Genomic DNA, 72089 nt, shown 5'->3' on the forward strand with positions numbered 1-72089 from the left:
TGTTTCACAGCTTATAAGAAACCAAGTTGCATTAGTAAGTACTGAATGGAATGAAAGGGAGGCTGTGGCTAAAAAGTTAGTGAGACAGCGTTGTAACCTCATCCTGAAGTTTTTCAATCTGCTGATTGAGCAAGCATTAAAGGAAGCGAAGGAGCAATGTGGAAAAAAAATTAATATTCAGGGAGAAGAAATAAAAGTTTAAAGTCTACCGAAGATTATAGAGACAGGCTGTGAATTTGAGAAGTAGCTGAACAGAGTGGATAGACTCTTGTAAAGAGGTAGGTAAATAAATCAGTAGATGCTGAGGCAATTAGTTAAGGAAATGAGTTCCTGAAAGTAGTCGATAAGGTCTGTTATATGAGGAGCAAAATAACATTATGTTCGTTGAAGTAGAGATCTTTGTTAACGTCGAATATAAATTTGAAAGCTAGGAAACCGTTTCTGATGATATTAGACGTTAGTGCAGTCTTCTACGAAAGTGACCCGTGAACGATAACCAGCACAGATAAGAAGAGAACTGAAGCTTTTGAATTTTGCTGCTACAGAATAATGCTGCAAATGTGATGGCTACGTCGAATAACTAATGCCGGCCACGGTGGCCGAGTGGTTCTAGGCGCTTCAGTCCGGAACCGCAGGTTCGAACCCTGCCTCGGGGTATGGATGTGTGTGATCTCCTTAGGTTAGTTAAGTTTAAGTAGTTCTAAGTTCTAAGGGACTAATGACCTCAGATGTTAAGTCCCATAGTGCTAAGAGCCATTTGACCATTTTTTAAATAACTAATGAAGAGGTAACGAATCTAATTCGTGAGAAAAGAAATTTATGGCACAACGTAGCTAAATTCAGGTATTGGTCAATATGACACATTGTGATGTATCAATGAATCGTCATTATATACCCCGTTTTGCCAGAAAGGCAGCTCTCGGGTACGAACAGGTACCTAGCAGTCTAGCTGTTTCCAGCGCAATAAACAGCCTGCAGTGCTAATCACGGGGTAACACGTGCCAGCGCTGCATACTAAGGCATGATCTGGAAACTGGCTGATTTGGTAAATTAGATTTCGGTCTGTGATATAGTCCCCTATATCTGACGCTTTTTCGGAGGGATGCTATGTAGAGCGTTAAAATGTGGTTTAACTACTATAGTCTGATATGGAAATCGTCTATATCCAGTCAGTTTAAGCTTGTTTTAGTAAAATTACTTTTTCACTAATAACATCAAATTAGCAAAATTATTTAAGTTTTCAAGCTCGAACGTTGTTTTAGCAGATAATGAATGTGCAGTTGAAGGAAATGTGGGTGGGAGACATTGTATAGGGAAACCAAAGCTTAACTGTCGTAACTATTTTCAAATGGATATAAGTTGCAGTTCAGAGATGGAGAGACTTGTTCGAGGTTGACTAGCGTGGAGAACTACATATCACGCTTCGGACCGCAATACCAGCATGGATAATTCATGAAGTGCACCGACAAACTGTCAGTGTTTGTCTGTCTTTCTATCTCTTGATTTCCAAACAGTCTCCAAAAGGCTCATATTAATATATGCTTGAAGAATTGTTAATTACTTTAATCAAAAGTATATTTGCTTTAGTCAGATTATACGACCTTGGGAGCACTTCCACGGTGTGCGTTCAGTCTTTCTATTGATAAAACCGCTTTCCATCAGGATCCTCGTCATCACATAATCAAATGAGCTAGCATATCGTACATTCTTTTCTAGTCCTCCTATTTACGAAATAGACCCTAGCAATGGCAATGAAATGTGTAACTCGATTTCACAATTGTTATTAGGTAAATCCGCGTTTCAGCTTGAAAACTTTTAAATTGATTTACTGATTTGATGTTATTAGTGAAATTGTTATTTCACTAAAAGAATCTGCTACATTTCGTTTGAAACTGGCTGAAAATAGAGGTATGCTTTTAAGATGGAGCTACTCTGATAGTTAAACCACATTTAAACGGACTACGTAGTAACACTCCGAGAAAGCGTCACAAGTAGGAGCTTGTATTGCAGACCTAAATCGAGTCAACCAAATCAGCCAATCTACGGAGTGAGCCCTAGTATGCAGTGCTAACGTGTTAACCCGGTACAGACAAGTGTAGTCTGTTATTGCACTGGGGACAGCTAGTGTGCTTTACGCTACACAGATTACTACGTACGCGTCCGTGCTCCTGGAGAGGTGCGTGGTTGGCGAAGTGGGGTAGACAATGTCGGATAGGTGAGTACTAGACATAGTGTGACCAAGAGTAGCTGCCACTCGGAAATATGTAAACAGCGAAGAGCTATGTAACAAGCAAATCTTTCGTCACTGATGTAGATAATCAACTAGGTTCTCATATAAAACCTAGAGCTCGGGAGCCAAAACTCTCTCAATACATCCCACAAATTCCTTCTGCAGTTACTGGAAGATGTTACTTGGTCAATGTCCCTGAGTATGTTACCAGCAAGGCAGGTTACGATATCTGGGTGCCTACCAAGTAGGCGCTACAGACGTGAGATTACGTTATTGGATATACGAAGCTTATTTGGAAAGTAAGGTAAGATTACGCTGGAATTGGAAACCTCTGTAAATCCAATGTAACTTTGCACAGATGTGTTGGGTATTGTCTTTAGTGTGCCTTTCGATCGCTTCCCGTCGCTCTTTTCAGCGAAGAGCGCAAAGCGATCATGTTGAAAAGCCTAAAACAACAGTGTCTCCCACCAAGTATGTGGATCTGGTGAGAGATTTCGCGTAAAGCTATGGAGCCTGCATAACAAAAAGTCATGCATTTCTTTCTTCAAGACAATTTTCAGCAGCAGTCTGCAGGGGAAATGAAGACGCTCCTGCAGAGTTTTCGATGAGAAGTGTTTGATCACCCACAATACAGCCCTTAATTGGCTCCATCCGTTGTTCATCCCTGCTCACATGAAGGCTGCAAAGACAACATTTTGGCACAAACAACGAAAAGCAGGCAAGCTTACAGAATTTGCGGAAAGCACAGGCGGCTGCTTCCTGTGACGAGGGGATTGGAAAGTTTGTATAACGCCACGAGAAATGTCTAAGTCGGAGCGGTGACTATTTAGAGAGGTAGCTGGAATGTGTGAGTAACTGTTGTGAATAAAAAAATTTTGATTTGCACTGTGGTTTTCATTTTGCGACCGATCGGACCTTACTTTCCGAACAGCCCTCTTAGATTAATAGTTAAGTCGTGATAGAGAACAGTATGTTGGGATGCCTAACATTTAGGGGAATTCTTTCAACGAGAGAATGCTACTGCGCTGTAAGTTTTTGACTTCACTGTCTTTAATAACAATATAGTATGTTGAACATTTTCATTATACGTATATAGAGTGTGGTATATCAAACTTGCATGATTTACGTTGAGTCTTTACGTCATGTTCACAGTTCCTTGTGTGCTCTCTATCCAGCATTATGTATAACAGAAATCAGTAGATCTTTTTCGCAAAGGCAGTATTCTTAATTCTTTAATATGCCATTTGAGAAATTCAACTTTGTTTTGACCATGTAAATATATATTTCCACATCCGATCGCCCAATAAATTAAAACATCAGTGAAAATCCGACGAAGCTTTTCGTAGATATATTGAGCAGTGTCTGTGGTACCCCCGTCAGCACGTCACGACTCACTTTTCAGTGCCCTTGTAAAGACGTCCAGAACAATAAAGCCCCCGGCAACTGCGACGTGTGTACTTAGGACTTCCAGCTGATTTCATGCAGCCAAGATAACGTAGCTGTCCTGCGTACAGATGACCCCTATGCAAGTGGTCAGGGAGGTAGGCGATTGTCAGTCTGCGATGTAACGATGTTGTTCAGCAAATGTATCAATCTATTCGAGAAAATCAACAATAGGAATACTGTCGCTAGGCATTGTCCTTCTTCAGAACAGTGCTCGGTCGCAATAGGAAGCTTTAACATATACGCAATTGCATCGTCTTAAATGGGAGCTCTTTGATCACACATCTTGGAGCTCATACTGGGTTCCCTCTGATTTTCATCTCATCGCTGACATGTAGCGTTGACTAATGAGGACAGCATTTCTGGAGACAAGGAGCTGCAGACCAGCCTAGATAATTGTCGGAAATCACACGCCTTTAACGACGAGGGTATTGGAAAGTTAGTACCAAATATGCTGAATGTTTAAATCGGAGCAGCGACTAGAATATATAGACAAGTATCTGGAAGGTGTTATTATGTTATTTGAGATAAAACAGTACTGATGCAAGGTCCGCAGATTCGTTACACATAAAGTTAATATTTCTCACAACACATTTGCTACAAACATGGGACCTTATAACTAAAGTAACCTTCTTCCACGCTGTAGAAACAAAATTTGTTAGCACTGTGTTACGAAAATTCTATGAGTCCCATCTATCATTCACATCAACAGACGCAGAAAAAAATTACGTCCAGTGATACACTTTCTCCTGATGTTACATTTCGGATATGGTGGTAAGTGTGAGGAGGATACTTCTTATCAGATTGTCAGGACAATGAAATGCAGTTAACAAGGCAAGCAGAAAATCAAACTTAATACTGGATTTTCTGCAAAGAGTGGGCAGTTGGTAGCGAGTATCAAAAATTTCTCGGAAACGCAAATGTGAAGTAACTACGAATATATTTAAATCTTCGTTGTTCTGTAACACAGCGGAAGTCTTGAGCCGAAGTACCTTCATCGAAGTGATGAATGAAACTTTTTTTTTTTTTTTTAATCTTATGGGACTTAACTGCTAAGGTCATCAGTCCCTAAGCTCACACGCTAGTTAACCTGAATCATCCTAAGGACAAACACACACACACACACACACACATGCCCGAGGGAGGACACGAACCTCTGCCGGGACCAGCCGCACAGTCCATGACTGAACAGCCTTAGACCGCTCGGCTAATCCCGCGCGGCGGATGAAACCTCTTTGCAGAAAATTATGCTAACTAAGCATAAATAACTGTGTTATAAATATTCTCATTACATGTAAATTAACTTAAACTACATGGCAAGCGGTTTAATTTATGGTTTTCTAGTTATCTGTTTATACCAACCAATGTTGTCGGAGATATTACACGCTTTTTCGTGAATCGCTTTCCATACATTTATTTTCGTTATCTTTACACTAATTGTGACGACCAAGCGTCGTATTTCGCGAACCTTTATTCCTTAGACGTCAGCAGAAGTGACTCAGAAATGATAATCAGGATGCACTAGTCGCAGATGACACAACTGACACAGCAGAGTCACATTCTATCGATCGAAATCTCTGCCGGATGCGTACTACCAAGGCGTTTTCTAAATATTCCCGCGCGAAAACAAAAGCTATTATTTTGAGTAGGATTCTTCCTGAGAAAAACACAAGAATTCTACACACGCACACGATCAATATGACTGAAATAATGTCAATTCTTGAAAAAAGGCCCAAGGTGGTTCGTAACCCGCAATCAGGGGAGGAGAACACCGTTACTGCTTTTCATCACCTTCAGCTTTTCATTGTACATCGTTAACCTGATGAATGACAGCGCCCTTGTCACGACGCCACTGTTGCCGCCGCAGGCCCTCCAACTTAAAATATGGTATAGGGATGCCCGTCAGATAGAGATATATGTAAACCTGCAGAATACGGCGCTGCAGTCGGCAACGCTTATATAAGACCACAAGTGTCTGGCGCAGTTGTTAGACCGGTTACTGCTGCTACATTGGCAGGTTATCAAGATTTAAGTGAGTTTGAACGTGGTGTTATTGTCAGCGCACGAGGGATGGGACAGACCATCTCCGAGGTAGCGATGAAGAGGGGATTTTCTCGAGTGTACCGTGAATATCACGAACCCAGTAAAACATAAAATCCCTGACCTCGCTTCGGCCGGAAAAAGATGCTGCTAGAACGGGACGAACGACGACTGAAGAGAATTGTTGAACGTGATAGAAGTGCAACCCTTCCACAAATTGCTGTAGACTGCAATGCTGGGCCATCAACAAGTGTCAGCATGCGAACCATTCAAAGAAACATCGTGGACATGGCTTTCGGGGGTGAAGGCCCACTCCTGTACCCTTCATGAGTACACAACACACCTTGTCTGGACCGTCGACACCGACAGCGGACTTTTGATGACTGGAAAAATGTGGCCTGGCCAGACGAGCCTCGTTTCAAATTGGATCGAGCGTATGGAAGTATACGGGCATGGAGCCAACCTCATGAATCCATGGACCCGGCGTGTCAGCAGGGGACTGTTCAATCTGGTGGAGGCTCTGTAATGGTGTGGGGCGTGTGCAGTTGGAGTGATATTGGACCCCCGATACGTCTGCATACGACTCTGACAGGAGACACGAACGTAAGCTCATTGTCTGATCACCTGCATCCATTCATGTCCATTGTGCATTCCGACGGACTTGAGGAATTTCCGCAGGACAATGCGACACCTCACACGTCCAGAATTTCACAGAGAAGCTCTAGAAACGCTCTACTGAGTTTAAACACTTCCGCTGTCCACCGAAATCTCCATACGTGAACATTATTGAGCATATCTGGGATGCCTTCGAACAATGTGCTGTTCAAAAGAGATCTCCAACCCCTCGTACTTTTACGCATTTATGAAAAGCCCTGCAGCACTACTTCAGACATCATTCGAGTCTATGACATGCTGCGCCAATCCTGCGTGCTTGCGGGGGCCCTATACGATGTTAGGAAATCGGAACAATTTCTTTGGTTTTTCAGCGTAGCTTTCACCCTTGTTACTTCCAAATCGTGTTCTTCATAAGTGAGCGATGTACCTAGGAGAAAAAGGTAGCTATATTACATACGTAAGTTGATACACGCTGATCAATATTAATGTTTCTTATATATATCGTGATGGAAGTTTCAACTAAATCTGAGTGACAGTACTTTAATGACTCTTTAATGATAGAAAACACCAACGAGAACGTAAACATTATCAATAATCAGTAACAGACTGCGCACAGCGAACTGTAACGGTATCTGTTTGGCTACCGTACTTGGAAGGCCGTATAAGGATCTTTTAATGACAGAGAACTGAAAGACCAAAGAAGAAAAAGGCGTCTGTAGTAGATGACATTTTCTCCGACTTATTTACATCACTGGGAGAGTCAGCTAGGAAAAACTATTCCACCTGGAGCTCAAGATGTTGGAGAGAGGCTAAAATACCATCTCACTTCAAGAATAATGTAATAATTCCAGTTCCAAAGAAATATCATCTTAACAAGTGTGAAAATTACTGAACTATCGATTTAACGAGTTATGATTGCACAGTACACACGCGAGTTGCTTAGAAAAGAATGGCGATACTACTAAAAACCGACCTCGGCAAAGATAAGTTTAGGTTCCGGAGAAATGTAGCAATACGTACAGCAGTGCTGCCCCTATATCTTCTGTTAGAAGACAGGTTACGGGAATTCAAACCTGCGTGTATAGCATTTGCAAACTTACAGAAACCTTTTGACAAATTTCGCTGGAATACACTCCATCAAATTCTGAAGATATCAAGTGAACAATATAGAGTACCAAAAGTTATTTACAACTTGTACAGATGTCAAACTGCCGTTCTAAGTGTCGGAGGGCATGTAAGGGATGCAGTGGTTGAAAAGGGACTGAGGGATGGTTGTAACCTCTCCCCTATGACATTCAATCTGTAAATGAAGCAAGCACTACGGACAACCAAAGGGAATTTGAAGAAAGATTTAAAGTTCCTGACTCGGAACAGAAACTGAACAGAGTGGATAGTGTCTAGGAAGAAGGATATAAGACAGAAACAAAAATAGCAAAACAAGAGTAATGGAATGTAGTTGTATGATATTAACGTTACCTTTTTTTTTTACATCCCTTTTACAACTTCCGCATAGCTGCCTCCAAACCCCAATAAAAACATTGATCATGCATCTAATCTCGATCAGGTTCTCACGACAGCAGGAGATATGAGTTGATAGAGAGTTTATAGTAAGCCCAGGGCCAACTTTAGCTAAATATTTTCACTTCTGGTAACAGCTGTCATTACTAATCACAGCCCACATTAAATAGAAATGTCGTCTGGTAGTTAATAACCCGAGAACTGTACTGCAGCATTTGTTGCAATTAAGAAACTGGATTGTCTTACGCTCCACTTCTGCAAATTATTTAATTTTCACCTCTGATCCACCAACTACTTCACTCAGTTTCCGCATAAGTGCTCCAAGCATGTATAAGCCCATTTTCAGCTACCAAAGGCCATTATTGACAATTATTCTCTGTCGACAACAGACATCATTAGGCCATAGTCACAGACTCTCTGCTTCAGTAGACGGACACGTGGATCTTTATGCTAGAGAAGACACACAATAAGCAATATTATCTGGGCTACGAGAAAGAGATTCCAACAATTATTGCTCATAATACGTGACTTGAACTAACACATGATTGCGATAGGACATTATCAAGCTGAAGACTATCTTCGTGCCTCCTCTGTTTCACTGTCAGATTCCTCTACGTATCCATACCAGCAAGCACCCAAACGCTTGCCCTGCTGACAGGACATAATGAAAAAAATGTAGTACAACTTTCTGACAAAGACCCCTACTTTTTATGTTATTCACCATAACGGTTGATCAGGTGTCGGTGTTTTTTTGTGAATCGATATATTTAACGGGTGAACCTTAGCCAGTGAAAATTGAGCGTCGGCACGCCTACGGAACTGACTTGTTACTTGGTTGCTATAGACTGTGCAAATAATGCACTGTGCGCATAGCAAAAGACTTTCATAAAGACTGCAAATAAAAGTTCATAGCCCATGGCGTCGAGTTTCATACTGTACGTCCTTTCACTTTACAACAGGGGCTGTATGCGCCCAAAAGTGCAATTTAATACAAATTAATGGGCTATTAAAATAAATTCCAAAGCTCTTCTGTCACCTACACAAACCAACAGTGAATAAGCAGTCTACGGATTATTAATGGTGCATGCTAATAACCAACGATTAATCACAAGAGTGAGCATTATGATCTGTTTGTATTTATCATTTTGCAATTGTGATAATGATTTGAATTGGAATAACTAGTGAAACTTAAAAAATACCATTTAACCATAAAAACCTGTTCCCCAATAAAAATACAGGACGTGTACTCTATTGGAGCGGGATTTATTTTCCAGCCTGGCAATCTTAAGTCAAGTTTCATGTGATTCTCCTGAACGAACTTGGGCAGCATACGGTTTTGCTGTTTGCACAACGCACGACTCTAGAAACACCGACGTCAGTGAGATATTGAAGTATTATCGCACTTCTGTCCAGCAGATGCTCCATGACGCTTGATAACTACACCGGAGGAAGCAAACATACTCGAGCTCTGTGTAAATGTCCTTATCTTGAACACTTGTTAGACCGTTAAGTGCTGTTACACTAGGTTCTCGAACGTACACTTTGCGTTGACTCATTTGGTGTATGATCAAAACGTCAGAAAACTGAATTCCGTCTCAGAAATGTTCAACCCATCAAGAAAAGCTAACCATTTAATTGGTACTTGTATCTTGAAATGAGGTAGATTTCTTATATTGTATGTTTTTGATAATACAGAATATTATTCACAAGAAAACTACACTGTATGTTCTCCTTCAAGTGAAAAAGAAAATTACTTGAAAAACATGAAGTTACAATTTCCCACAACATCAAGAAACATAAAATGCTGTGTTCAGTGCACTATTCAAAAACGTGTAGGTCTTCCGCGAACCGTCAGGCACTCCTGAACGCGGCGAGCATGCTCGGTACCAACTCACTGCAACCACTTGAGACACTTTGTCCCACTCACCAATGGCAGCAGTCCTGAGAGCTTCAATCGTTACTGGAGGATTCTGACGACTATAAATCGCTCTTTTGACCAAGTTCCATTTATGCTTTATGGATTTCATACCCTGTGAGCATCCTGGCCAATCCACTCTACGTATGCCACGTCTTCTCGGATACCTACACACACTGCGAGCACGATGAGATCACGCGTTAGTATCTTGTAGACTGAACGCTTCACCTACAGTCTCTACAGAACCACTGACTTTGGTTCCAAGCATTTTGTTTTCTCACACAGTAGCAGTCATGTTCTCATAAATCTAAACGAGTGCTATGCGGCGAAAATACATTATATCTACCCAGAATACGATTGAGCCACCGGATTGTTGGTGACATTCGACATTCATTGAAGGATGATTGCGTTCCCTTGTTCGCTTCCATATGCGAACAGAGTTGTATTCAGGGTACAAGTCTGTTCGCACTTCGTTTGTAGACAGTGTTTTGGTCCATTGGTCTCGTGTCCAATGTTAATGTGATCTAGCCCATCTTACACGAGCACTCATGTGATATGGACGGAGTGGCGGACTCCTGAGGGGACTGAAGTCTGTTACGCGCAGTTTGGGTATTTACGGTAGCCTCTGCGACTTCTAGAAGTGCTGAGGGCATCGATCCCTCAGCTTACGCCCTTCTTAAACTAACTTACGCTAAGGACAACACACACACCCATGCCTGAGGGAGGACTCGAACCTCAGACGGAGGGAGCCGCGCGTACTGTGCAACGCGCCCTAGACCACGAGGCCACAGATATTGTTACGCACCGGTCCTGAGCGCCTGTAGTTTTGCGTGGACGGCCTTCCCCATATCGATCCCCGGTTTCAACGAAGGTGCGTCTTTCACATGTACTTTTTTAGTTTAGTAAGGACGTGGATATTCATTTATGGTGCCTTTGACCTCTAATCACAGTTATTTTCTGTTTGGAAGACTTGCAGTAAATAATCTCAATTCTTGTATTAAATAATATGTTATTTATTAACTGTTTTAATCAAATGAAAAAATACTGTTCGAGAGGCCTTACCTAGTCTCAAACGTCTATTATTTATACATGCAAACAGAAGCTACGAACGAAAATATTTACCGAGGCTGGGATTCGAACCTGGGTCCTTGGCTCATTGCACAGATGTTGTAACCATTACTCAGCTGCACCGACTATCCTACCATCCTCAATTCAAATTAGCATTCAAGGCTCAGCGCACTTGGTATTCCCCTAAATTCCAGCAACATTGCAGAGGGTCTCCAATTGTACTGGAGAAGCACCTCATCTTTGAACTAAACTGTGGATTCATACATAGGTGCTCTAATCAGATGAAGTTATATAGTTCGAGAGACCTCACCAAGTCCCACATATCTACGATAAATTATGATGGCTGAAGTAATGAATGAAAATTTGTACCTGAATTTGTACTGGCCTTGGCACAAATTTTCATTCGTCACTTGACTCTTGGCCTCTTATTGACGCTATTTCGGTCTTCCACTGATTACCATCTTTGGAAGAGGAATTATCTGGGCAGGGACTTCGTGGGAATTAACATAACAATGTACGAGAGTTTTTGAGTCCGCTCATCGGATAAATATCACGATCTGGTGCTTTGTTCTTGATGAATACTTCAGAGTTTTCTATATCTCGTTTAAGAACGTGCTCTCCATGCAGGACTAGCAACATGAGTGTCTCCATCCACACATAGGAGCTAGGAGTGCTTAGAAGATATAAATGTCATTAAAACTCTGGTCTTTCAACAGACGTGTTTGTAGTATTACAGTTGCAAATAACAGCCTCGTGACCAATGCAACTTTTCCAATTCTTTGCCTGATACATTGACAAAAAAAGCGCGTGACCAAGGATTTTTGAGCCTAGCGTAGATGAGCACCACGCCTGTCCTGTGTGCTTTTACTCAAAATTCTTGCTGGATGAATGTGTGCTGCATGTAGTAACTCAAATTTTTTGTGACCTCCAGATGTACTTATAATGTCATATAGTGCTGACTGCATGGTGTGTATACAAAATGTCAGTGAAATTCGATGTAACGGAAAGATTTCTGGACGACTCAAGCAATACGTTCAAGGAAATGTGCTATGGACAGGAAAGAGTTGACAGATCATGCACAGCCTTGTCAGGCCTTGTCGTGTCGCTCACGACGTCAGAAACCTGCGTCGGCCTTAGCACACTGCATGGGGGCTTGATTATTTAAAATGCAAATATTTTTCGTAGCTGTATGTCCGATTACGCTGTGTCTCGTAAACGGTTGGCCCTGACTAGTATTATTACGCTATCTGACTGCAAAGAACAACAACAAAGAATGAAATGAAAATTTTCGTTAACACAATTAATTAATTAAGTCCCCAGCAACTATGAAACCTACGAAACCAAAGCACAAGTATAACTGTTCTGTGTGTGGGAGTGTGACTCAACGTATACATCTGGCACGGTTCTTATTCAACAAGACAAGACATTTCAAATATCATTTATGCTGACGTGATAAAAAAAAAATTAGGAATACTATAATTGCGCAAAAAATCCAGAATTACACTCTAATACAAGAACACACGCCAGATGCTTTGTTGACTGAACCCGTAATGACGCATTATTTAGGGCACTGAAATAATGAGAAAAAAAAGAAAAGTAGTTTGTTACCTTAATTTATATTGATGAAAAGCACTCTAATCATTACAATCTCTCCACACCGACTCGTTACTATCACATCTCAACCAGAACTCTCCAATATCACATCTCAACAAGCACTGCCTACAAACACTCTCTGCTACGAGTTCTTAACAAGTACTGACTGCTAGGAGTTCTTAACAGGCACTCTTCACTACGACATCTCAGCACAGACTACTACGAGACCTCGACAGGCACTGACTACTACGAGCTCTCCCCAAGCACTGTGGAGGCGGCTTAATAATACTCTTTGGCGCAATCTCTGGCGCAGTGGCTCAGTGTAGCCACCTTTCATATGCCCCTCCTCCACAGGCCAGAATTTGATAGTATTTTTGACAGCATTGGTGGTGAAAATACCACCAAATTTGTCCACAAAAATACAGACAAAAATAAAAGATAATATTAATACCTAAATATCACATAATTAGTTAAAATTTTGGCTTTGCACTGACCTTTCAATAACCTAATATATAAAATACAGTAGGCAATACAAATTCTATCATACATGTGGCTTTACATAATAGTTTACACAATACACAAAAAATCAGTTTATAGAAATGTTCACATAAAATGCTTTCAATGATTACTTCCAGTAGTAGCACCCAGCGATGGTCAACAGGTGCAAACACCAACAAGTGACATCATTTTAGTAAAAGCAGTTCCATCTGTGGCACCCAGTAGTGTTAAGCAGGTGCACACAGCAACAAGTCACATTATTTAAGTAGAAGCAGTTCATCAGTGGCACCCAGTAGTGTTGAGCAGGTACACACAGCAACAAGTGACATTATTTCAGTAGAAGCAGTTCATCAGTGGCACCCAGTAAAGTTGAGCAGGTACACACAGCAACAAGTCACATTATTTCAGTAAAAAACAGACCATCAGTGGCACCCAGTAATGTTGAGCAGGTACACAAAGCAACAAGTGACATTATTTCAGTAGAAGCAGTTCATCAGTGGCACCCAGTAGTGTTGAGCAGGTACACACAGCAACAAGTGACATTATTTCAGTAGAAGCAGTTCATCAGTGGCACCCAGTAAAGTTGAGCAGGTACACACAGCAACAAGTCACATTATTTCAGTAGAAGCAGTTCATCAGTGGCACCCAGTAGTGTTGAGCAGGTACACACAGCAACAAGTGACATTATTTCAGTAGAAGCAGTTCATCAGTCGCACCCAGTACAGTTGAGCAGGTACACACAGCAACAAGTCACATTATTTCAGTAAAAAACAGTCCATCAGTGGCACCCAGTAATGTTGAGCAGGTGCAGACAGCAACAAGTCACATTATTTCAGTAAAAGCAGTTCATTAGTGGCACCCAGTAATGTTGAGAAGGTACACACACCAACAAGTGACATTATTTCAGTAGAAGTAGTCCATCAGTTGCACCTAGCAATGATGAGCAGGTCCAGAGAGCAGTCCATAATATTCACTATCACTGATCACACTGTTCATCAGAGTTTATTAGCAGAAATCAAACATGTCCTAGTGGCACCAATCATGTAGAAAAAGTACAAGTAACAGTCCATATTATTCACTATCCTAATCACACAGTTCATCAGCAGAAATTAATCATTCCTAAGTGGCACCCTTATGTTGAAAAAGTGCAGGTAACAGTCCATAATATTCACCATCACTAATCAGACAGTTAAAGCATGAACAATAGTTTGAATACACATACAAATGCTTTTACAATGCTCTTACACTAAACATACAAATTCTAATAAACACACAAATGAAATCAGATAATTGTCATATTAACTATTACAAATACTCAAATATCAGTAAACCTATAATATTTATGGGTGTCAGTGCAAGCCACTACAAACAAATAAAATAATATTTAGGAGATAAGTGGGTAGGATTAGGAAAGGAAAACACTCAAAACACACTCATCTTTCATCCACATTAAGTACTACTGTGTAATTGAATAGTGTTAACTGTGTAAATGCAATTCAGTCAAAATTTGATGTTCATCTTGTGTATCAAGTAGTAGTGGCAGCAATGTATACAGTCAATAATAGTTAGTCAACGTCATAGTCATCATGTCAAGACCAATGTTTGCCAAGCCAGATCAAAATTTACGGTTGCTGAACAACTGTCAGTGAGCCAAGATATGCAAATACTTCCTCTCTCTAAAAGAAAAGTATATACTGCTTAGTGATTTAACAAAGTGTGTGTAGACAATCTTCCTTCCACTTTAGTGTTCTAGTCTGCTATCTTCATCCTCCTTGTTCCATATAGACCAACAAAAAAAAATATGCACCTCACTTACTTTACCTCTTATACACCAAAACTCCAATAATCATCAGCATCACATAATCTCAATACTTCAATAATACCTCTTACGTCGATACATATAAACCTTATCATTAATAGCATTTACCTTACCTCTTGTCCACAAAAACTCCAATAATCATCAACTTCACATAAGCTCAATAATACCTCAATAATACCTCTTCAATACGTCGACACATATAAACCTTATCGCCAATATCATTTCACTTCCATAACAACTCTTTCCTCTAGTCAGTCTCCTCGAACAAGTACAGATAAAATCCTAATGCAAACCTCATCATCCCATACAATCCGAAGACACATTGTCAACACACAACCTCTGTGTAATCCATCTGACCCAAATCTTCTGTCCATCATTAAATAAAAGAAATGCATACATGACCTCTAACAGTCTTTGTTCGAATAACTCTCAGTAATTAAGTACGATTACGGAGTGTGAATGATCATAATATTTCACAGTGTGTACACCACTTCAAGAATTATGGCAAACAGAAGCAAACATGTAGAGTATTTCTTGTGTCAAGTGTCACTTCCTATTTCAATTGCTCACGAAAAATGCAGTGTAATAACTGTCAATGGTCGAAACCTGGTTTCGGTATGTCATGTCGTTAGCTTCCTTCCTATTAGCATAAATTTATACAGCTTTCATAAAACCTCCGCTCATGTGACTTCTATGAAGTTTCTTGTACTAATGTCGTTTATGCCGAATTATAGCAGTTCATTTTCCTATCTTAAGAATATAAGGCACTGAGCGTAAGCAAAACAAGCAATAACGAGTAAATATACCAGTAGAGAACAGAATGTCAACAAGTGGATGCAGCACAATTCTTACAACGAGGCTCTACCAAGCGAACAATCTATAGTTAATTCCATACTGTGACCTAAACTCTATGTTTGTACACCTTATATCAGCATTTCTATATACCAAATTAAAGAATAGTTATGACAACAAACAGAAATGTATAAATATGCGATCCATATGCGTAGCAGCAAACAGGTCATTAGCATCATATCAGCATAAGCAAATAAATGTTCATATGTAATCTTAATAAGTAAACATGAAGGCGCAAGCAGATAAATCACAAAGTATAACTTACATACCTAACCACATCAGCATAATAAATCAGGTGACAATTATAATTTAAATAAATAAGCACAGCAGGCACATAATTAAAAAAAATATGACATCCGTGAAAAAGCATTGCAGCCAAGTGATGCATAATATATACAAGTTATAACCCAGTTCATTAATAATCATTGTCAAAATCAGTTAACGTACGCAAGCACGTCGCTTCACAAGTAATTTCATAGAACATGGAATTTAGCACAAAGTATGAATCACGTAATCGCGAGCAGCAAACTACATCTGAAGTACATACCTAAGTGGAAATATGTTACCTGAAAAATAAACTCAATTAATAGTTACCTTTTTAGTTTATTAGTTTCTTCTTCGAAATTACATTCTTCCTGAAATTTTCTCGATAGCAAATCCTCTTAACGTCGGACACGCACAGAATTTACCTGAAGTTCTTAAATATTTTATAGAACCATATCCTGAAAAGTACTGAATGTTAATAACATAATTCATCAAGTCACTATAGCTTTATACTGAATTTAATCGGAGAAATTAAACTGTGTATTTGTTTATGGCTGTCAGTGCATTCGCACTGAGCGCTCCATCAGCTGTAGGCGCGTGACGTAAGAAGTAATTGTTTGCTGTCAACGACTGCCTTGTGCGGCGCGCAGACTTGACTGTTGCTTTCAGTATGTGCCGCCGCCAATACACAGCGCGGTATCCTTGTACTCTCCGCATGTTTACATGTAGCTGTTAGTTTCTCAAAAGTATGTCATTCCACAAAAATTTTAACGTTAGATATACGATGTATTCCCTTAGAGCGTCGTGATTTAAGAGTTTCTACTTCAACAGTGTTATCATGAATAATTTTGCGAATTCTATATGGACCGTTATAAAGCAGAAAAAATTTGCGACACAACCCCTTTCCTTTGTGAGACAAACGATGAGACTTAATTAACACCTTCTGACCAACTGACAAAATTTTTTAACGACCAGGATGTTTAGCTGATTTCTCTCTTCTAGCAGCCGCAGATGCAATATTTTGTAGAGCCAGGTTGACAACTTCAGAATGCCGCAGTTTCCGTGAAGGCGGAAAGGGAACGATTTCAGAAATGCGATTTGTCAGTGCTTTGTTTTTTAATATCAGTATAGGCGGTAAAGAAGTTGAATCATTAGGGAGTTCATTCAGAATGTTTTGAAAAATATAAAGATACTGATCCCAAGTTCTGTGATTCTGATGACAATAAAGTCGACACAATTTATTGATTTCCTTCATCCATCTCTCTGAAGCATTAGATTGAGGGTGAAAAAGTGAAATGAAAATTGGTTTAATTTTACGACGCCGTAGAGTATGAAGCCAAATTTTAGAACGAAACTGTGATCCATTATCTGATATAACCTTATCAACATGACCAACGTCTTTAAGAAAATGTTTGATGAAAGCATTAGATACTGAACGAGCTGTTGCTTTGCGTAACGGTGTAAAACACACATATTTTGATGTCAACTCCACTGCTACAAAAATGTATGCAAAACCATTAGTAGAACGAATCACTGGACCGAACAAATCGACTGCAGCCATGTCCTTTAATTTCGCTGGAATGATAGGAAACAACGGTGCTCTGTGAGAAATTGTTGGCGGTTTAGCCTTTTGACATAATTTGCATTTGGCCAGAACAGATCGAATACGTTTTTCCATATTACTGAAGTAGCAATTTTCCCGTAATTTACGAAAGCATTTTCTGGGACCAAAGTGTGCATAACTGAAATGCGTATGCCAAATCAGCTTATTAACCCACTCATCAGGAATACTAACTAACCAAACAGAGTTGTCGACCGATTTTCATTTAAAAATAACTTTCCAGATAGATCGCAAAAACGAGGTGTGGCCAAATTGTCCAATCTAACAAATCGTCTAAGAAAATTACAGACACCAAGGAAACTACTAACATCACGTTTTGTGGTAGGTACAGCATAATTACGAATAGCGTCTAATTTCTCTGGATCAGGAAGAATACCTTCTGTAGAAATAATGTGACCGAGAAATTTCACCTGTGAACGACCAAATTCAGATTTTTCCAAGTTCACTGTAATGCCAACTCTTGCAAAAATACGTAATGATGAATCCAAAATTTTGTTATGCTCACTCCAAGAACGTTTAGCAATAAGAATATCGGCAACATATGAAATGATGTTGTTACGAAGATAAACAGGTAAAATTTCCTTTAAACTACGAATGAATGCTGATGAAGGTAAAGTCCAAACGGTAATTTACGAAATCACTTTTAGGTAAATAGTCATATCAGGTTATTGTTTACTTACTCACTAGATAGATTGATAGTCGAAGAGTTGGTTTGACAGATGCAAAGAATAGTAAAAGAGTAGGCAGCGGTACAGAAAACTAAAAGGGAAATAGCACCACTACAGCTCGGGGCCCTATGCTAGCTACGGCACATATTCACTTAGAGTAGTGAATCCCCTGAGGACTTTAATAGCCGCACATAATTTCCAGTTTGTGATTTAGTGGCCAATTTGGTGGGAGTGCGTACATAAATTGATCTATCCATGAACATGGATATATGTCATTCTTAGAATTGCGAAAGATCTTAAATTTCCGAACAGTTAAGAAGTGTTTATAGTCAAAGTTTTCTCCTCGTGGCGACAAAGACCTACCGCGTCTGTCCCAGTCCCAATGACGATTATTGTCAAGTTCACGCGCCTGGCGCTCTCTTGTTGCATCCCGTAAATGAAACAAATTACTTTCTTCAAACCCCTCTGCTATCTGTGATTCTAAATTTCTTCTGCTGTCTTTTCCTACGATTTCGCTTTCAATTTGGTTGACTTGCTTTTGTAATACCTCAACTTCCCTTTTAACGCGTTCATTAAAATTTCCCTGATTTTCAACATGCTTATTTATGTTATGGTACTCTTCGGTTTCTGAAAATGGCAACGGAGCTGTATCATCTGAATCTCTGTCCCCATTTAAACTAAAACTTGTCAGTTTATTTGAAATCTCCTCAACTCTTTCCGATGAGTCACCTAATTGTTCTTTCTGTTTATTTACATCTTCCGTAAGTGTCGCGACTCGGGTTTCGGTATTGTCATATTTAGTAGTTGACTGTTCACACTGTTGCGTTAAGTCATTTGGTACGGATTCCTCGATTCTTTCAAGTATTTCTTCCTTATCGTGTGCACGTTGTAAATTTAACTTTGAAAATTTTTGCACTATCACGCGATCTTTTTCTTCCTGTTCCCTGCCCTGTTCCTCTTGTCTGATTTTTATTGAAATTAAACTATTATTGTGAGCATTCAAAATCGGTTGTACTTCTTCTCTAATTTCTTTGTTTGATTCATCTTTCATATTTTTGAAACATGTCCCTATTCCTGAATCTAACCGTGTTCCCATTGTTTCCATCTCTGTTTCTAAACATGTTGCCACTGTTTTTAATTCAGATCCTATTTGTGAGCATAACCGCGTTGTCATTGCTTTCATTTCTGTTTTAATTTCAGATCTCAAAGTTCCCATCTCGGTTTTAATTGTTCCTATCTCTATTTTAAATTCAGATCGTAACTGTGATCCCACTGCTTTCATCTCGGTTATAATTATTCCTGTTTGTGCTCCCCATGAGTCTAACCGTGTTTTTAACTCAGATCCCAAATTTAATATTGCACTCATCAACTGCTCCATATCTTCTGTCGTTAACAACGTATTCTGAAAATTTTTTGATTGAGAAAAATGTTGAAATGGTTCCGGACTATTTCCCGACTTATTAAATTGTTTTCCACTTCATTATTCATCATACTGTTGTCCTGTGTTGGCGAGTTCGCCATGTCAACAATTTCGTTATTCTCACTATTCATCATTTTTGCCTTTTTCATTGATCGCGTAATCATTTACAAAATATACAAAACTCGTCACTGTACGGAAATTACACACAATGACTCTTTATCTCCAACAATACCATTTACATGAAAAGTTTCCCTCAAACACGATCAATCGAACAATTGAAATAATTGCACTAAATTGTCAAACGCGTGTACAAGACAACAAATCAAATTCTGAGAAAAAAATACCATTAGAAGAATGACAATTACCAAATCTACACATGCAAAATAGACTACAATTACTAAACTACAAATTACTACAACAATACTACTGTCTACTATTTTTACAATCAGAAGATTCCAAGGGACGATCCGAAGCAGCGGTCGCCACGTGCATAGGGGCTTGATTATTTAAAATGCAAATATTTTTCGTAGCTGTATGTCCGATTACGCTGCGTCTCGTAAACGGTTGGCCCTGACTAGTATTATTACGCTATCTGACTGCAAAGAACAACAACAAAGAATGAAATGAAAATTTTCGTTAACACAATTAATTAATTAAGTCCCCAGCAACTATGAAACCTACGAAACCAAAGCACAAGTATAACCGTTCTGTGTGTGGGAGTGTGACTCAACGTATACATCTGGCACGGTTCTTCTTCAACAAGACAAGAAATTTCAAATATCATTTATGCTGAGGTGATAAAAAAAATTAGGAATACTATAATTGCGCAAAAAATCCAGAATTACACTCTAATACAAGAACACACGCCAGATGCTTTGTTGACTGAACCTGTAATGACGCATTATTTAGGACACTGAAATAATGAGAAAAAAAGAAAAGTAGTTTGTTACCTTAATTTATATTGATGAAAAGCACTCTAACCATTACAATCTCTCCACAGCGACTCGTTACTATCACATCTCAACCAGAACTCTCCAATATCACATCTCAACAAGCACTGCCTACAAACACTCTCTGCTAAGAGTTCTTAACAAGTACTGACTGCTAGGAGTCCTTAACAGGCACTCTTAACTACGACATCTCAGCACAGACTACTACGAGACCTCGACAGGCACTGACTACTACGACCTCTCCCCAAGCACTGTGGAGGCGGCTTAATAAAACTCTTTGGCGCAATCTCTGGCGCAGTGGCTCAGTGTAGCCACCTTTCAACACTTTCTTGTCAATTTTCGTTACCTACTACGTATGTTCTGTGTCCTCCTCCTCTCCAATCGATTGCTTTTCTCAAATATGACGTACGTTCTGTATACGTATGTCACCACAAAATTTTCGTCGGAAAATTGTCCGTTTTGGAACAAAAAATTCTTTTCCTTGGATTTTGTTTATAATTTCCAACGAAAAACCGAGCGAGGCGGCTCAGTGGCTAGCACACTTGACTCGCATTCGGGAGGACGACGGTTAGCCTGTATACTCTCTATAATGGTTCTAAGGAAAGTAATATTGATATTTTGATGAATGATTGCTCTTTGGTTTTTTGGGATGCTGTTTTGATGTCCAACAAAACATCAGTCGAAGCATTAGAGAGAACAATGCAAAATTTACTTAATAATAATAATAATAATCCTATGGGCTGTTGCTCCACTTAGTTCTCTACAGACTTATGTCAAATCTTACCAGTAATCTGAAGAGGATGAGAGAAGATGAAGTCAAGGCATCTTGGAAGAGATGTTACCTATGGTGGCATATCATAAAACTGAAAGAGAGTTCCTTTTTCTGGACAAGCTAACAAACCTTTTGCTAAAGGAAGTGGTAGGACTGGTTTGAGTTGTGAATGGTTCTCGCCCATTGCTGAAACTGGTTTATTCAAAGAAATACTGAACATTCATTTGCCCATATATATGCAGTACAATTTTAAGATTATGTTTAGGTAATTTCACGTTCCAGAAGAAGAACTAGTACATCATGAAATAACGAGTAAGGTCTGTCGCAGGTGAATTGACAAAAGATTTAAAAAAACAACAGGATTCCAAAAAAATAGTGTAAGAATCACTTACAATGGAAAATGCTGTAGATGAAAAAAGTGCTGCTTTGCTTTTTAAATCAGTTAAAACTAAGTGAATAGTAAACAATAACTCATTAATTTGCTTACACATTATCAGAAATATTGAGACAGTTAGACCATTATGCAGAGGAGGAAATTACACTTCAAATCTTAAAAGGAAATATACACTAAATAAGGAGCAGCTTGGACGCAGATACATAAATGGAGCTACAATGATGCGAAATTGAATTTGGCCAACCAAACAGACTTGTGATAACTTTGACCTGTTCAAGGAACTGGGTACCCTCACCACTGATTCTTAGTATATTTATTCCTTTATCAAATTTGTTGCAAATGGTAAGTCCATATTTCCAAGTAATAGCTCAACACATAGTATCAATACTAGGAAAAACAACAATCTACGTAAAGACCTAAAATCAATTACCTTGGTCCAAAAGGAGACCCATTATTCAGGAACATACATTTTCAAGAAATTGCCAACAACCATTAAAAACTTCGTTTCGGATGGAGCACAGTTTAAACAAAGTTTAAAGGGTTTTTCGGTGGGCAACTCTTACTCTATAGATAAAGATCTTAACAGGGACTGTTATACCAGCTTAGGTAAAAACATCTTTTAGATTTCAGTTTCGACAATACTTGATCAGAAAAATTAGGATTCGGTATTTTGTCTATGATAAATTTATGGAAAATGAATAACTGTATTTGTTGTTCCAGTTTACAGTAATGCATTCATATATCTTGACAATCTCCTGACAAATGACCAGGAAAGTGAGTATTATATTCAGGTATTGTCCTTTTTTTATATTATACTCTCTGAGATGTTCCACATCCATGAGAATTATCTCATTTTTCGGTCTATGGAATGAAAACTGAAATTAGTTTAATCTCTAACAACATATGTAAGTAAATCAGAGACATGAACCTAAGACACACTGTGAGTTCTGGTAATATAATGATTGCTGATCAGGCTGAATTCCATACAGCAGCCTAGACTAACTTGTAACACTTGCAGACATCCAACGAGCAGAGAACAGCCCAGTCTTACACTAAATTCACACAGGGAAATTCGCTATCTCCAGCTTCTGCTCCGCAAATCTCCAGATTCTGCTTCGGAAACAACCAGCCAGCTAACCCTGAAGCAAACTGCCCCCAGCCTCGCCGTATCGCAAGTATCCAGCCAGCGCATTCCGCCTTGTTGCCGCTGTCCCAACACGGCAGCCACGGTGTGCAGTCAGATCGAACGGCCATTTGGTATCTGCCCAAGACACACATACTGCAGTAACCAATAACCTGCTTGCATGTTGACATTTGCAAAGTTGTGGTATTGCAGTTTTGTGAAATCTATTGCTGATATGATAGGTCTCCTTAATAATATGCCACTTACTTCGCTTTTCCGCCTGATACTGGGTGTAAAAAGATGATCAAGTAGATGATATTCGATGCATCATGGGACACTTTAAAGAATAAACATCACCAGCACTTGTCAAACGGCACAAGCGTTGATCACATGCCATGTTCACGTGTTGAATGGTATCTGTAAACATTTTCTGCACGTATACCACCTACAAAACTGCAGTACTGGTTGACTACTCGCGATGGTTGCCTTTTACGGAATGGTGCATGCCACAGTCAGAATCCCCGTGTTTGTGGTAACACACCGATAAATTAATGTACACTCGATGCAGCATTATGAACTCGCACAATTCTGAAATGTTGGTGGATGAAAATGCCTGAGCACAAACGGTTAGAAGAAAGCAAAGCAGATTCAGTATGTAAGAATGAACGACAACGATTTGTGAACAATTGAGGCGTGTGTAATGCCTAGAGGGCTACAAAACTTCCACATTTTTTGCACGTCTGTTCTACTTACAATTTTGACAGAGATCTCAGGGAATATTTCTGAAAACGACACGGCTCAAAGTCATTTTGAAGCAAGACTGCGGCATCATCTTACTCCCAAACTTGCCGTGGGCACTTTTTTGATTTCCACCACAACCTTGGTATCTTACAGTTCTTTTAATACACTCCTGGAAATTGAAATAAGAACACCGTGAATTCATTGTCCCAGGAAGGGGAAACTTTATTGACACGTTCCTGGGGTCAGATACATCACATGATCACACTGACAGAACCACAGGCACATAGACACAGGCAACAGAGCATGCACAATGTCGGCACTAGTACAGTGTATATCCACCTTTCGCAGCAATGCAGGCTGCTATTCTCCCATGGAGACGATCGTAGAGATGCTGGATGTAGTCCTGTGGAACGGCTTGCCATGCCATTTCCACCTGGCGCCTCAGTTGGACCAGCGTTCGTGCTGGACGCGCAGACCGCGTGAGACGACGCTTCATCCAGTCCCAAACATGCTCAATGGGGGACAGATCCGGAGATCTTGCTGGCCAGGGTAGTTGACTTACACCTTCTAGAGGACGTTGGGTGGCACGGGATACATGCGGACGTGCATTGTCCTGTTGGAACAGTAAGTTCCCTTGCTGGTCTAGGAATGGTAGAACGATGGGTTCGATGACGGTTTGGATGTACCGTGCACTATTCAGTGTCCCCTCGACGATCACCAGTGGTGTATGGCCAGTGTAGGAGATCGCTCCCCACACCATGATGCCGGGTGTTGGCCCTGTGTGCCTCGGTCGTATGCAGTCCTGATTGTGGCGCTCACCTGCACGGCGCCAAACACGCATACGACCATCATTGGCACCAAGGCAGAAGCGACTCTCATCGCTGAAGACGACACGTCTCCATTCGTCCCTCCATTCACGCCTGTCGCGGCACCACTGGAGGCGGGCTGCACGATGTTGGGGCGTGAGCGTAAGACGGCCTAACGGTGTGCGGGACCGTAGCCCAGCTTCATGGAGACGTTTGCGAATGGTCCTCGCCGATACCCCAGGAGCAACAGTGTCCCTAATTTGCTGGGAAGTGGCGGTGCGGTCCCCTACGGCACTGCGTAGGATCCTACGGTCTTGGCGTGCATCCGTGCGTCGCTGCGGTCCGGTCTCAGGTCGACGGGCACGTGCACCTTCCGCCGACCACTGGCGACAACATCGATGTACTGTGGAGATCTCACGCCCCACGTGTTGAGCAATTCGGCGGTACGTCCACCCGGCCTCCCGCATGCCCACTATACGCCCTCGCTCAAAGTCCGTCACCTGCACATACGGTTCACGTCCACGCTGTCGCGGCATGCTACCAGTGTTAAAGACTGTGATGGAGCTCCGTATGCCACGGCAAACTGGCTGACACTGACGGCGGCGGTGCACAAATGCTGCGCAGCTAGCGCCATTCGACGGCCAACACCGCGGTTCCTGGTGTGTCCGCTGTGCCGTGCGTGTGATCATTGCTTGTACAGCCCTCTCGCAGTGTCCGGAGCAAGTATGGTGGGTCTGACACACCGGTGTCAATGTGTTCTTTTTTCCATTTCCAGGAGTGTATATCCTTTAGGGTTCTTTGGACACAGTGTGACACAGGTTTTTGTGTAGACTGTAATTTGACAGAGGGGTTGTTCATGTATGTGATTATAATTAATATCTCGTTATTAAGAAATATTGTAAAACACCACTGGTGCGTACTCTTGTAGTCTGAATGCTGTTTGCCTGTATTTCCATAGCGTACTCTTTCACAGAGTTAGCCTCGCTCGTTGTCCGTCCATAAACTCCATCTACTGCACACTTCCAAAGGCACCTGCTCCTTAGCCAGTCATGCCGATACAGTCCGACCGATGTGCTAATAAAGATCCAGCACCACTCTACGACTGGCCTACTGCTACTGACAGCTCTCTCAGGTGTTGGCACAAAATGATGTGGCGGCTAACAGTCCTTGCTGCCAACTGTAGCTTTTACTGGTGATTGCATCCTGTGGCGAGTCGGCGAGTCCGTGGACCAGCCACGTTGAAGCAAGAAAGTGTGGCCAGCGCGCTACATACGGCAGAGAGGACCATCAGACAACTCGACAGTCGCACCCCGCTGCAGCCTCCAGCACTGGTCAAGCCTATGTACCCCATTTCCTCTCGTACTCCAGACTGTGCACTGCTGTGTCGCATTCCCAGACCTGGGTGGTGTTGCCTCTATAAACTCGCGTCCACACACGCTCTCTGGTGAGAGTTGCACGCCTGACCTACAGTGGCATGAACAGAAGGGCAGGCAGAAAACATCGTCGTGCCATGAAATTCAGTTTCACGGCACAGCACGTACGTCAAGTGACGTTATGATATAAATTCAAGTAGTGACTCAAATACTGAGCACAAAGTCATATTCATTTCAACATACACCTCGGTTTCCATATCGCAGGCATATGCTTCTCAATAAAGTTGGAACCTTTTTGTAGTATGCATAGTAGAGGAAAGCAGAGTACAACTGAGTACCTTATCTTTGAACAGTAATTGTTCATCATTTTTAGCAATATTTGGGGAACTTTTAACACTGAGCGTCGTTATAGATCTAGGAACGACTTTGCAATGTAAGAACGCTTAAACATGTATTGGAATCTATTATTTCTCAAACTATGTAAAAACCCGATTTTACTCCAGACATGGAGTAAAAGCAGGTGAACCCCAAAATCAATGGAAAAAAACTGTAAAATAATAAAATGAATGTTATTTTAATTCCGAAATTTAATAGTTCCATTATGATATGAAGTTTAGGTAAAATACAGTTTCGTTAAAATACCATTACAAAAACGTAATTTTAAATTAGTTATTGTTTCTCTGCTTTATAAAAAAACAATAAAATAATTTTCACGTCCAAATAATATTTTTTATGAACATATTCGAGCACTCATTTCACATGCAGTACTCGCACATGAAACTGTCATCTTGTTCCTCTGCATTCGACTATGCTTCATGGGTGCACTCCAAGCACCTATAGTTCTGAATCCAGTCTTCCTTGGATGCTGCATGAGCGTAGACCTCTTTGCAGAAATTGCAGGCTTTATTAAGCTCTTCTTCCGCGGACGAAGAATCTGCAGTGTCATCTTGCCTAGGTGCCGAATGCTTCTTCCTTTTGTTTTCTGTTGCCCTATTATTTTGTTTTATGCTCGTCCTTTCTTTTTATCCCCATTTATCGCAATTTTATTATTCATTTTGCTGATCTAGGGCAACTTTTGCTCCTTTCTGTTTTTTCCCTCATTTCTTCTTCTAGTGCTAATTTTATACGGAGAGGTGTTTAATATCGCAGTTTTTCCTCTTCTGTGGTTCATCAGCTTTTCACCTTGTTCAAATGCATGTGGAACATGCATCAGTAAATTTGGAGAAACTGAAAACTAAGATTTTTTTGAGTTTGACGGCTGTGGTTGCGTAGTTGGTTTATCTAATGAGAGCTGTGGGTCTTTTGATGTTTCAGTAGCTGCAGAGTTTTGGTTTCCACAGATTTTTCCAACACCCTACCTCTTGGTTCATTATGAGGTGGCTTGTCGATTTCACTCGGTGCATCTTCAGGAGATGGCATAGGCCTATCACTGATAGGCATGTGATGGGGCGCAAAGCTGATCAGGAAAAATACTGCTGTTGGTTGGATAGATTTCACTTGTTTCAAATCCCTTAATGGCTGTTTGCACCAGCCGCTCTTGTAAATCCACCTCTGAAGCGCTTCCCGACTTGGTAAATTGTAACCTGGCGTCCAGGACGTGGTAGTAACCACTCAGAAAATTTAGTTAAAGGACTCATGAAGGATACGTCCAAAGGCGGAAGGCGATGAGTCACGTCAGTAGATAAGCATAGTAGTATAACATTACTATACCGATCCAAGTTGCTAACCTTTAAACTTTTGGCGTGGGAGCCATGAGCATCTAAAATCGACAACACTTGCTTGGTTTTCGAGGGGTTAGAAAATCCAATTAAGTTCTGGACGCAATAAAAGAAACTGTCTTTTTGATCCACCTACTTTCATGATAGTAAGCAAAAGAGCCAGGAACTGATTCATCGATTATCAACTGCTTCTCTCTTTTCTGCGGTGTAACTTGAATGGGAGATGTAAGTTGACTTGATGAGCTCATGAATATCTCTACAGTTACAAGAACTCCTCGTTCCACAAACGCTAAACACCCTACTTGTTTCTTGCCTCGAAGAACCAGGCTCTTCGATGGTTTCTTTGGAACCAATACCTGTTTCGTCAACGTTTTAAATATTTCTTGATGAAAGATTATCCTCTTTGTAGAGTGACTCCAACAGATCATACAACTTTCCCATCGTGCTACGACTGAAACCTTTAGCATGTGCCAGTGACGTTTTCTCTGGGTGTCTCAGCGATAGTTGTGGATGTCTTGCCAGAAACCCGTATATCCAGTCCTTTCCTGCCAATGCCCTATCCTTATTAAAATTACGTATTCTTTTCAACTAATCCGTAAGCTAGTCTGTGGAGGTCAAACGAAGTGTGGCAAAATAACCTTTGCTCCAAAAATAATATTTAATTCACAATTGACATTTCTTGTTCATTAGAGAAAACAGAGCAGAACCTAATCAAGCGCTTATCAGTTGCTAAAGCAGGCTTGAGTGGTTGCTGACGTAGTTTCTTGACTATGTCTTCCAAGGTTGACTCAGGAACATTAAAGGCTTCAGTAATTCTCTTGTAATCTATTTTCCGCTCGACAACTTGTTGTATTGCATCTGCAATATTCTTCGGAGACCAGTTTTGTCGCTTTGTTTTCCGCTGGTAGTTCCTCGGCATGTCTACTGGAGCAAATCTAAATGTAGCGACAAATTACGTATTTGCAACTTCCAAAATTAACAAACATGAAGCCAGAAATGACGTGTACATAGTTTTTGTGGCAATACAAATGCAGTTTGTGCCAGTTTTAACTTAATAGAACCATGCGTTTACTATCCAGAAAGATTTTAAATGGTGGTGTAAAACAGGGTATTGTCCGAATTTATCGCTCTTCGAAATGCGACGATAGGAAAAGAAACAATGGTATTTGTACACCAAACACAAATATTAAGAGATTCGCTTCAACATTGTCGTGGGTGTCAGATAATGCCAAAGTATAAACTGAACTATAACTGAATTATTTTCATGGCACACCTGAGCACAGAACTAAGGAAATTCCGACAGAAATCTTCGCTACACTATCACAACAAAATTACACGTGCCACACACGCAAAAATCACTTCAGACACCATTGGATGGCATTCTCTGACAGTTCTGATTTTATTGCTACATAGCAGCAGCAGTCACGAAATAAGTGTGTACCCGGTTTGACCCACCTACCGTTTTGGGAAAACTCTCCCCTGTGACGTTCCTGGTGGATTCCGCACCGATTTTCGGAATGATCACCCTTCGCTATATCGGTGAAGTCGCAGAGCGCTCAACTCACAAAGTTCCATACATGACTTCCCTATTCAGTAATGAGCAGTTTACTGTCACGCCTCAATTAACATCTGAAACAATCTGAAAGTGCATTTGATACATCCTAACTTATGCTGATGATTTATCGTTTGCATTAATAATTACGATACGATACACAATCGAAAGGAACTTCGATGGTTTCCTCCTGAAACTTCGATGGACCTCAGAGCCCAATAGGAATTGCATCTAGAAGATAACAAAGTTGCGGTTTGTGGGGCTATGTGCTCGATCTCGAAAAACGGACCAAATATTAATTTCAGCAGTTCATCACCTACTAGCCCTAGCTGAGCTTTAAAATTCAGTAGAACCTCTTTTATCCGGGGCTCATTGGTCTGGATCTCCGGTTTATTCAGGTGATTTACATTTTTGTAGTGCATTAACATTACAGTTTTCAGAATCACATCATGGTGTCAGTAAACAGATTTACTGTACTGCAGTGCGCCCCCTTCCCTCTCACCACACCCCACTCTCATTTGCTGGGAGTGGAAAATAACATCAGAGAGACTTTAGAAGCACTACAAGGGAAGGATGAAGGGAAGTTATTGGAAACAATGGCTGCTTAATTTGGTGATGGAATTTCAGCAGTGTCAGATTGGAAAGATTGACATCGCAGGATGCTTAGTCACAGGTGTTAAGGATGTATATAACAGGCTGCAAGGTGACAACGACGCTGGTTACGATATGATCTCTGACGACAGTTTCTGCCTATGTTCGTCCGCAGACAACGAGGATACTGATGATGGATTGGTTGATAAAGCTGACATTTAGTCTAAAGGTATTGCGGCACAGACAGAGGGAAATGGACCTAAAGACTTGCGTGGAGCGCCAGGCAGAGACAACGTCAGCCGTATTAATGTTGGTGAAACACTTACTTGATTGTGTTACACACAAACGACACACGAATCAAGATACACAGGACGTCTTTGTTGTATTGTTCCTCACCTATTATGCCGGCCAGAGTGGCCGAGCAGTTCTAGGCGCTACAATCTGGAACTGTGCGACCGCTACGGTCGCAGGTTCGAATCCTGCCTCGGGCATGGTTGTGTGTGATGTCCTTAGGTTAGTTAGCTTTAAGTAGTTCTAAGATCTAGGGTACTGATGGCCTCAGAAGTTAAGTCCCATAGTGTTCAGAGCCATTTCAACCATTTTTTCTTCACCTATTATAATTGTGAATGGTATTACGGAACCGCTTTAGGCATGTAATCCTTTAAACTCCTCACTGAATTTATTCAAATGTGTTACCTATTCAGTTCGTTCAGGCATTAGCGTAGTCAAAAGAAAGTCCGTACTAAAATTATTACAGTTGCTTTTTCAGTTACACTACGGTTTTTCCTTCTTCCAAAATCTCTCGATATCCTAAAGAAATAATGTTGTTATTGATAAGCAAAGATCCAAGGACTACTCTTTTACCAACTGTGTCCTCTTAATACACATAAGATCTCAAATTCATCCCTTCAATTGTCCATGTTGTAATTGATGCGTAGAGAACAGCGATTTTTATTTTATTCAGAGCAGTCTTTTGACCTTACGGCCGTCTTTATCTCTGTCTAGGTCGCTCTGTATGATCATAAGAAAATACAATGCTTGTCAGAAAAAAAAGCAAAGCACCTTGATTTGGAGAAGGATACACAATGAAACTTTCATCACTAAGAAGCAATTCACAAGGAACTTGACAGGACGAGTCCACTTGTGAGTATGACGTTTCACCTCCTCTGATCTGGGTGCCTGCATTCATTAGTTTGGCCAGGGTGTCGTCAAGCAGCTCCCGGCACGCTCTCTTGAGGAAACGTGGCACAAAAAAAAAGTTCAAATGTGTGTGAAATCTTTTGGGACTTAACTGCTAAGGTCATCAGCCCCTAAGCTTACACATTACTTAACCTAAATTATCCTAAGGAAGAACACACACATCCATGCCCAGGGCAGGACTCGAACCTCCGCCGGGACCAGGAGCACAGTCCATGACTGCAGCGCCTTACACCGCTCGGCTAATCCTGCGCGGCCACGTGGCACACTACTGTTGTAACCGCTCTTTGATATCCTGAACGCCGACAATGCGTCGAAGTTGAAGTTCGAGCTGGTCCCACGCAAGCTATATGTGGAAAACAACCGAAGTTTTTACTGCCAACGGCAGCACCTTAACATCAAGCAGAGAATAGAAATCATGCCAAGTGTGGTCGAGCTTTGTCATATTGAAAAATAGCACTACTGGTACACCAGATTTTTGGCATGCCTGTAGGCTTGTAGCTGTTGTCCATATTTCATCCTCACTACCAACAACTGACAGAGGCTGAGCAGTATCAGTAATTCTTGTAATGAAAACCAGTTTTTTAATATTTGATGAAAAAATTTATTTCTGTCACATTGCCTCAAAAGGCTCGGAAAAATGTACATCAGTGGCACGTTCAACAAATTACCTTAAAATACGTGGAAGTGGATACTGCTTATTATATCATGTTTTACAATTCGTTCTCGGAGAACGGATTGAAAAATAGCTGCTTGTACACGAGCTGCTTTACATTATCCTCCAGGTGAATTGTGGCCTGAAAGTTTGTTTATTTGTATCTGAAGCTACGTGACCTATGTCTTCATATTTATATACATTTCTATATTCACATTGTTGTATAGCACCTGGATCTACGTTTACTATACATTTTTACAGTAAACACCAGTTACCGATCTACGCAACAGATTAATATTTTTTCGATGTCTATCTGGATAACAGAGCAATCACCACAACAAAGAATTTCTTCAAACATTATTTCACATCTTGTACAGCAAACAATGCACATAACACAGTCTTTTTCTTCTTGCTTTTCCTGTGGCTTTGTCCTGCATCGCCGCAGGTTTGGCATGATTGTTAACGGACACGGCACTGTTAATTTTATTGCTGGCCTGGTGACCTACCTGCCGCCACTATGATAACCCCTGGGATCTAATATGTGTACCCGAACTGCCTGTATATAATGTTATCCACGTGAAAATCTGCGAAAGTTTTCTAGATTTTTGTGAATAGTGTAACAACGGCGGGACGAGGATATCAGCCGGTATTCACCTAGAGGATAGTGGATAACCGCCTTAACACTACATTCAAGGTGGCCAGCACAACGTCCTTCGTCGTTAATCAACGGCGAGGACTAAACCGGGTCCGGCGCACCTCACGGTCTTGACGAAAAGCTGTACCACGCACAGCTACTGGGGAGGGCGCTGGAATCCACTAAGCTACTAATGTTTAAAGTGAACAGAATCCCTTCGGTTAATCTTAACAGATGACATTTCCGTGTTCGTCAATGACTCATTATGCAAAAGAAAGAGCTCCGTTCAGCCTGTCTGGAAAATTTTGAAGCTGTCGCAATATTTCATAGAAAGAAGACGATCATGTGAACGACGTCAAAAACTCTACGATTCGCTATATTATATGTGTACCCAAACTGCCTGCATGTAATGTTGTCCCGATATTTCCAATATCTATGGTGTGAGGCTTCTCTACTGAGAATGAGTATCTCACAATCAAAGTTTTCAGCAAACACGACGAAAAACTGACCCTGCACATTTGCTTCCAGTGTGTGTCCACAGACACATAAGATGGTGACAGCTCGTCCTAAAGTTTTAAGATACACTCATTGTCAGATATTAATCTGATCTTACATGATTCCGAATATTTGTGAAATACTGCAGTAATGCGCTACAAATGTATCAAACGTGTTGACATAAGTGGAAATCGACGAGTTACGGTTTTGAGGATGATTTGAGGTTAAGATCAAAGCAGTGAGAGAGGGAGAAGCATTGGCGGGCTGCTCAGCATGTATTTAACAATGAAAATATAGTGAGTACGTGGATTTCTACCTTGTTGGGAATAAATAGAAAGCTAAGCCACAGCAGGATACGGACAAGGTAGTAGGAATGAAAGAGATTTAACTCATTGAAACGTGTAACAGATTTCAGCTACTAATGGCAAATATGTTAAGACAGGTTACAAAATAAATATTGAATTTGAACTCGCATTTTGGGATGATAACGTTACACACACAGTTTAATCATAATAATGAGTGCAATAAACCTTATGAAAACCGGCAGCAAAAATCACACTGCAAGGGCGTGAAGTACTGAGCAATTAGACTATGTGTTTCAAGTTCTTTGAGGATGTAGATAATGTGATAATGATTACCACAGTTTAGATGAGAGAGAATGGACATCGGCAAAAACGAAAATCACAGGTATTGGACAAAAAAATAGACAATGAGGAAGTTAGCTGCTAAAAACCTTGGCTAAATGAGAAATACTGCAACTGAAGATGAAGAAGGAATTACAAAAGCATGGTAATAAACAAATACAGCAAGGTGTCACTCACGAAGAAAATCGACATGAAATGGGAGCAGGATATTTCTTGCGAAAACGAAGTCAACTAGTGTTACGCGCTAACCTTGATTAGAGGAACAAGGTTCTGATTGTTTGCAGCACAGAATGGTATGAAAATGAAAAGCGGATTGTGGGAAAGCAAGAAATAAAGAGAATCAAATAGTTTGGGATGTAGTGCTACAAATTTATATTAAGTTAGTGGACAGGTAAATAAGAAATAAGATTTTTCTCCGCTAAATCAATGAGAAAAGGAATATTTGGAAAACATTGACTACGAAGAGGGAGAGGCTAACAGGATGTATGATCAGATATCAAGAAATATGTGCTTTCGTACCAGAGGGAACAATATAGAGCAAAAACAGTTTGGGGAGATACAGATTGGAAACATAAAAAAAATTATGTCGGACGTTGGGTATGGTGCTTCTCTAGGTCGACGCAATTGGGGCGGGTATTAAAACAATAAAGTGTCGCATCAGATCACCTGAAAGTCCGAACAGACACAAAAATGAAGAGGAAATGGAGACATAGTTATGTTCCTATCTCACGATATGACGAAGCTTTATTTTAAAGGACAACTGTTGGAAGTAATTAAAGGAGACAAGTGAAAAATAAAAGTTCAAGATCTGTTTGGTCGTAATCGATTTTCACTGTTTTTGTACGTGAGTTACGTCGAAACCGCTTACCTAATACCCTCGAACCTAACAGAATACACAGTAGCAAATAAATCTGTGCACATTCTTTTCTCTTGTTAAAGCTGCTTAACCGTGAACACCGGACAAAACATACGTTAATGAGCCAGGAAATGGTAACACATATTGACAGAAACCAAGCCACACTTTCTATGCAACATTTTCGTACTATCGCAGTCTTCTGCAAGCCATGAAATACTGACGTTTTCTAAGCCCTAAAGCTTGGTGGACACAATTTGGCATGCACGATAGAAAAAGGAAAGATAACCAAATCTGTAGCTTAAAAGAGGACTAATATTTCTTATCAAGTAGTACGTTTTCCTCCTTCTTTCTCAGACGAAATGCGTGTTATGACGCTGAAAGTGGGTATTGGAGCTAACTGGAAACACGATTGGACGCATACAGACGAGTTACACGGCACAAGCATCATGAGGGATAAGTTCTCTCAGTCTATGTTCTGCAAGAGGCTGACTTAGTGAAAAGTTTCAGGTCACGCTAATTACACTTTCGAAAAATATATTTGAAATATTGCATTGCGCAAATGTTCTCGAAGTGTGTGATATTCTCATTCCAAGAAATGAATAACGTGACATGATTAATTTTGCACCGCATGTTTGTGCAAACGATGATTTGTAGCAGTGTTAGAGGTTGCTGTTTCAGACCTCCAAGTTTCGTGAAAATTGTTTTACGGTATAATCCTGTATGTAGCTAGCCTTCAAATCACACTTTTTGTGCATATATTTGACGTGTCAAAACAATGAACAAATCAACGACGAGGTCTTTGTGATATTTATTCTTTCTAAAATTTAAGAATCCAGAATCCTGATTTACTTTTATTATTAAACAACTCTCGACAGAAGATGCTATTTTTGTAGCGGCATAGAAATCAACCGAAGAAACTTGGCTTAGGCCTCGTGTACGAATAATAAATCACTTTTAAGAACGTAATGCAGGGCAAAGATGTTTCTAAAAGGAAACGAAGTAATATGAAGTATTTGTTATTGAGGTACTATAATTGTTTACACTTCGTATGTTTTACAAAATGGAAGATTATAAATTTTACATTAAATACCTGGGGCGCATTTCAAATACTGGAACTTGTTGTCTACGACGATTGATTACCGGCATCTGTCTATGAACCCGCACTAACAATAAAATCGCGAGTAGTCCTCGAATGGTTTAGGTTGCGGCGTTGTCTCGAAAGAGAGGCGGAAGCTTCTCTTCTAATTATATATGCCCTATTAGAATGTATTGTTAGTTTCTAGGTGTTTTATAAGTGCACCAATTCATCCAAAAGAGAGAAAAAAATGCACATCCCTTAGCAACAGAATTCTAACTCAAGTAAGTGAAATGAAATATGTCTCCACTTACATAATGCGAAAGCTTCTCATGTATATCTTACCATCACTAGTCCACGTTCGCCTTTAGATGGAGACACGAAAGTTATTACGAAAAGCAGTTGGATTAGTTTTCTGGCAAAATCACTCACATGTCATATGGCTCCAGGCAGAGAGTTCTCTGTTGGAGATACTATATATCTATCATCAGCACTATCTACCATCTACTAAGTTCCTATTGTAGTCAATGTAAAGATAAATATTTATGACCTGCTGTACGGTATACTAAGAATCCTACGATCAAGACTTTCGTTTGAGCAGTACATCCCTTGGGTCTCTGAAAAGATCTAGTGCTGTTTACGTGCAAACATCACAATATAGGGTCCACTTCTGATAGTTCATTTCCGTAACTCCGAGATAGGTAAGTATATGTTTGCTTGTATCCAGTACAGTTGCGCCAGGGGATAGAACGAAAACATTTTAGTGCTTTAAAGGCAGCGTGTCTTTTTCTGAACTGTTTCAGATTATTTTTGTTAGTTTTGTTTCGTAGGTACATTGAGAACAACATTACTTTGCCCTAGGTGCATAGTGGCCCAGACGACACACTAGGGGAGGGGACTTTGATAGTGTGCAGGGTCGTTAGAGTTGTCTTACATCTTTTAATCCGATCACTTCGTTCTCAAGGTTCCACTCTTATTGTCCCCTTTTGGTTCCTGTACATGTTGCATACTACCGGCCTTTCCAAATAGCTTACCCCTATTTTATTTCAAGATTTCGAACATATTGTACCATTATACACTATGGAAAATTTTTTCAGATAGACAAATTCTATGAATGCGTTTTGATTTTTCTTCGGTCTTGTATTCGTTGTCAACCGCAACATCAGAAGAGCCTCTCTGGTGCCCTTACCTTTCTTAAAGCCAAACTGATCGTCATTTAACAGATCCCGAATTTTCCACTCTTCTATATTTTATTTTTGTCAGCAACTTGGATCCATACTCTGTTAAGCAAATTGTGCGATACTTCTCTCATTTGTCGGCTCTTGCTATCTTCGGAATTGCGCAGATGATGTTAGCCAAACGTCTGATGGTATACCGCCATTAATTTCACAGAAAGTTCTTTTATCTTTTCTATATGCTGATCAGTTCTCCAACAATCATTTCTTTCTCGATTTCCTCATATTTTTGATGCAGCCATTTCACCTTAGCTTCCCTGCACTTCTTATTTATTTTATTTTTAAGTGGCTTGTATTCCAGCAATTCCCCTGAACATTTTTGTACTTCCTTCATTGATGAACTGAAGCGTTTCTCCTATTACCCATGGTCTCTTGGCCATTATTTTCTTTTTACCAATGTTTTTCTTACCCACTTCTGTGATTCTTCTTTTTATAAATGCCAATTTCTCTTCTGATGAAGTGCCTACTGAGCTATTAACTATCGCTGTATCTGCATTCTTCAAAGAACTTCAAACATATCTCTTCATTCCTTCGAATTTCTGTATCCCACTTCTTTATGCATTCCTGACCAGACAAATCTTCAGACTTAACCTTGAGACACATCATTGCCAAATTGTGATGTGAATCTATATCTACTCCATACAACCCAACTTCTGACTTCGAAATCGGTACCTTACCATGGTGTAATCTAACTGAAACCTCCCATATTGCTCAGCCTTTTCCGAGTGTAGCTCCTCTTCTTGTGAATTTGAACACAAATTCCCTTTCACCATCTGAAATTTATTGCGAAACACAATTAGTCTTTCTCCTTCCTCAATTCTATTACCAAATTCATATTCTCCGGTAACCTTTTCTTCTGTTCCTTTACCTACAACAGGAAGCTAATCCCTTGTGATTATTAGATTTTCATCTTCCTTTACTTACTGAACTTCTCATACAGTATCCTCACATACTTTCTCTGTCTCCATCTTTGGCTTGCGACGTCAGCATGTATACCAGAACAACGGTTGTAGGTGCTGGTTTGCTGTCAATCCTGATGAGAACACCGAGCTATTCATATTAACACACTCTCTGACCTACCTTTTCATTTACAATGAATCTTACTTTGGTTATACTATTTTGTGGTACTGTTGATATTACGCTATATCCGGCTCTTGGAGTAATTAAACTGCAGAGAAGTCGTCATCGTGTCACCGCCGCCGATCAAACATCGATAAGCAAATCGAATGTCTGTACGCCTTCGCCACAGGCGGCGGATGTGTAAGCGTATGTCTCTGACGCCGACCAGCATCTGTGACCCGCATGCGGGGTACGGTCGCGGTAGAGCATATAAGGCCACGCTTCGCACCTTGTCGTCCAGATCTCCGGTGGTAGTTCGAAAGGATACCGCCCTTCGATTGTGCCATTCCAGCACTAATCGAAGCGTTAGGGTTTCAGGTGCTAGCCAGCCAGCCAGCCGAGCAGAAGCGGTCCAGCCGAGCAGCAACGGTCCAGCCCAGCATCTGCATCAGCAGCAGCAGCGGTCCCAGCCAGCAGCAGCGGTCCCGGACAGTAGCAGCGGTCCAGCCGGCAGCAGCAGTCCAGCCAGCCGCAGCAGTCCAGCCAACCAGCCCTCCAGCAGCAGCAGCAGCAGCAGCGGCCCCGGCCCTGGCCCCGACCCTGTCCGCGGCAGAAGCAGTAGCAGCAGCAGCTGCGGCGTTCCTGCCAGCCGTCACCAGCGCCAGCAGAGTGGGACTCTGGTCTTCGTCCGTCTCCACTTTTTTCCTCTCCTTTTCGTCCTGTGCTATTTTCGTTCATCCCTGTCGTCATGTCAGCCCCCACCACCACTGCCACCACTACCACCACTGCCATTGTGTACACTTCGCCCTCCGCCACCACCACCATCACCATTACATGGTGTGCCCAGTCACCCGCCCCCCTCTTTCCATCCCTCCTCTTCTAACTCTGCCTTCGCCCTCGCTCTTTGTCGCCCACTCCCCAGCTTCTTCCTCCTGCACCTCCCACTCCTCTCCCTCTGATACTTTCCCCCCACTCCCCCAGCCTGTCGCTGCAGCTCCGGCTAGGGTGGTGGCCCGTCGGGCCACTGTCCATGCCCAGCTCACCGTGTCGACTTCACCATCACCACCACCGTCACCACCATCGCCATCGCCGTCACCGTCGCTGTCGCCTTCACCATCACCATCTCCGGCGCCGACTACTGCGCCCACGCCGGGACCTGACACTTCCTGCCACCTCCCTGTAGCTCCCGTCCCTCATGCCACCACTCACCCTCCTGCCGCTGTTAAACGCCCTAGTGGCACCACCACCTCCTCCGCTCCCAAAAAGGCCTCACCCCATCCTCCTTCCCCCCCCTCCAAGATGCCATGGATGTCTCCCCGCCTGGCCCTGCTCCCTCCGCCTCCTCCTCCTCCTCCTCCTCCTCCTCCTCCTCCTCACCCCCTCTTTATACAAATACCTCCTCTCCCATCCCGATCCTTTCCTTCTCGAGGCCCGGAACCTCTCCGTCCTCTTCTGCCAACACTTACCTGGTGCCCCCGTCTCACTCCTCACTGCCAGACGGGATTCAGTTCTCACCTCCTCCCCCAGCCCCACCCTCGATACTGACATCCTCTCCCGCCTCCCCATCCGACCGGAGTGGCCATGCGGTTCTAGGCGCTACAGTTTGGAACCGAGTGACCGCTACGGTCGCAGGTTCGAATCCTGCCTCGGGCATGGATGTGTGTGATGTCCTTAGGTTAGTTAGGTTTAATTAGTTCTAAGTTCCAGGCGACTGATGACCTCAGAAGTTAAGTCGCATAGTGCTCAGAGCCATTTGAACCATTTGAACCCGCCTCCCCATCACCCGGTGTGGCCCAAACACCTCCCTCACCCCTACTCCTTCTCCATGTCCTGCCCACCAACCCCAACCCCCGCATCACCTGCTGACCATCGCCACCGTAATCACTTGGCTTAGTCTGACGATCACGGAGGAGGAGGTGTTGGCAGAGCTCAAGCTGCATCCCTCACTGGAGGTGTGGGCGGTACACCACATTTTTAACTCGGACGGCCCCACCCGCCTTATGCTGGTTTTCTCTGAGGATGCCCCTCCATTGACCATTTCCTGAAGGACGGTGCCCTCCTCTTCAACCAGCGCTATAAGGTCTACCCCTCCCATTCCCCTCCTCAATCCATGTGCTGGCAGAGGTGTCTGCACTATAACACGCACCCAACAGCCAAGTGCCGCGAGGCGCCCACCTGCCCGCAATTGTAGGCAAGCGCACTTCCTCTGGCAGTGCCCTAACCTTCAATCCCCTCCCTCCTGTAACACCTGCAATCTCCCCCAGCTCACCTACTCCCAAAAGTGTAATGCCCGACCCCCTCCGACCACTCCTGAACTCACCGTCTCTGCCCGTTCTCTGGACGCCCCCACCTCTCCTGGCAATTCCCTCCGTGCCCTCCCCCCTCACCATTGACCCGCAAAACGTCCACCCTTTCCAACGCCCTCACACCCTCCAACAGGTCTCTCTCTCTGCCCGTTCCATCTTCCACCTGGAAATGTATGCCACCTACTCCCACAACCAGACCCATTTCACCTTCTCCCATCTCGACACCCTCGTCTAAATCCCTGTCATGGCGCGACAGCACCGTATCCTGTTCAACAACATCCGTTCCCATCCTGCCAACAAGGACCTCTTCATGCACACCCTTGCAGCCCACTGCGTGGATGCCTTCCTCCTCAATGAAACCTTCCTCCAACCCCACTACACTGTCCACACTTCGCCCAACCTTCTCCACCACTCCGATAATCCCCTCCTGATTGCGCGTGGTGGAGCTGCCATTGGCCACCACTGCCAGATCCCGGTTCAGCTCCAACCTCTCCTTCCCGACCCTACCGAACACCTGGTCCTTAGTCTCTTCTTCCCTGGCCTTACCGTCACCTGCACCACCGTCTATATCCGCCCTAACGCCCCTATTCCTTTCGACTTCCTCTGCCACATTGATCATACCTTCTCCTCCTACGTGATCGCAGCTGACCTCAGCATCCATAGTCGCTCTCCAAGGCGACCTCATCCCCATTCCCCAGCACATCCACCCCGAATCCAACTCCAGTCCTGATGTCATCCTCTCCTCCCCCAACCTCCTTGGCCGCATAGCGGTGGATGTCCTGGACACCATTGGTAGCGACCCTATCCTCCTCACCGTTTCATACGTTCGTAGCCCCCGCCTCATAATGACCCTCCCCCGAAGTACGTCCATGATTATTCCTGTGCCAACTGAAATGCCTACCGGGATACCTCTCCACCCAGGTTGAAGGCCACCCCTTCACCTACCACCATGCTGCCCATGCTGCCTCCTTTCTCCAGCGGACCTTGCCTGAGGCCATGGAGTCCCACGTCCCTACTGTCGCCATCCACCCCCACTGTCCTACCTTACCCCCACAGGCCATCCTCCTCATCTGTGAATCCTGCCGTCTCTACCATGCCTTCCTCCACACATGTGATCCGGACGCACTACGACGCCACTGGCAACTCCAGTGACACATCCGAAACTTGCTCGTGGCTAACAAACGCTGGGACTTGCGACAGACATGCACCCATTTAAATGCTACCCTACCTATAAACTCGTCCGAGTTCTGGTCAGCCTTACGTTGCCTTACCGGAACTAATCCCTCCCCCTACTATCCTCTTCTCCATGATGATCACCACTTCCCTGACACCCTCAGTAAGGCCAATCACTTTCCCTCCTACCTTTCCAATGTCTTTGCCATCTCTGTCGATCCCCAGTTTGATTACTCCCTCTTCCCGGATTTCCGTGATCGAACAGACACCTCTGTCCCTCCCCTCGCACCTGGTTTCCAGTACTTGGACAACGTTGCACACACGGAACTCAATGCCCCCATCACTACACAGGATCTCATTGCTACACTCCGCACAAAACGCAACACTGCTCCTCGTCACGATCGTGTCACCTACTGCCACCTTAGTGAAGCTCCTGTCTCTTTCCTCTCCACCCTGGCCAGGCTCTACAATGTAGTCCTGTCCACCGGCTACTACCCCGACCTGTGGAAAACCTCATGTATCCTGATGTTCCTTAAACCCGGTAAACAGCCATCTGCCATCTCCTCCTACAGTCCCATCAGCCTTACCTCAGTGTTCAGCAAGGTCCTGGAATCTATCCTCAGCCAAAGCATCCACCTGCATCTCCGCCAGCACTGCGTCCTTCCCATTACCCAGTGTGGCTTTCGACTGTCCTGCTCTTCTGATGACCTTCTCCTCACTCATCTCCTTTCCAAACAGCTAAATTCCCGCCGTTCCGCAATCTTCCTCTCCCTGGACCTCGAACGTGCCTATGACCGCGTATGGCATTCCGGTCCCTAACACGGATTCCTACACCTTTTTTCCGTCCGCTGGTGTGCCCCAAGGCTCCATCCTCTCCCCCCCTTCTGTACCATTTGTATACGGCGGACATGCCGCCGCCGTCACCCCCCGTCCACCTTCTCCAGTTTTCTGATGACACCGCCTTCCTTGTCCTCACCCCCACCCTGCAGCGTTCCCAAAACCTTCTCCAATCCCATCTTGACCAGTTCACCGCTTGGTGTAACCATTGGTTGCTCAAGGTCAATCCCTCCAAAACCCAGGCGATCATTGTAGGCAAAACCACCCCTTCCTTCCGCCTCCTTGATTTCTGTCTCACCATCTATAGCTGTCCTATCACCCTCACCCCCACCCTTAAGTACCTTGGCGTCACCCTCGACTGTCGCCTCTCCTGGATCCCCCATCTCCAGACAATCCAAGCTAAGGCACGCTCCCGACTCTGTCTCCTCAAGCTCCTTTCCGGCCGTACATGGTGTCTGGACCCCACCACCATCCTCCACACCTATAAATCCCTCATCCACCCTATCCTCTGTTACGTCCATCCTACCTGGATGTCTGCACCCCCTACCTTTTACAAATCCCTTCAGATCCTTGAACGCCATGCTCTCCGCCTCGCCTATTGCATCCATCTCCCCCATGCGGATCCTGTACGACCTCATTCCGTTCCCCCACCTCCTCCTTTTCTTTGAACGGATACGGATCCTGTACACTTCCCCAAAACTCGATCCTCCTCACCCGCTTGTCTTCCCCATCCTCTCCCACCCCCGCCCGCTGCCGCGCCTGTATTCCCACGTCCCACCCGGTCTCCGTCTCTCCACCCTCCTCGCCCTAGCGTGTGCGAGTCCCCGGACTCGCACACTACGTGGACATTCGCGCGCCAGAGATCATCGCCATTAGTGTCTCGTGCGTGTCATCGTGTTTAGTGTTCAGTGTTCACCGTCACACTCTATCGTTCACCAGTGCCATCGACATCTTCAGTCTTTGTGCGTCGTGTCAACTGTTTGTAGTGTGGATTGTCATCGAGTGTGAACGGCTTTATGTTTTTTATCTATCTATAGTAGGTTGCAGTAATATCTCAAGAGTATTGGGCATGAACTCCTCGCAATTGTGTGAAATGGCTATCCAATTTATATAATACGTCCGAGTTAAGCGTTGAATTTTTAGAAAGACTACGTTTAATTTTTTCCCCTTTACTAGCATAGGGATCGAGTTATTTTCTTTCTTAAGAAAAACCACACGGTTTTCTGCCCAATCTAAAGTTACTAAGTAGCTTCGGCTTGTGTGGTTGTATTACGAATATATATATATATATATATATATATATATATATATATATATATATATATATATATATATATATATATACCGTAAAATTATCTACTCCGCCTACCCCAATAAAATATTGAACTTTGAAAACAAATTACCTACGTGCAGATTCTGTTGAACCACGAGACAAAATACGCTCACAGAACATCAGGTTGTCCAGTCAAAATGCACAAGACTGCCTTTAAATCCAGGCTGCCTATGCGGCTCATTCTCTTCCTACTCTGGATGAATTACTCTGCTTATGTCTGCAGATTTGGGGCGTTCTGCTAAACTAACCTTCATCCTACAGCAGTGTGAATTTTTCTGATAATTCCCGAGGTATTAAAACTTTTAGCCAGATCGGATCTCGATAAATGCGGACGAGACTCTTGAACCATGGTCAGAGATTCAGATTTACCAGTATCTGTTTCCTACGTTTCAGACTACTGCGAACTTGAACGTTGTGCTCGGGTGCTTGTAAAGAAGGATCGGCTACTCTCATAGTGCTAAATGCTCCATGATATTTTTAGTGATACACGGAATGAACAGACAATATCACAAAAGTAAGTTTACATCTCTGCCTCTCTCGGAAAACAGCTATAAAGTAACCACTGCAGAGTGAAAATTTCTTTCTGGAAACATCCTATAGGCTGTGGCTAAGCTATGTCTTCGCAATGTGCTTTCTTCCAGGAGTGCTAGTTCTGCAAGGTATGCAGGAGAGCTTCTGTGGAGTTTGGAAGGTAGGAGACGAGAGGAGGCTGAATTAAAGCTGTGAGGACGGGACGTGAGTCGTGCTTGGGGAGCTCAGTTGGTAGAGTACTTGCCTGCGAAAGGCAAAGGTCCCGAGTTCGAGTCTCGGTCTGGCACACAGTTTTAATCTGCTAGTGTGTTTCATAATAATAATAACAGTAATAACAAATGTGTCACGTGATCTCCTCGTGTTACACGACAAACATCTATGCGGCCAAGTTCGAACGTTACACGTTCGAGCATGTCCTCAGTGTTTGTCAACGCAGCAGTGATTCTATCGTGGTGTACAGTCGATGCTGCTGGTCCAAGACGGTACATAAGTAGATGTAGCCACGTATAGCCAAAGAAACAAAATCATGGGGCACAGGGGACTGCCTGAAGAGTACCCAGTCACCCTGAGCTCAGCGCACAATCCACCGGACTGGACGTCCCTCGACGCATTACTCTGTGTCAATGAAGTGGAGCTCTGTGTTGTAGGAATATATAGTCTGTCATATCAGCTATTAGCTTAGCTTACAATGCAACTAGTTTTGCAGCATGTGGACTTACACCGAATGCGTCACAACCTCCCCAGAAAAAAAGTTTGGCGCTACATCAAACAGCATAAGTGACACGTAAGTCGGATAGTCTCTATCATTATCCAATTCATCATTGATATTTTCCGTTCCCCATTTACAAACGTTGTAATAATTCATTTGGCCGATAACGTCGCCTCATCACTGAATACGGGTCGGAGTGTAAATTCATCATACTGTATTTCAATGCTTCCTGGCAAAGTTAATAAAATATGGGCCTGAAGTTAAGATCGCTCGGCCGCAAACGTTGTAGAAGCTGTATGCGATACAGTTTCTAACGCAATCGCTTGCGCGGAATCATCAAAAGTGGTTCAAATGGCTCTGAGCACTATGCGACTTAACTTCTGAGGTCATCAGTCGTCTAGAACTTAGAAATAATGAAACCTAACTAACCTAAGGACATCACATACATCCATGCCCGAGGCAGGATTCGAACCTGCGACCGTAGCGGTCGTTCGGTTCCAGACTGTAGCGCCTAGAACCGCACGGCCACTCCAGCCGGCGCGGAATCATCCATACAGTTGGCCGTGGAATACTCAGTTCATCAATTGCACGTCGTACACATTACTTCGGTCTACGGACGGACACCTCTCGGTCACCATCTACTCCATCCACCGGAATACCTCATCGTCCGGAGCTTTTCTCTTTACAGCGCCAACTTGTCTCATTGAACTGTCGTTACCAGCTCACAGGCTTTGGCAGATTAGCGACTGTATTCGGAGAGCACGCTGCACGGTGGTGATGGATTCAGTCTCCTCATATTGCAACACACAAAATGCTTTCTGTTGATTAGTCGCCATTTTTGCAAACTGCGATCATCCTGACGACTTGTGAATCACAGTGAAAACTTCAATGACGTAAACAAATCTTTAAGATACATTCTTTTCACTAGTTATTGAAACACACAAGTGGATACTATATTTTTGTAGCTATAAGACGTCAAAACCCAATGAATCATTTGCAAACACTCTATACTACCCAATACTAAAATACGAATACGAGAAACTACTACTATTACTGCTACATATTAACAGACAAAATGAAAGATAATTATTCCACTACGACACTACTATTAACTCCTTAACCACGTACCAAACCACTAGTATTACTGCAAGTACTAATAATTAATTGTATGAGTGTAATCAGTACAGGTAACTTTTCGTTCATTCGTTACGGCACATCTGATCTGTAGAAGCTTGTTTCTGCTTGTAACAGGACATCCTCCTCTAGCATTACTTTATCGCAACAGTAGTTGTCGATACCAGTATTATTTTTCGAAATTTGGACAGGTCAGTATTGTCTCAGTTTCTTTTCTGAAAATTTTCATTTACTTTTATTCAACGTATGTTATATTTCAAGCTAAAATTTATGAGAAGGAATTACATTATAAAATATTTTAGTTTCGATGTTATAATCGACAAGTGCTAATTCTAATTGTGCAGTTACAATTTTTTTAGAACCGTTTGAAAATACGAAGCATTGCACACTTAAAATTTTTAATATTAATTGCGCAATCCTTTACTGTTTTCTATGTCTATTTCTAGATTCATTTATGAAATAATAATCGAAATTAATAATTTAACGAAAAGTAGTAGGAATTAATTTGTTAAAACTCTGTAAACCATTTGGAATATCGTTATTTCTGAAGAGTGTGGGAGTCGTGATCTAATCAGAGGTATTTTTGTACGCATAATAGGTGCGAACGACGTAATTTCGGCTTTGTAATGTGAAAAATCAAAATACCGTATGAAATACTAAAATGTGAGAAAATCAGTGGAAAATACATTTATGTAAAAGGCTCTGCAGTAAGAATGTTCCATTTCATTTCGTCCAAACCAACTGTGAGGGCCTGACGTTATATTTTCAGCTTAAAGAAGCAGACCCCAATACAAGAAGAACTGGAGCCATCTCAACATGACAAGCTAAGTAAACTTGAATCTTTATTGTAATCTTCGCCCCTCTCACTTCTTCATAAAAGACTTCGCTTATTAATTAATTAGACTGTGCATTGTTTAATATGGACAATAGGTGGAAGAAGGATGGAGGGGGTAAATTACAAGCTCCACCCTCAACCTACCTCGATCAACAGCCTTTGTCTGCTGGATTATTGAGGCAGCAGCCGTACAATGGCAAGAACCCCGTGCCAGGCACTTCACATTGGTTGCACAGTATTAATGTAGACGTAGATTTAGGATAATTTCTATATAAATCTGAAACACACGTAAATCCTTAAATAATTACTCGCCAGAAAGACACGCGCAGAGCCAGTAGCAAAACAACTGAGAGTGCTAGGCAGCACTCACGACACAACCCCATGTGTGCCTCGCTTGTTGCAGCTGACTGTTACAGTTTAACCACAAAACAGCACAAAGTTTCTCGCTCTTAAATGAAGAATGTAGGATTAAAAATATTCCCGATATCCCATTGATTGTAAGATTTAGCGATCATAAATTGAAAAAAGGAAGAATTACGATATTGGTGTAGGTAATCTTGATGTTCTCTAGAAGGATAGAATGCCCCTGGCTACAGGCTCAATATTTGGAAAATGTTCCGTGCAATTAAATTCTACGTGTGGCATATTACTAATAACGTGCATAGGCGTCAAAACTTCGAGGAACGGACACTGTCACTTATCTTTGAATTAAAATATAGTTCAGACACATGCCATGCCACCTCCACGCAGTACATGCAGTTACACTACACTGCGCAGATGGAAAGCGTGCTAAACAAGTCTCCATGAATATCGCTGTCAGTTCAGTTTAGGAAAATAATTCAGATTGTTGGCCCGCCGGCATTCCACGATTGTGTGCACATTTCTCCTATCACCAATGCGCTTATCTAAGCTGTGTCAAACGTTTTTAGTCCGTTCCCACGACATTAAAGTCCTTTTTTTACTTAATAGCAACGCCACTATCCTTCCATACCGGGACTGTCCATTTACACGACATACATCTATCCACTCCGAACCACCTTTTAAACCAACGGAGATTTCTACCACATCATGGGAAGTAATAATTTCACGCAATGCATACTGCTTCATAGGCGATATTTTTGCCCGTATTGAATACATTTAACTATTATGTGTGAGAGTAATTCATCAAATATATTGATAATCAAGTGATTTGACACTATTATTGACCTAATAATGGCAATGTATCCTTCTGGTTTCCTAAACCATTATCGTAGCATCTTATAAAGGCTATAATTATCATCTATTTTCATACATTGAGAGCTTCCCTTCACATTCAAAACTGTAATTTTCTTAAGTTCTCAACGTGATCGCGTGTAGTAGAAAGCTAAGTTTTCATCGGGACGTGAATTCCTCAAATCGTGAATATTTCTTGCGATCCACGTTCTGTATTTGACATTCGAGGCTACAGCAAGGCTCTAATGGTGGCGTATCTGCAGAAAAGCTATTTAGCATTTGATAAAAAAAACTCGAAAACGCTGTTTTTGTTTTACTCTTCTGAAAAATGTACGACTCACTTAAATATGTAAACCTAAGAAGCAAAATTGTTTTCCGTTTCTCGTATACTGAGGAAGCAATCATTGCGAGACTCAGTAGCGATTTGCAGGTTTCGTCAATAATTCCCTCAACTGAAGTTAAATCTTTACAGCGCTCATAGTTTCCACACTTCAGAAGGGTGTCTTCTTATGCACGGTAATGTTTTGACAACGTCTGGAACCTATGGCTCTGTGAACTTCACTGGCGGCATAACAATAAATTACTCTGCTTAGTACTGAAATGTGTCGATCGCAGCTCGCGAGGAACCGGTGGTACCAAACCATTATGAAACATAATACATGTGACATTTAATATCAGACATTCTTCTGGGTGATCGCTCTCAAAGCTGTCACTGTACCTTAGCAGCACCAACACGCCATATCTCAGAGCCTAAACGGGTTTTGATACTTTGGTACAACACAAAATTAGAAATCAGTCCGCAGCTCGTCGATCGAGGAAGTGTTTATCCGTCCGGTGGACACATTGTTAGTTTTTAATTTACTAGAGGTGATTTATCTACAAAATACTACATGTTAATGTCAACAGCCAAACATTATGTTTATCTGTGTTCGAAAAGCAAAATCCAGATTTAATGACCTACCTTACTGACATTAAATAGATGTGCCACTTTGTAATACACATTACTCTCATACATGTTGACTTATCTCGAAAGCAAAAGACTGCAGTGTATAAATTAACACGATATCCACAGTCATTGATCATGTGACATAAAGGGTGTTCTGGTCGTTCATTACCTTCACAGAGAAGTAGGTAGCGACGGTGAAGTTGATGTTATCTTGGCTGCTAGAAATCCTTCGCAACAGTCCAACAGATATTCAAACGACTTGACATCCTAGCAATCCCAGCTCATCGTGCCGTTCTTAATGTTGTGGGGAAGGGATGCAGATATTACCAGAAGGGATTGTTGCATTTGGCTTACCTCAAGGTAATGTGATAAGGCCGATGCTGTTCACGACATTCATAAATGACCTAGTGCAAGTCAGAGCTATTCTGTAACTAATAATTCTTACACTTTCGTGTTGTCTCCAATACACACTGTTTTTCACATATTTGAATTTTCCCTTCAATATCCTATTGGCGTCGCCCTAAGCACCTTAGCCGTAGCAGAGAGCCAGCCGGGGTGGCCGAGCGGTTCTAGGCGCTACGTCGCAGGTTCGAATCCTGCCTCCGGCATGGATGTGTGTGATGTCCTTAGGTTAGTTAGGTTTAAGTAGTTCTAAGTTATTGGGGACTGATGACCTCAGAAGTTAAGTCCCATAGTGCTCAGAGCCATTTGCACCATTTTTGAAGTAACACAGACGCGTTCCAAAATAGCAGCTGACGTCGGGGAATGTGTAAACAGATTTGTAATCAAGTTACTCAGTACAGAAAAATATTGGTTCCTCTGAGATCCAACGGCGTTTCCCAAAAGCTGTACGGTAAGTGCAGTAAGTGTAAATAATATGAGGTTAAACTGCCACAGACGTGGTCTTCACAGAGCTTGTTGACGATGCACTGGGCAGGTGTTTACACAAGACCAAAAAATCGTCGAATGTAAATTTGTTTTTTATGTAACTCTTGGTTAAAGATAATAGTTTTCCGCACACCCTCATCACCGAAGATGACGCGTGGTGTCGCCACTATGAGTAAGAATTCAAATAACAACATGCCAATTCTTCAATAGAAAAAGAGTTCAAGGCACAGCCACCTGCAAGCAAACCCATACGCTCAGTGTTCTAGGATAGGTAGGTTGCAGTTCTTTTGGATGTTCTAGAGACTAAAACACTCCAGAACGCTACAATATGGCACTGAATACACAGTTTTCATTCTGGCAAGGGAAACTTCTGTTCCTTAGTTTATTTGTTTATTTACTTATTTATTTTTTAATTCATCTGGTCTGATGTGGCTCACCACGAATTCTTCTCCATAGCAGAGAAGCACTTACGTCCAACGACCCCCATTTCAGTTTCTGTCTTCCCCTATAATTCTCACTTTCTGCAGGTCCCTGTAATACCATGAAAGCTATTGCTTGACGAGTGATCCAGATCTCTCGTACTGTACCATCTTCTAATCACGTTTTCTCCATCTTCCTTTCCTCAACGACTCTGTTTTAAACACCATTTATGTTAAAGGAGTCACTTATTGTCACTCTATCTTTTTCTGGTGATGTCGGCATTTATTCCTACCCGATTGTTGTGGCTTGGCTTGCTGTCGACTCTGATGAGCACAACCAAACCACTAAAAATTTGGCAGTAATTAATTTTCTGCTCTACCATCCTATTTATAACGAATCTTACCCCCATATATCATATTCTTATGCTGTTGATATTATCGTATATTCGCCAGGCAGGAAATTCATTTCTTTTTCACTTCACTAGTCCCCTCTTGATATAAAGTCTAGTGTAATTGATCCTCAGCCGCCCGAGTGGTAGCCCAGCGTCGTAATCAGTATGTAGCCACAGCCTGCCAGCCAGTGAACACTCCTGCCTACATAGCAAAGGCAGCAGAAGCCACCACAAATTTCTATAATCCCTCAGCTGAGTCGGGAAGAGTAACTTACTGTTGGACAACAACAGCCAAACTCTGGACATTGGTCTCTTTTGCAGTGGTTTGCAAGTGACACAGAAAAAGGGCCTGTCCCAAAACGCAACCCTGGACAGCGGTAGACAGACCCCCAATCCCAGACCGCCGTCACTGCTGCATATTACGATTCACAGCTTGTACCTTCCGTTGCCGAACTTACGATGCAGCTATGACCACTGTCTCCAGTCGGTGAACCGATGACCACAGTCTCACTGCCTGAGGCTACGTAGCCAGCAATCTGCTACCGTCTCCATGGTCTGGGTCACAATATGAGTTCCAGATTGCACAGTGCCGTAGGTGACCACTGCCACTTGGCTCCTTTCTCCAGCCTACAGTTCCATGTTCATCACCTGAGTACTCCCGCCCGGCACGCCTGAATGTCCATGACACTGGCTGCCTCGAACGATCCCCCTGCTCTTTGTCGCTGTTATGGTTCATCTATGCCGGCATGCTTGGGTCTGTGGGTCACCGCTAATCGCCTGCTCTCTGACTGCAGCACGTATACTGCTATAAAAGAATCTTGCTATCGTCATCGGATCTTTGCAAAATTCTTATTAACATGCATGCATGCCTCTCCTAGGAACGACATCAAATTGGCTTGTCAAAAACATAAAAAAGAACATGTCAAATATCCATTGCACCAACTGTGTTTCCCGTTGTGGACGTGAACAGATAAAAAGTGCTGTCGTTGGCCCAAGCATATCACAGGACATACTGAGTGGAAACTGTTCTCATTGTGTTGGTGACATGTATAAATGTTAGTAAGATTTTTCCGAAGATTGGATGATGTCAGCAAAAGTCTGTCTAAATCGATCGTTGTGAAGTAAACGAAATATACCAAGCGATCTTGGTTACAGAAGATTTCTCTATTCACCACTAACTGATCGTGTCCTACGAATATGTGCAGCCTATATTAAGAAAGTGTTTTGGAAACCGAACGGCTGTCTATATCGTCTGCAACTCCACCCACAACCAGCACTGAGCTGCGCGCAAACACCTCCCCAAAAGTAGTATCTGTTCACTTGGTGGCAGAACAATATTTGACGCTGCATTTGGACTTACAGAGGACAGAAACGAAAAGCATAGCAACAATAACACTCAGCACATGATATCAAGAAAGTGTCGACAGAGTTTTTGGGGCCTGTTAGGTTGCGCTTCTTGTCTTTTCCTTTCGTTTCCGTTTGGATTTATTGTACATTTGCGGTGGTAATGAGAAGCAAAATGCTTGTGAACGAGAAAGTGACACCCAAGGAGAATTAATGCGCTACGAGTGAAAACAGAAGACACAGTGAGGGGTGGGATTTATCATCATGAGTTTCTTTGCTCGAAGGGGAAGGGGGGAGGGGGGGTTGACTAAGCATTTTCCGGATAAGGCCGCTAGAGTTAGAGATGATACTGGGGCTTCACATAAGGAAAACGATAGTTTAAGCGATGACAGAAGATGACAGTCGGCTTCTAGCGTGTATCCACTCATCCTTGTTAGTAGTACTGTCTCATGGGTGGTTACATTTTATTGTAAATCTCGGTGAGACGTCGTTATTACATGCAGCAGAAAAATTAGCGAACTGGTGTAGAGAGCAGGTCTCAAGTGTGTCTCATTTAAAGTTGGTTGGGGGTGCTAGTACACAAGTAATGTGCGATTAGAAGTTACAGTCGCTTAGCTCTTCAGTGACTTTCATTGTTAGTATTTCACAACAGAAGACATAATACAACACATAATCTTCGCAGCAGCATAATGCTATACAAAAGCAAAGTAAATTCCTCGAAAGTTTGGATGGTCGTACCACGTAAATGAATGTTGATTCATATGAAGTGACAGGTGATGACTCTGCCAATAAGGTCATTCTGCAGGAAGAAAAACAACGAACACTGGATGAACTTTTATGGGGACTACCATGTGACGTGTCACACAAACTGGGCATCGAATTCCTGAAATCTCTGGGTGAAGCTGTAGCAACTTTTTCTGAAATTGAATCAGTGACTAGGCTGAGAGAGAATCGAGTAGCTTTTAATGCAGAGGTAATATGTCCTATATTTGGTTCTCCGAGCCTGATTTAGTAGTTTCACAGGGAGCCCAGTGTCAAAGACACAAACAGATGTGACATTCCATTCAAAAACAGTCCGAAAACGTGCGGAGGAGGGAATCTTGGTCGTCGCTCTATAATGTTTCTTTCGAAACCTTCTGAATATACCGATACAAGAGTAGCGGTAGTTACGCCCTTACATCAAGTATCAGTATGCAGTATGACATTAATGCTTATCTCATCTGGTGATGAACAGCTTATGGCAAGGTCCTAATTATACTGTTTAACTTAATGATATTAATCTCTGGAAATCAATCGTGCTGGAGGTTTGTAAATCGACAGACTAAAAGAACACCGATTTTAATTTCCAGAAACCCAGATAAGATTATGTAAGGTGGCACTTCGTAACTTTAATTAAATACTTCTTTCATTAATGCCGGGATTTCTGAATGAATCTGATGATAAGGAAATCTCCAGTAGCTAACATGCACATATAACACGCTGAATATTTAATGTCAGCGATGTAATATTTTGTCAAAGATTAAGCCATCTAATAGTCCGACAAAGTCTGATGTGGAAGTGGACTTATAAAATAGTCGCTAACTTCTCTATAATTCTGATAATCAGTGAGTACACAGAAAATGATTGAACTAGTGTGTCCAAACATTTGTGTAAGCTAGGGAAGATGTGCGTATCGCGAAAAGTGGTGTAAAAAGAAAATGTATTATAGAGCGGTGTGTCCACTGCACAAGGACGCCCTTTCGTGTGACCACGGGATATCCCTGTGAGAAATCAGTGGCAGACATTTATCCGGCTATGAAAATGGACAATTGTGTAGGTTTTGATTGGATACAGGTTCATAGGTATCCGCGCCAGACGTAAATCTGAGGCCCCCATTCACACACTCCGTTCGGCAATGTAGAGTTTCTGAGTGGTAGCGAGAGATTTCCAGGTATGTATGCGGCACTTCTCAAATGAGCCGGCACACGCTACAACGTCATTCCTGGGCAAGGTATATAAGGAATATAATACTGAAAGATATGGAGATTTGCTTAAAATGATCGCAGGAACTGATCTGCTTATAATAATTTACTTTATGTGAAGTAGATCCTTTGCCAGAAAACGAGAAACAGGATCTGTCACAATGTTTCATACAACATAATACATCTTTTGTGCATCAAATTTACCAAACCCAGATAGGGTCCATTGCTGTAGACAATTTTAATTGGGAAAACATGAGGCTGCCGAAAGGTGCGGTGATAACTGAGAAATATTAGAGGAAAATTGGTTGAATAGGTGTTTCGACGTAGAATACACTAACCACTCTAAGGGGAAAGGTGTCACATCAGAAAAAACATGACACAGTGGACATATACACATGGAATAATTTAACCCACCAGGTTCATTGCCTGCTGCACCTACAAGGCAGCATACATTTCCCACCACGAACAATTCATCTGTGTGCAAGAAACCATATCGGGTCCTCCATCACCTACAACCAATGATGGACGTGTTTATCGATCAACTGCACCAGAATGGAACTGCAGAAGAAAAAACCAGTCCCCGGTCAGCAAATGTCATAATTCTTCCAAAGAACGTCTGAGTCTGATAGTAAGAATGCCAATGCACAATAAGTAACACCTACTCAATGCTAAACACTACAGGAACCTTAGAAATGCTGTTATTTCACCAAATGGATTTATGGAGTGGATACAAACAATTAGGGATAGCACTGGAAGATCGACGTAAAACCGCGTTTTTGGGTCTATCACTATCAGTGTCGTTGTATGTGATTGGGATCGAAAAATTCTCTGGTTACTTTCCATTGGTTATTAGACTAGGTGTTAAGGGGTGTGAAACTGAAATAATGCATGTTGCACTTAGATTATAGTATTGTATTTTTCAAAGGCTTCCAGCAGCATGTTATGCACCTATAAAAGACTTGGACCTGTTTCACGAGGTGTGCTTCACCCACTGTTTACAAAAGCGACATATCGTCTTACAGGAGGTCCACTGTTTAGGCCACATCATTAGCCAAGTCGTAGAGGATTTCAAGACACCTAAGACAGTAAAGAAATTACACTTGTATCTCAGATTCGGCAATTCTTATAGAAAACGCATCCAAATTTTGCTAAGGTAGCAAGACCCTCTACTTATTTATAAAAATATGGTATTATACACTCCTGGAAATGGAAAAAAGAACACATTGACACCGGTGTGTCAGACCCACCGTACTTGCTCCGGACACTGCGAGAGGGCTGTACAAGCAATGATCACACGCACGGCACAGCGGACACACAAGGAACCGCGGTGTTGGCCGTCGAATGGCGCTAGCTGCGCAGCATTTGTGCACCGCCGCCGTCAGTGTCAGCCAGTTTGCCGTGGCATACGGAGCTCCATCGCAGTCTTTAACACTGGTAGCATGCCGCGACAGCGTGGACGTGAGCCGTATGTGCAGCTGACGGACTTTGAGCGAGGGCGTATAGTGGGCATGCGGGAGGCCGGGTGGACGTACCGCCGAATTGCTCAACACGTGGGGCGTGAGGTCTCCACAGTACATCGATGTTGTCGCCAGTGGTCGGCGGAAGGCGCACGTGCCCGTCGACCTGGGACCGGACCGCAGCGACGCACGGATGCACACCAAGACCGTAGGATCCTACGCAGTGCCGTAGGGGACCGCACCGCCACTTCCCAGCAAATTAGGGACACTGTTGCTCCTGGGGTATCGTCGAGGACCATTCGCAACCGTCTCCATGAAGCTGGGCTACGGTCCCGCACACCGTTAGGCCGTCTTCCGCTCACGCCCCAACATCGTGCAGCCCGCCTCCAGTGGTGTCGCGACAGGCGTGAATGGAGGGACGAATGGAGACGTGTCGTCTTCAGCGATGAGAGTCGCTTCTGCCTTGGTGCCAATGCTGGTCGTATGCGTGTTTGGCGCCGTGCAGGTGAGCGCCACAATCAGGACTGCATACGACCGAGGCACACAGGGCCAACACCCGGCATCATGGTGTGGGGAGCGATCTCCTACACTGGCCGTACACCACTGGTGATCGTCGAGGGGACACTGAATAGTGCACGGTACATACAAACCGTCATCGAACCCATCGTTCTACCATTCCTAGACCGGCAAGGGAACTTGCTGTTCCAACAGGACAATGCACGTCCGCATGTATCCCGTGCCACCCAACGTGCTCTAGAAGGTGTAAGTCAACTACACTGGCCAGCAAGATCTCCGGATCTGTCCCCCATTGAGCATGTTTGGGACTGGATGAAGCGTCGTCTCACGCGGTCTGCACGTCCAGCACGAACGCTGGTCCAACTGAGGCGCCAGGTGGAAATGGCATGGCAAGCCGTTCCACAGGACTACATCCAGCATCTCTACGATCGTCTCCATGGGAGAAAAGCAGCCTGCATTGCTGCGAAAGGTGGATATACACTGTACTAGTGCCGACATTGTGCATGCTCTGTTGCCTGTGTCTATGTGCCTGTGGTTCTGTCAGTGTGATCATGTGATGTATCTGACCCCAGGAATGTGTCAATAAAGTATCCCCTTCCTGGGACAATGAATTCACGGTGTTCTTATTTCAATTTCCAGGAGTGTAGTTCAACTGGCTTCCATATTACAAAGGAACACTTGAGTGATTGAAAGCATTATTGATTACCAGCCTCATCCTTGCTCTTCCTATCAAAAAAAATTATATAGTCATGTGAGTCAAGCAACGCCGCTCCTGGCCGTATTATGAATGAGAACATTGACAGGGAATAATACACAGTAACTTACGCTCTAGGCACCTCAATAAAGCAGACAATAACAAATTCTCATGCCTCACCTATGTCACCTGTCACGGTTGTACTTCAAAGTCGTAACCGATCATGCAGCAACGAAATGCTTTCTTGGACTTAATGATCCAACCGTTTTTGACCCACTGAACTTTATTGCTAAGCGAATTTGAATTAGATGTTGTATAACACCCAGCAAATAGAATTCGTCTGGGTTGTTGACTGCATTGTCAATATATAAAATTGTCCAAAATTTCGGATAGTGTAGCAAGTAAACTTCCATAGTGCTTTCTTCTGAGTGGATAATTTTGTTCATTGGCAGTGCGATCAACAGTCAAGAAGAATCTTACTGACAGTGACAAAGGGCATAGAAGCCTACGCTTACAAACACCCAGAAAAGTCTTACAGGAAGTAAGGAAGACTTAGCTACGAAAGTACATGCTGTTGAATGCATTGGGGTAAGTGTGGAAGAATGGTGCAGCGCTCAGGCTGCTGATGTAGATAGAATTCCATGAGGCAAGTGTGGTTAAGCTCAGATGATGGAGTGCTGTACAGGCAAACAAGGTGCAACAACCACGTGGTTCTGCTGGCAAATTTTGGAGGTGAAGCATTAAGGTGGGCTCACAATTCGAGCTTGGCAGGACATTGTGGATGATATAGCAAGGAGTGCTTTGTTACAGAAAATTATTAGTGATCAATGCAAAACAAATACATACAGTGTTACGTGAAGAAGTGCGTTCTTTGTAATCAAAGAGCTCAGAATATTCTTCAAAAAATCCCAACACAAAGGTTACCTGAGGCATACGGATCATTGCAAAGGATCAGAATGGATTACTTGGCCCCTTTGCCAAAACACCAGCAGGGAATCGATATTTATGATTTATAGTTGATCATTTTTCACTTTTTTGCTGTCATCGCCATACCAAGTAAAGAGACAGAAATGGTGGCACAGACTATGGGTCACCAATGGTTACTGCGATTCAGAACCAAGGTACCTTAAAAACTGACGAAGAAACTAAATTTCTCACCAAGTCACTCAATAGCATGTGCCGCCTATTATGTTACTAATGAGAGCACATCATCCAAAAGCAAGAAGCAGAACTCAAAGAGTGGATATAACATTGGAGAAAATATTATTATGTAAATAGTAGCTACAATGATTCGGATACTCTACTACCATACGTTGCAGCAACATGTAACTCAAAAATTCATGAATACACAGGCTTACCGCCTTCTGAAGTTGTTTTGCCCAAAACATGCCCACACCTTTGGAATTCTGCCAGTATGTCCTGGGAGAAGATGTATTATCCTCTCGAAATTTTTATAAAAGATTGAACTGCACCTGGTATCCGGTTAAAAATGAATAGCAGGAATGCATCCGCAACAAATTGTGAAATTTTCTAAGTACCATGACGTGCAGGTGGTTATGCTACTTCCTGAAAGAATAACTAAACTGTTCATTTCGGGTCACCAAGGACTGTATCATGTGGTCGAGATGACATCTTCACTTAATGTCAACCTGCAGCTTCTGACGTGAAGCACAATTGTCCATGTAGGTAGAATAATAAGAAGCATGGTCTCAATTACTATCAGATCCTTCTGAAGGGGCAAGGGAAGTATTTGTAGAAAATAAGAAAAAGAAACGCAGAACTAGGCATGAGGAACAGGATGTATATGCGAGTATTCCAACTCATCCCTATGCTCTTATTACACAAAAAGAATAGGCAGATTAACAGTGAATTTCCTCTCCCCAAAGGCTGTGGTTAAGGCTCAAACTAGACTAAATTACGGAAGAAAAAAGTGCAGCAGCTCTGCCTCTGGTCGACAAGTGCAAGACAAACAGGCTGGGGAAAACAAGAAACATCATCGTTGTTGTGTTCCTGAGCATGGTGGGCAGATACGAAGTGACACTAGTCAGGTAGCAGTTGAGGGTTATATAAATACTCTGTTTGTAGTGTAATAATGTTTATATTATATATCTACGACTTGTAACGTAAATAAAGCTATAAGAACCATGTGTGTTATTCTATCAGTCACTGTACGATACGTAAAGTCGTCCTTTTAGTGGTGGACTAGTTTTTGCACGGCAGCCGGACGTAATAAAGTCGGAACATCAATGCTAATTTAGTGTGGATTTTGACATATGGACAGTAGAAAATAAAATTCAACAATTTGACGATACCTTTTGGAAACTGAGGTCCATGATGCAATTCAAGATGGGGTTGAATGGTAATCGCTGGAAATAGCAGCTATAATGACCAGTTTTCTATTGTTTGCATGAGTTGCTGCACCAGACCAGAGAATCTGTCCCACGGATTCAATAGGAAAGGGACTGGTTGATGCAGGTGGTAAACTCCTAAAAACAGTAACCAGCACTGAGGATACTTAGCAAAGACTATCACGGTGGTACAACAGGTAGACGCAGGCTTGGAAACGAGCCAGGAAGACCTTGAAATACACACCACGCAGCTCACAAGTCTCGAAGATGTGGTAAGCAATACTATGCACCGTGGCCGCCGCACTTGTTATTCACACATGAGGATGAGCAGTTAACGACGACTAAAACGTTTTAAGAGCCGACTGGATAATGTGGACACGCACTTGAGGTTTTGACCCACTCTCGCCAAAATTATCACTGATGTGCTCGTTGAAATCACATAACTGCAGGAAGCTGTCCTACACTCTGCCAATTGGACTCCCAATACTCTTACCTCCGGGAGAGTTCTTGGGATACGCAAAATTCGTATCGAGGTAACAGCACCATCAGATTTGTTAATATCAGTAGACGAGAAGTCCTCTTCACTCTAATGTATCACATGATATCCACCAAAATGGATATGTCAGTAGACGAGAATTCCTCACCACTCTGCTGGATCAGATGATTTCCACGAAGCTGTTCAAGTGCCGATGGAACACCAGGTCGACCATGTAACTAAATATTGGACCGAACATCGCCAGACACTGATCATCATAGCGTATATAGTAATATGAAAACTGAAGAAGGAGCCGCAAAAGCTACATAAGAAGTGTCTACCCCCAATACGTGCAGCATAATGTAAAGCATAAAACAATGCTGTGCAAATTAGTGTCTCTGTTGCAGCCATGTACTTGAGGAATAATTGGGTGTTCCGGATTAATCTAAGGAGGGAAGCAATGTAGTGACAAGAAGTTTAGCCACATGGAAAGCAGACAAGTTCTTTAATCAGGCCACAGCCACAGCCTGCTTGTTGGTCTACGCTCCTTCCTACACAGCAATGTCGACAGAAGTCACTATTCGTATCTGTGACTTGTTGTATGCATCTGGAACCCGTACCTACTGCCAAATGACAAAGCCGGACACTAGTCATTGGCCTCTGATCCATAGGATACCAAGTGACAACGCTCCTCCCACAAATGCAGTCTTGGGCAGAGGTACGTAAACCCCGACGTCCAACCCGTTGGCAGTGGAACAGGTGGGCACGCTATGAAGTACAGGCGGTTCCCATCAGCTCCGAACTTCATTATGCAGCCATGACCACAGTCTGCAGTACATGAATCAACACTAACCTCTGACAATAGGCTGATTTTTCCAAGGTGAGTGCCACACAGTGAGTTCTAGTTAGCTCCGTGCCATGGGGGGTCACTACTGCTCGGCTCTCCTGAAACTCTGCTCTCCCCCATTCGCCTTCTTTGACAAAGCTGTTGGTAGAAAAAGGGTGACTCCTTATGAGAGGAGTAACTTTTTCTATTGCTGATGACCTTTATTCAAAGTGGCTGGGATGGAACCTGGGACCTACAACTTGTTAATTGTTAGTCAGTAATATGACCTCTAGAACCCACAAGAGTTTGCGACGTAGAACATATTCCACAATAAGACCATTCTATTCTAGCACAGACGCAGCACAGTCCTGACTTAGTATTTTAGAACTTCCAAACACTGAGCTTATGAAGAACGGTTTATATTTCCAACATTTTCTGTATTCAGATGGTATTGTCGAAGGTAAGACAGATGTCAGCCCCAGCTGGTTAGGCTTCTTACAAGCACCCCGTGTAGGCTCTTGTTCTTCGTTAGCGTAATTGCATAATGAATCCCGGTCACTCTGCGTAAAACTGACGGTAAGTATCTGAAATCTTGCTCTAGTTAACTTTCTCACTGTGCTGTCAATGTTGACGTAGAGAAGGAAAGATCATCGCAAATCCGTCTTTGCTGTAGCGGTTGAAAGTCGTCTTCTAAATGAATAAGTCCGTAATCTTTGGAAAAGTGAAGCCTGTGTTTCTTGAAGATGGGGCACGCGTACTGGAAATGGAATTTTATTTAAATAACTTACTTCAGTTTTAGCTTCGTCAAGCATTTTAATGTTGGAGGCAACCACGTTTTATAACCACTATACTAGCAAAAAATAAAGTGTTCACACTAAATGGCCATTAATATGCTCACTGTTTAGCTTCAAAAAGGAGGCATAAATTCAAGATCAAAGACAACCAAATGATGCCACATGTAAAGGGACAAACATTCTGTCTGATATCATTTTCCGTCAGGAAGAATCCCAAGTTTATCATGCTTTACACCAATCACAATCAATAAGTAAACTTAAGTAATCTAATGTAGATGGGAAGAGAATGCGCTGTGGTAACGGCCCTTTATTTAAACCCATTTCTTGGCCTTGGAAAGGAACGTTGCCGATATTCTGAGATGGCCACAAGCCATGACACAAGGATTCTCGCGAACATCTTAAGTCCTCTAGCTCCAAGTCTCTTCTATAATGGAAACGCTAGTACCTTCATTACTGTTAGGATCTTCGGAATAAGTGAGTAACCAAAATTATGTCACGAACTAGTTGGGCGAGATCGTAAATGTCGAAAACGATCAGAATAAACTGAGAGAAAGGAAATGCCACTGGAACGGAACTTCATGGTAGCCCTCACCTTCTTTAGCGTATTTGAGCTATACAGCCAGTAATCCTGTCCCAGCAGTTCTATGATATTACACGAGATTTCGTAAAATGCGTTTTTCTTATATCACCACGCATTGTGCTTACCAAAAAATCCAGTGTGTTCACAATTGTTGCTCTTTTAAGAAGTACCCGCTAGTTTGATCACATGTACACACACTAAAAACCAAATATCTTATGGTTCTCTGCGTGATTTTCCTTTTTTCCACGTCTCTCGAAATAACATTTGAGATTAAAGGAATTAAAGATGTAAAGTGATAGTTTGGTAAGTGAAATAAACGAAATATTCTAAGGATTTGTACTGTATCAATGCTGATTCTGTCTGTGAAATTTCTTCACAGTGTAACTGTTGAAAACGTTTTTCATTGCCATATACAGCATAAACAGCTACAGATGTCATGACCACACAAGGGAGGAAATTATTAGGTGTAAAGATATAATACAAACATTACGTTTTTTTACATTTATTTTAAATAATTGCTGATCACTACATAGTAAATTACAATTTTAATCGCAAGCACACCAACAATCCTATCTGTGTCACATCAATAACAGTTTTGCATCTGACAAAGACAGCAGCGTAAGCAACCAACAACGAAGTTAAAATTTATGCGCAACTTTTATTCCTACTTTGGTGCATTTTCCGCAGCTTTTCATAACTGTACCGTTTCCGTGTACTGTTAACGCAAAGCAAGAAATGCGAACTAGTTGAACGTAGGTCAGTCATTCAGACCTTTGTCATACTTGGTGTATGGAGAAATGTATCGCAAATTTAGGCATGAAAAGCAGTGGCATTTGGTTTCCTTGCTACTGCGCCTGACTTTGCTTCCTTAATGACTTTAGCAATGAGCTTGTCTGCCTCTTCAGATGAGGAATCGTCGTCTTCTTGAGAAGAACTGTCCGCAGACGAGCTGTCCGCCTCCTTGCAGTTGGCGGACCACGGGTAGTCGCACACTTTGAGCTCCGCGTTGAAGTGCAGGTTGGCGGGACACTGCTTGACCGCTGCGACGCCCGACGCCTCGCACTGCAGGAAGCTGCCGCAGTCCTCGGGGTTGGGGAACGGCTCTCCCGCACCGCTGCAGCCCGCGTTCGCTACCAGCAACTAAAAATGGAAAAGCAGTAAGTGAAAGCTTCTGTCAGTGAACCGAAAAAGATAAAGTAGATATTTTTCCTAACACAGTGGTCGACATCCATAACTTACAGGAAGGTAAAGACACTCTTGTTGTGAATAAATTTAAAAGGCATAGCTGGAGTAGAACACAAAATTGTTTTACATCTTATGTATGAGGAGAAATTTGTAAAATAAGGATCGGGCTTTGGAAAAAACAATTAAGTTGTTTTGGACGCAAACATTTAATTAATAGTGGCATTGACATTAAGTTTACAACGTACAGTGGAATCTGAAATACAGTCCACACTGCTCATCATGTACTGTCTCTTCCACATGTCATACATCTCAAGAAATCTGCGGCACTGACACTTTTTGAGTTCATAAGGCGATATTGGAAGCCATGGATATCTACCTATTTTGACGGTCTACCAGTACTGCCCCTCAGGGTACATACTAGACAGTCTCTAGACTGAGGACGGATTGAAATACAAATATCCACTATTTGATCAACAGTATCCGGACATTCGTAAGTGGACAATATTATGGGCTTGTCAACCTTATGCGTCGTCGACGGTTTGATCTCTGCTGGGGATGCGCTGAAAGAGGTGTCTGAATATGTGTGGACGAAAGCCAGTCCGTTGTTCCCGGTAAGTCGGTATTAGCGTGAAAAGTAATACTTGAAGCTTATATCTCAAAAGAAATTGACTTTCGACCTCTGTCAAATAAGTTCCATCCAGTTGAGGTAGGTTCAAATGGTTCAAATGGCTCTGAGCACTATGGGACTCAACTGCTGTGGTCATAAGTCCCCTAGAACTTAGAACTACTTAAACCTAACTAACCTAAGGACAGCACACAACACCCAGCCATCACGAGGCAGAGAAAATCCCTGACCCCGCCGGGAATCGAACCCGGGAACCCGGGCGTGGGAAGCGAGAACGCTACCGCACGACCACGAGATGCGGGCAGTTGAGGTAGGTACTCTAGGTATATCAGTCAATTTTAGGGATCTTAACGTCCACAAGATATTGTATTACATGTTCTGTTTTATGTGACGGTATGTGTCATTCATTCAGTACTCAATGCTATAAAATATGTTCGTATTCTTCCGCATATGGAGTTTACTTAACAGCTATAAGGTCTTTCTTTTTTAGTCATAATCTTCTGACTGTTTTAATGCTGTCTGCCATGCACCCCTCTCAATGGCTAATTTATTCTTCTTAGAACAGCACTTGCACCGTAAGTCCTCAATTATATTTTAAATATATTTCAATCCCTTTCTTCTTCTACAGTTTGTACTCTACATAGTTCCATGTAATAAAATTAACTGTTGACTCAAGAAACGTCACATAGCCCTTGCCCTTCTTATTTTCAGTGTCTTACATATGTTTCTTCTCAACCCGATTCTGCGGACAACCTCCTCATTCCTTATCTTATCAGTCCACCTCATTTTCAACACTCTTCTGTAACACCCCATCTCAAACGTTTCCATTCTCTTGTGATCCGGTTTTCCTGCTGTCTATGAGCCACTACCACAGAATTCTGTACTACAAACGTACGATCTCAAAGCTTTCTTTCTCAAATTAATACCTACGTTTGATACCAGTAGTTCTTCTCTCAAAAGTTTCTTCCTCAATTTAAGACCTACGTTTGATACCAGTAGACTTCTCTTGGCCAGGACGGCCCTCTTTGCCTCTGCTATTTTGCTTTTTACGACCACCTTGCTTCATCCCTCATAGCTTTGCTAGTTAAGTATCAGAATATATAAACTTCGTCTACTTTGTGGTCGATAGTTTTGATGTTAATTTACGAGCTATTATAATTTCTTCTACACACATTACCTTCGTCTTTTTCCAGTTTACTGTAAATCCATATACAATACTAATTACACAGTTCACTCCATCCAACATATCCTCTAATTATTTTTCGCGTTTACTGAGAATAGTAATTCATCAGCGAATCTGGTCACTGACAGCATTTCACGCTGACTTTTAATCGTGCTCTTGAACCTTTCTTTTATTTACGTCATTATTTCTTCGATGTATAGATTGAAAGGTAGGGACGAAATTTTGCATCTCAGTCTTGGACCCTTTTTAATCCGAGCACTTCGTTACTTGTCATTCAGTCTTATTGTTCCTTCTTTCTTGTACATATTGTACATTAACCGTCTTTCCCTATAGCGTACTGATATTTTTCTCAGAATTTCCAACATCTTGCATCATTTTACATTATCAAACGCTTTTTCTAAGGCGACTGATCAATTGAGTGTGCGTTGACTTTTCTTCGCTCTAGCTTCCATTACCAATCGAAATGTCAGAATTGCCAACGAGGTGCCTTTACCTTCCCTAAAGACAAGCTCAGTATCACAGGCTTTTTTTTTGCCATTCTTCCCGATGATCATCTTTTCAGCTTGCATGCATGAGCTGTTATGTTGCCTATGAGATGGTTTTCGCACTGTTCTCTTATTGCTGTCTTCGGAATTGTATGGTTGATATTTTTTCCAAGTCTGACGGACTGTTGCCAGTCTCGTAGATCCTACGCAGCAACTTGAATACTCGTTTGGTTACCACTTCCCACAATAATTTTAGAAATTAAAATGTAATGTTGTCTGCCCCTTTAGCTTCATTTTCTCTCAAGTCTTCCATAGCTTTTTAAATTTGTGACTCTAATACTGCATCCCCTGTGTCGCCTCGACCGACTCTTTATCTACTATCACGACAAGTCCTTCTTCTCATAGACCACTTCAATGTACTTTTTCCACCTATCCGATTTCTCTTCTGCGTTTAACAGTGAAAATACCATTGCGCTCTTAATGTTACCACCCATGCTTTTCATTTCAGTACAGTTTGTTTGAACTTTTATACATGCTGAATCAGTCTACCTGGCGAGCATTATTTTCAATTTCTTCACGTCTATCCTTTTTGTATTTCCTTCTACATCAACGTGTAAATGTTTACTCTGCAATTCGCAATTAAGTGCCTGGCAAAGGGTTCATCTAACAACCTTCAATATATTTCTCTATTATTCGACACCCGAACAGCACACGAGAAAACCTAGCAAAATCTTTCCGTTCGAGCCCTGAAATCTCGTATTTTGTTATGATTATTTTTTCCTGTGGAGGTGGATGTCATTAACGTATTTTAACACTCCGTGGAAAAAGTTAGTGGCTGAAATTTCTTGAGAAGATACCCATACCCAATTGCGTAGCATATCCGTGGCACTCTCTCCCCTATTTCGCAGTAATACAAATCGAGATGCCCTTCTTTCAGCTCTTTCGATGTCGTCCGTCAATCCTACCAGATGCGGATCTCACAACAAACATCAACACTCCAGAAGAGACCGGACAAACATAGTGTCAGCAGTCTCTTTAGTAGCGATTTTGCTCGTGCTAAGTGTTCTGCCAATAAATGGCAGTCTTTAGTTTTCTCTGGCCATAACATTATCTATTTAATCATACCAGTTAAGTTATTAGTAACTATAATCCCAAAGAATTTAGCTGAATTTGCCGACAGTAGATTTGCGTGATTTTTCGCGTAACCGAAATTTAGCGGACTCCCTTCAGTATTCATGTGTATGACTTCACAATTTTCGCTGTCTAGAGCCAGTAGCTACTTTTCGAACAATACAGGTATCTTGTCTCAATTATTTTCAACTGATTTGATCATTCGATGGCTTTATAAGACAATTAACGACAGTATCACCTTAAGAGAGTCTCAATTGTGTCCTAATTAGTTTATGCAGGTCAGGAGAAGGAGGAGTGTATAACGCTTCCTTGAGAAAGGCCAAATTCTGTTTTAGTCGATGACTTTCCGTCTATTTCTTCGAACTTTGACCTTGCTGCCAGGAAATCACGAATCCACTCACCCAGCTTAGACGATACGCCATAGGCACGCAGTTTTCCAGTAGCATTTTGACATCGTTCCACATAGGGGACCTGTTAGCAATTCAAAAATATAGATACAATTTGACGATTCTTGTAGATAGCACTCTTTACTTGTTGTCCGCCCCCTTGGTTAGTGTGTCATACAGCGGGCGCGCGTTGGATCCCAGCCGACTCGGAGGTTTCCTCCGCTCGGGGACTGGCAGCTGAGCTGTCTACATCATCATTTCATCATATTCGACACGCAAGCCACCCATCTTGTCGCAAACTGACTTGCAACTGCCGGCCACACTTTCCTAGGATGAGACTCCCGGCCATCAATGGCGTACGATCATTTCATTTTTATTTCACTACTTCATGCGAATAAAGAACTAGTTCTATTTCACAAGAACATTATTTTCTGAATCCGTGTTGCATTTTTGTCAGTAAATAATTTTCATCGTGGTATCTCATAATTTTCGAACACAGTATATCTTATAATATCTTACTAATTCAGCAAATTACTCGCATTTCCTTTCTTGGATATTGGTGTGACTTGTGCATATTTCCACTCTTTAGATACGAATCTTTCGACGAGAGAGAGAGAGAGAGGCTGTATACGTTTGCTAAGTACGGAGCTTTTATATAGGTACATTCTGAAAAGACAGTTGATTAGTACACAATCTGGTCCGGTGGTCTTGTATTTATTAAGTGACGCGCTGCTTACTGCAGCCAAGATTTCTACTTATAAGTTACTCAAGTTGGGAGTCGTTTTTCATTCGAAATCTGAAATATTTACTCAGTCTTCTTGGTGGATTAATTTCGGAAAACCATGTTTAGTAACTGTGCTTTACTGGCACTGTCGCCAGCAACATCACCATAGTCGACGCTCAGTGAAGGTATCGCCAGTGTCTTGTCGCTTTTGTACTTTAGGTAGGACCACTTTCTCTTTGGGTTTCCTGCCAGATTTACAGACAGAGTTTCGTAGTGGAAACTGCTGAAAGCTTCTCGCACTTATGAGCCGGCCGTGGTGCTCAGAGCCATTTGAACCATTTTTTTTTCTCGCACTTATGTTCGGGCTAAAATTCGCCGGCCTTGGGCATTTTGAGTTCTTTTACAATTGGTAGCTTTTATTCGTTGCTTCTGCAGCAGTGCTCGGACCTGTTTTCTGTATCATGAGGGATCACGAACAATCCCGTATTGACATTTTTGGTACGTTTTTCTCAGCTGCCGACGATGCTATTTCTCTGAATGCAAACAATAGTTAATCTACAATTAGATAGTCGGAATGAGTGGAGACAAATTCTTATGAAAGCGTCAAGTTAATTTTTAAACACATTTACTGTGCGTTTATTTTCGGTAGGATTGGATCTGACTGTTTTCAGTCTCCCCACAATAATCCCTGTATCCGGCGTAATGCTCCCCATTTGCTAAGGATTATTTGTATGTAAGAAGTTAAGTATTTTTTCGCAATCATTTACACTTCGAGTGGCCTCCTGAACTGTTTGCTTAAATTAACTTTCTGAGAAAGCATTCAGTACGATTTTGGGCAACGTTTTATGCTTACCGCTGACTTTAAACAGGTATTTTCGCCAACATATCGAGGGTAGATTGAAGTAACCACTACATGTATGTATCTTTGATACCGATTTGAAACATGACTCAGGTAAACATCATTCAGGTTTTCTTTGAACTGTTCAGCAACTGTATCAACTGAGTAGGGGCGTCGGTAAAAGAAACCAACTATTACTTTATTCTGTTTCTCTTGTGTAACCTTTACCTATACCAATTCACAGGGAATATGAAGCGGTTCTAGGCGCTACAGTCTGGAACCGCGAGACCGCTACGGTCGCAGGTTCGAATACTACCTCGGGCATGGATGTGTGTGATGTCCTCAGGTTAGTTAGGTTTAAGTAGTTGTACGTTCTAGGGGACTGATGACCTCAGAAGTTAAGTCCCATAGTGCTCAGAGCCATTTGAACCATTTAAACTACCTCTTTCGTCGGTTAATTGATGTGCTTCTTCTGTTACCCAAGGTTACTTTGAAGTTTCTTCCTTGTACCTATCTTTGTCAGTCAACATTTGTGATCGCCCTTTTTAGAGATTTCCAATCGTCTTCAACTGAACTACTTACTCTGGTGTCCCTTATCGCGTTGTCCACGTCCTTAGCGAACTTCAAACGTGCCTCGTCATTCCTCAGAACCCCAGTATACCATTCCTTTCGCACTGATTCGGACAATTGTTTTAAAGCTCACCTCACTCTACCCTTTCATCATTAGTAAATTGTGATCGAAGTCTATAGCTGAATCTGGGTACGCGTTATAGTGCAATATCTGATTTCGCAATCTCCAACTGACCATGTACTGTGTGAAATCTTCTCTTGTCCTTCCAAGTATGCCTCTTCCTTTTCTGATTCTTGAATAGAATATTCTCTATTATCATCTGAAAATTATTCCAAACCTCAGTTACTCTTTCTTCTATCTTATTCCTACCATAAAGCCCCTTATTCTCCTGTAGCCATTGCTTCTATTCCTTCGCCTGTAGTCGCGTTCCAATCCAATAAGACTATTAGAGTCTCATCTCCCTCTACATACTGAATTTCCCGTTTAGTACCCACACACACTTTCTCTATTTCTTCATCTTCTGCTTGCGACGTAAGCATCTACATATGAAGTATCGTTCACGGGGTTGGTTTGGTGTTGAATCTGATGATAACAACCCCAACAGTGAACTGTTCACAGCAGCTCATTGTTTACCCTACCCTCCCATTCGTAACGAATCCTACCGCCTCTTTACCATTTTCTGCTGCTGTTGATATTATTTATATTCGTCTGACTAGAAATCCTCATCTTCTTTCCATTTCACTTCACTGATCCGCACTACACGTACATTGAGCTTCCGCATTTCTCTTTTCAAATATTCTAGCTTTCCTACCACGTTAAAACTTCCAGCATTCCATGGTGGGATTTGTGGAAAGTTATCCCGTCACTCGTAATTCCAGCTTTTACTCATGGTCTACTCCGCCATGGCACTCTCCTCCTGAGATCCGAATGCGGGACTCGTCCGGAATCTTTCCCAATGAAGAGAACATCATACGCTTTTTTTAAGTAACAGCTCACAAGGTCTGTGGATACACATTATCTGTCTTAATGCAATTATTTGCACTACCCTCTGCATCTCAATGCCATCGATCATTGCTGATTCTTCCGCCACTTAGGGACACTCTTACGCCTCTTTGACCAGACCGTTGGCAGATCTAGGTCGCCTTCTTATGCCAGAAGACTTCGGTCTTCATTACTTACGATTTTTATTCAAAATTTGACCAGAGTTCGAACCCGGAATGCAGGATGTTTTGATTACTAGTCAAGGACACTACCCCTAGATTACGGGTGAACGCTAACCTCACCACTAAATTCCACCCTATACCGTGACACCATCTCTGGCCTTTACCATTGGTACTACATATAACCACAGCAAACGTTCTCTTGGCATTTGCCATACTCAGACCCTTCCATCGGACCAGCAGAGGCGCTAGCCTCATTCGTCACTCCAAATTACTCATTCCTGTAATCCACTGTCGCTATTTACACCACCTCGAGGGACCCATTGTACTGCGATCGACCATTTTATCCCATTATTTTTAGCACCATATGCGCAGTCATTGTGCTAACTTGACTGGTGTTAGCACTTCGGAACTCACGAGTGACTCCTTACGCTGATTTCGTGCGATTTTTTACAAACACCCTGCGCAACGCCCGAAGGTACAGGAGGTCTGCATGGTATTGTTTCCGCTACGTTTGTTCCTTCCCGTCTAACCTTCATGTTCACATCACCAGCAGTCGACATGAATGTTGAAATGCCCCTGGTGAATTTGTCATTTCATGTGGCGTCCAACGAGTGGTCACGTTCGAAGTCAAGCTCTGCTGATGAACCCTTTCTGCTGTAACTGTTTCTCCACTGACAACATGTATGACCGATTTATCGTCCAACAGTACCTTCGTTGAATTTCCAAGTACTCGTTGTAATATGTAAACGTATTGTAAACTGAAATCGGACGGTCGGTGCGTCAGTTTTAGTGAATTCATAAAGAAGACCCACAACTTCATGGTAGTAAAATTTTTTCCGTTGAATAGTTTAATAAAACAATGTTTGATGTATTCATAAATAGAAACATCCACTTAATGCAAAATAATAAAAAACATTCCCAATTCCACTTGTTGCTGACGGTGTGAAAAATGCCAACTTAACTGCGTCTTCGCTAGAAGAAAATCTAATTTCATGTGGCATCATACTGTGTCTATTCGTGAGTTTTGTTGAAGCATTGAGGTCTCCTTGTGAAAGACGAAACAGTTTTCTTACAACGTCTATTGGTTCGTTCTCGTCTAACATACTGTGTATGTTAAAATAAAAAAAGCATACGAATTGCGTTTTTTTGTGCAAGCGGATTTCCTTTGTGACAAAAGACCCCTATTTTCAAGCGAGATAGATCAAAGAACAACAGAGAAACCTACTAATTTCCGTGCAACCAAGACGAACTTAGGGAATAACATCTTACGTTGTGAAATATTTAAAATGTTGATAGCAATGAGAAAAGGCCGATAACTAATTTTCTGTCCAGGGAAATTCTTACCATATTGTCCCGTTTGAAGGTCGCTGCATGGCTAACAACCACCATTGAAGCCAGCACAAAGCTTGCAATCAGGAAAACACCTATGAAGGAAATAAGTTTAAAGTCTCAATATTTATATGGAAAACTGCCAAAAATATATATTACGAAAATTATAATGAGTAGTCTCAGTATTCTGAGAACGACATAGGTGAATTTCAGAAAATAGTTTTAAGCTTGTAACCAATGTTAATGATATGGTGTATAGCACACAGAATATCTATAGAATACGGACGATATAGCTCCGGGAAGGGACTGTCCTCCTTCTGCAAATGTCTCATCTTCAGTCATTCAGTCCTCAAATAAAGGCTGTCCTCAGATCAAAGTCAGTGTGAATTAAAGCAATAAGTTGCGCATAAACAATACTTCAAAGGTCGGTGAAAGCTGATGTCTTTGGTGAGTCATTACATGTATATATAAAGCAAAAAGGGCTTCTGAAAAATGCAAACATTGTAGCTACTCTTGTGGTGGTTGCTTGTAGTACATCGCGTATATTTTTACCATCTTGGCAATTCGTTGTTTGCAATGCAACCCCCTCTGGTTACCTGTATTTCTCACACTGCATTTTAGGGTACCGACTGCATTAGGGACCTTGCACTTGACATAGTTATTCAAAAAAAGAAATCGGTTGGCTAACTACTTATTTATATAGTGAAGAAGACAAAAAATTCAGAGTGAACTGTTATGTACCGCGTGTTCCCTTAACTGGCTCTATACCAGGTACTACCAACACAATATTTGATTGCCAGAATCTCAACGTAAAACAGAGTTCGGAGTTCTGGATCGTATAAAAAACAGTGCTTCCTTAAACATCGATTTCATGATCATAGATTAACCTTATGTTCAAGAAGTGTGTTGTTCTAACTCTCCCATCACATTACTCCATTCCTAGGCCTATTAATCACTAATAGCGTTATAACAAGCTCTTCTTACCTTTAATGTTCAAATGTTCAAATGTGTGTGAAATCTTACGGGACTTAACTGCTAAGGTCATCAGTCCCTAAGCTTACACACTACTTAACTTAAATTATCCTAACGACAAACACACACACACTTATGCCCGAGGGAGGACTCGAACCTCCGCCGGGACCAGCCGCACAGTCCATGAGTGCAGCGCCTTAGACCGCTCGGCTAATCCCACGCGGCTTACCTTTAATAATGAATACATTAGGAGGACAGCATTTTTAAGGAGTTATGTTACTCTTGAGTTATTGTAACAGGGCATTTATCAAAATTTTAAGTATGAAATTTGTAGCAGACGGTAGCTTTGGTGG

Source organism: Schistocerca serialis, chromosome 6 (genome assembly GCF_023864345.2).
Source record: "Schistocerca serialis cubense isolate TAMUIC-IGC-003099 chromosome 6, iqSchSeri2.2, whole genome shotgun sequence".
NCBI lineage: Eukaryota > Metazoa > Arthropoda > Insecta > Orthoptera > Acrididae > Schistocerca > Schistocerca serialis.